The 72,089-nt window shown below is 37.4% G+C and overlaps 1 protein-coding gene across 1 annotated transcript; it reads right to left on the bottom strand.

The window, feature by feature from the left end:
- Nucleotides 1-28,915: 28,915 nt before the first annotated feature.
- Nucleotides 28,916-65,740, bottom strand: crip2 (cysteine-rich protein 2). The gene is made up of 8 exons (XM_022672915.2): nt 65,584-65,740; nt 44,738-44,832; nt 35,925-35,982; nt 34,393-34,527; nt 33,322-33,390; nt 33,138-33,232; nt 30,593-30,650; nt 28,916-30,378 (listed from the first exon to the last, which is right to left on the bottom strand). The coding sequence occupies exons 1-8, from the start codon at nt 65,624-65,626 to the stop codon at nt 30,311-30,313; spliced, it is 621 nt and encodes a 206-aa protein (XP_022528636.1). The 5' UTR covers nt 65,627-65,740; the 3' UTR covers nt 28,916-30,310.
- Between the last annotated feature and the right edge of the window lie 6,349 nt (nt 65,741-72,089).

Below are 72,089 nucleotides of genomic sequence, written 5' to 3'. Positions count from 1 at the left end.
TACTGCACTGTCTGTATGTAGCTCTTTGTGGGGGTAATGTCCCCATAAACACAGATTTTTAGACATTGTGGGGACGATCGACTGGTATCTAATGAAATAAAGAAACATTTTATTTTATTAAGCAAAAGACTAGACATATTAAAAAGGCAGAGAAGTCCTGCTACACACTCAAGTGAAGGTTCTTCACGATCATTTGACACATTTTACACATTTCTGTAACCTGGTGTGCGTTCTCCAATAACAACATAACTTTAAAGAGCCATTTAAATCATATATATATATATATATATATATATATATATATATATATATATATATATATATATATATATATATATATATATATATTTGATTAATAGCTGAAATGTGTTATTTTGAAGTATGGTAACATACAGTGGCGGACTTAGCAATTTGGGGGCTCAAGGCGAATTTAGCTTGGGGCCCATCAATAAAAAAAAAAAAGATCAATAAAATACTAAAAATATTTAAAATTAATAAAAAGTAATTAATATAAAATAAAAACTCATTTAAAACACAATCAAAAGCTATCTAATAGTGCGCAGAATAATATCAGTTTCAGTTAGTTTCAGTTTCAAATAATTGAAACAGCTCCCCAAAACCTCAACCTATCCTTTATATTTGACAATATTTGATTAACTTTACAGGTCCTCACTCATCTTAATTTATTTAACTAAACTGAGTTTTCAAATTATTTCTAGCCTCGCGCTGAATTCAGTTCCGCGCTGCGGAAGAGAGAGAGAGAGCGAGAGAGAGAGCGCTCGGGCAGCGCAGTGCGGCGCGGCGCAGTTTGCCTGATTTCTCTTGTTTAAATATCAATAAATATGTGAATTTAATATTTTTTACTACCATTATATTTTACTTCACTTGATAAGATCTTATTTACTATTTTTTTAAATGCAATGCCGCGCGCGCTTTCCTTGTGACTGACGCTAAACTGTTTGATCCAGCTGTTATATTATATTATGTTATATTAATACCATTTTAACGTTTTTCGTTTCTATGTTTTGAAATTCGTTAGATTATATTTTTGTCAACATTTTGGGTTCTTTTCGTTTGTTATTTTTCAAATAAAAATAATAGAATTTACATAATTTAAAGTAAGTCAATTACTTTTACTAGTTACATTTATAGTGAGGTAACTCGTTAGTAACTAGTAAATATAACTGATTTTTCAAAGTAAGCCCAACACTGGTTGACAATGCGCAAGTTTCCCAACGCACAACGAGCAGGCTTATTCTATTTGCCTGAATAACATGAAATGTTTAAAATTAATACAGACATGTAGAAAAAACGAAGACAAGCTGTAACCTAGATATAAATAATAATAGAATAATAATAATAGAATAATAATAAATAATAAAATAATATGCCAATTAGGCATATTTATAGCAGTAGGGTATTTAAATTTTCATCCCTGACTCTAATTAATTTAAGTTATATACCTGATTTGATATTTTTCCATACAATCCCTGCTAAAGTTTTAGGTGAAGGAGACCCAAAGAAGGTCAGTGCATGTTTCTGGAAAAACAAAAAAGTGGGCGTGGGTCATAAATGACGATATGGGTGCTGACACACTAAAAAAGCTTATCAGTTTTGGAAGAGCATCTGTTTTTAGTTTAGCCTCTTCCTTCTTTTTTCTTTTTTCGCTCACATCCCACTTGTACACTTAATTTCACCTTAATTCCGTCTTTCACAAGCAGCGCGTTCGCGGTTCACCGGCATGACCACATGGCATGGATGGAATATTCCATTTTAACGCGAAAGAGAGGGGGTGTGGACGGAATCTGTATTTCTTTGTAATTTATTGTGTTGTCTTTGTTTCCATTTTAAACATACAAGAATCACCATTTATGAACTCACTATCTGTGAATTACTGTCCAAAGGGCCCCAATTACCAGCTGTAGGCCTATGGGAATTTGCAGCTAAGTATGGGGCCCCTACAGTGGGCTGCAGTGGGAGGGGCCCAAGGCAGTTGCCTAGCAATGCCTCTATGCAAAGACCTCCTCTGGTAACATATCAATCCTGCCTTAATTTTTTCTAAACATTTCCTAACCTTTAAAAATTGCTTTTATTGTGGTAATTTCCACCTCTGCAGTGACCTCACAGGTTCTATATAGGCAATAAAGGCTATAGGCAACTATAGGCAGTTGGTACACAGACCCTCACAATATGCAGATTAGCCAATCAATTATAGGCTCCCCTGCTGGCATCTAACCATTTGGATCTCACCGCTATCAGATGCATACTGCTGCTGCGGCAGCTTAGCCAATCTTAGCCCTCCCTCTTGCCCTGCCTCTAAACCCATACATCACACAGTTCCCCATTTAAACATCCCATCACATTTTTTTTTTTTAGCATTTTTAAAATTTGAGCTGAGGGTGGAGCAAAATCAGGAGGTTTAGTGCCCCTTTAAGAATACCAGGACTGTTTCTCAAAGCTTTCTCAAACTTTTTGAAATCATGAATGAATTTTAAGTAGCTGTTTGTTGACTTTGCCTCTGCAAGTCTATGTCATGCTAAGAAAATACTATTTAATTTAACTAATTAGGTTCACGAGGGCTGTTCCACATGGCAACCCAAATCTGGTGGTGGATTCACAGGGAATTTGATGAACATGTTGAGAAACCTGAATACAATAACAAAAGCACAATATTCTCTTTCTCTCTCTCACTATTCAAATTTTGATTAATTCAAAATATATATTTTTTCTAATAAAAGCTGTAAAAGTAGACAGTACTAAAACATTCTAAATGCAGCCAAAAGTAATATAAGCACTGTATTGTCAATACCATCTTTTGTGTTAACTGATCCATTAGTTGCTCTACATGTCTCTATCTGTATCTGTAAAGTTACAAGCTCACAAATCATAAATACAGATATGTATTGCAGAATATATGAGGACTTTAATTCAGACAGAACATATCCTCTCACACTGCTCAGTCTGTTCAGTAGAGAACAGGAAAAAACACATAAAGCTGATCACACCATTAACAGCTCTTCACTTCCTGATTTGCTTTTTTTATTTCTTGTTACCATGGCACAGGAAGCAACCCCAAACAAATAATTATGGGTTGCTAAGGAAACATGCTTTTTTAAGCTGCTGTTTTCTTGTTTTATTTGTGGCGGGAATAAGTTGTATACCAGCCAGTACAGTGCACGCTGCTCACTGTCTCTAATGATGATTGTTTGCATGTGTCTGAAACAGACTGTTATGTTATGAAACTTTCAGTCTTTTATGAACTGATTTCATAAAACGGCACAAACAATTTTTCATCAAACCTCAGACATGTACGTACGCAATGTCTGACCCACAATAACCAAACATAAGCAGACAGATTGACAGATTAGACTCATTCAGAGGAAAGAATGAAAACAAACAACTTCACTGAAGTGTATTAGGGTGCACTGAGGAGTCATATGCGCTTATTCACAGATAACCAAACACACACACAACATTTGTATTCTTGCCTTTGTGGGATTGTACTGACAGTATTTTCATTGTCTTTAGTACTCCTGTACTTAGATAAGACTAATATAAAGGTGCTTTAGGTAGAAGGTAGAATAACATATTTGGGATCCAATAGGAACCATGGAAGGTTCATACCCAACATTGGTAAAACTTGTACTTAAAAAATGACAGGGTTACAGGGTTCCCTGAAACCCTTCGTAACTTATTGACTTCTTCGCAACTTAGTAGATGGGACACACCCCCATCTATGGACACACTCTCAATCTTGCTGATGCCTATAACACTATTTGTATAGTTCTACCCTTTTTTGCACTAGTAGTTCATTCACTATCTACTGTTTACATATCTTGTTGTTTTGCACTGCTACATTTAATTATTATATAACTGTGTATTTGCACTTTCTGTATGGCTGACATCATCTAGTAGAATTACTTATTAGAAGTTCTACACATGACTGTGGACCCTTAATTAATTTAACCTTAAATAATCTCCCTGTGATGAGCGTCACTCAGTAAATGTAAGTACATTTTGTACATAGTTTGATGCACCTTCATTAACCCAGAAGGAGATTCTCGGCTACTCAAACATGTTTTAAAAATAACTACATTCAGAATTTTTTCTAAAAAAAAAAAATATCTTGCTCTCTATGGATACAATATTCCAGCTCTGCTTAAAATACATAAAAAGGAGACGAAAATATTTTTACAAACTATATTTGACCAATTTTGATCAAAAGGTTTACTTACTAAAGTAAAAAAATAAACAAAACAGCATAATGTATAGCAGCTAACTGATGATACTAACTGTTTTCTGAACTAAATCAATCACTTTTTTGATAATATATAATTTATGAATTATGGTTATAGTTCACCCAAGTCTTCAGTTATTGACATTAGAAAACTGAAATGCAGCTATGGCTGCTCAATGCTAACTAACAGCTGAACTCAGCAGTTAGGATTGGAGAGTTAGCTTGGATGCTAACTGTTTTCTGAGCTGAATTAATCCTTAATTTTTGACATAAGAATGATGTTACTGTTGTGGATTAATAGAGGCATCTCTGCTGTTTGATATGATATGTGTATAATGTCTGTATGTTACTCTGGTCTTCAGTTATGGGCCAAGAGCATCAAGCAGAGTCGCTTCTTCTTCTTCATCACTTTACAGTGACTGAAACTGTAGCACTGGGTCAAAGGGCACCAAGGAAGATAACTGAATTGGAAAACTGAACAGGACTGGACCTTTAAGCTGCCCACATAATTCATGATTGCAATAAATTATAATGTAAAATCATACCCTACCCTGTGTCTGTCTTGTGTTTTTTCGCTGTTTTGGTCCCATGTGCTTATGTCCACTATTTTCCTGTCTTGTGTTCCCAGCCACATGATCTTTAAGCACATGGTCTTGTTTTGTTATTTCCCTGTCTCCGCTCTACCCCCCCCTGACTGTCTTATTTGTAACCCCGCCCCCTCGTTACTTCTCCAGGTGTCCCTTGTCTGTGCCTGTGCCCAATGAGTTCATGTGTCCACTGTCTGCTTTTTGTGTTTGATCCTCTGTCGTTATGTGAGCTCTAGCCTCTGTATTGTGACACAGTCCTAGTATTCCCAATCTTTTGTTTGATCTCCCTTTGTTTGATCCTCTGACCTGCAGTTTTGTGTTTAGTGTTGAGTCTCTGGTTTGTTTTCTTTACTTTATGTTTCTTTGTTTGCCTGTTTATTAGTCCTGTTGTTTATCCTTTGTTTAATAGTCTTGTTTCTGTAGCCTTAGTGTTTGTTTTACTGCACTAGTGTTCATTCTTTGTTTATTTTTTAAGAAATGAAAAATAAACTAGACTTGGCTCCATTTTAAATGGACATTACCTTGGTATTTTTAACATCTACTCCAATGTTGTTCCTTTATCATTTTTCTGAACATACTTCATATACCACTGGAGATAGATGAAACTTTGAGCCATTCATAATTTGTGGCCACTTTATCCCACATTTTTAGCAAGCTCTGTGATTCTCATTTTCAGTGTAGTTTCAGCTGCAACTAGGCTCATCCTCCCACTTGACAAATTCCACTTATTGAAAGAACATGTCATCTGAGTCTGAAGAGACGTCCCATAGATATGATGCAGTGATGACAGCTGCTGGATGGGTTTCAGCAGGGTACAGAGAGAATCTTCAGCAATGTTTTCATGACACCACCCATTTTCAAGACACGGTATAAAGAGCTGAAAAGCAAGCATCATTCTGTAGTGATGGGGTTGCAAAACCAAAGCATCTGAAACTGTATTGTGAGAGGTAAGTGGTGATGTGCTCTCTAGGAACAGTTACGGGTGTGGTTACCTATTGTTACAGCGTTTCATAACCACAGTGACATCATGACAGTGTGAATGTTAACAAAGATTCACTCTGTCAGTGTTGACTGCCTAAATAACAGGAATAGCTCATGCATTTGCATCTTTTATTTACTGGTAACAATGCATGCGACATTCCCTCAGTTTTAGCTGTGAATGCTGAAAATGAGACCTAAATATGTACTAATCTTTCTAACTTAAAACATGTAATATGTGCAGTACATCCATTAGTGGTTCTCAACCCCTGTCCTGCACTGTTTTAGATAAAGCCTTTAAACACCTTATTGAGAATATAAAGTGTTTGGTAATAACTGTTGCTGGTGCTGGTATAAAATTATTTGTTGAAACATGTAAGCAATATAACGTCCAAGGTGTATTTTATGTCAGTCATAGATTAGTACACCAGTACCAGGAATGGACTGGGCAGAGGGAGTACTGGGATAATTCCCGGTGAGCTGTTCTGTGTGTGGGCCGCTAAAAAAACATAAAATATTTATTGAATATTTGAAGAAATTATCTGAACTATTCTAGAATAAATCTGACCTTAGATCAAACATACTGTGCCCTACCTGAGAACCTTTCCTAATGCCTGGAGCCAAAAGGGCACCAGTCTCTCCCACCTGTAACAACAGCCTCCGGACTACGCTACCCAGAAAGCACCACACACTGATGTCACTGCACACAGAACCTCCAGGAAGTCAATCACCAGAATATTGATTACACCTGTTCACTACCATATATATATATATATACACCCTCACTCTACACACAACTACCTGAGTACTGTTGGTTTCCCACTTACAACACGTTTTTCCCATTGCCTGTTTACCTTCTCATGTTTGCTGTTGTTTTGTTTTTCCCAATCTCGATTCTGCCTACCCTCTGATATTGCCTTGGAATTGGAGAATTGAGAAATAAAATAGATTTGAAATAGAAAGAAGGTAATGCACAGATATGAGTAAAAACATTGCATTATTCCAAATCAGAAATCATTTCAGTAAATACACATTATAGTGCAATTTGTCTAGAAAAAGAAAAACAAACAAAAAACACAAAGAAAATTGAATATAACAGATCTGGGTAAAATTAAGATGGATTTCATAGTGGTTAATCAGCGTAGCTACCAACATTCTTGCGCGCTTGGCGTAGGGATAATATACACCTTACTAAATACTGGCTATTACACCATACAGCCTGTGTTTATGTCACAAAATCTTACACATTTTATATAGAAGCACCTATTTGTACTCTAAAAGAGTAATCTATATTTTTACAACTAAATTAAGAAGTGTTCCAGCCTCATCTGCTTTTTGATCATCTAGACACAATACAGATCAGCCAACTATGATCTACAACAGGTAAAAAATGGTCATGTAAACACCATTTTTAGATTTTTTGTAAATAAAAAAAAAACATTGAATTAAACTTCTTTTAATCCTGATAACTAACAAAAGCTCATTTTCTGAAGCCTTGCAATGATGCTAGATAGGAAGCCTTAGGGTGGAAATCAGTCACAAGCTCGGCAGCCATGGGAACTTAAGGGGTGGGTAAAAGATGACATCAGACTTAATGTGGTGGAAGTTTGGCGAGGGTTCTTTCCTCTTTGTTCTTCAGTGTGTGGAGGCACTGATTTCTTGCCTACTGGACATACCCAAGTTTACGATCCGATTCACTGCCAACTTTCCAGCCCTTCCTTACTAGTCTCTCTGTTTCTCTTTACTGGGATTCAGATGGGAGCTGGTTTAGTCCTACATTAAAGCTCAGGGTTGTTCTAATATATTTGGCCATAAAAGGAAATATCTTTAGCAGGGCATTAAAGTATTAAGTAAACGGTTGAGATTTTTTTCTTTCTTTCTTCAAAAGATATTTAGAAGTAATAGAAGTCATGTTAGGATTGTTTTGAATATTTTTGAACCTTTAATATGATATTAAGCAGACTTGCTCTGGTATTTTATTACGTTTCATGTTGTGTAATATTGTGCTTAAGCTACATAAGTACTGCAATCGTCCACTCGGCTCCTCTCATTTAGCCCTTCTCTTTAAAACACCATATACCAGCAGCACTGCAGATCAGTCAGAGTATTAATGTACACCACAAGATATTACACACATGCACTTAGCTCTCTTTAGCTCATTCATAACCAACACATGGTACAGATCAACACATGCAATCAGCATGACTGCAGGTTTACTGGTGTCTTATAGGGATTTAGGCTTGGGGTTTGGCTTTCGCTCGGAGCTTAAATTGAACTTCCAGCGTGGCTGAATTTGAGCGGAGAGTATTTAAGTGAATTAAAGGCTGAAATGGCTCCAGTGCTGCAGTGAAAAAGCACTGGTTCAGAGTTATGTCATAATGGAGGAACAAGATGGTCAGAAGCAGAATGGACAGGAAAAGACTGCGACAGACAGGAGCCGGTTATATTATGTTACACAGAAGTGTATTTATAACTAATATAGCAGAGGTTTTAGACTCCTGGATACATTATTAATGGGGACAGTATCAATATATTGAGCCTTTTTTGTATGTAATATATTTTTTAACATTTATTCTATTACATATTACTTTATTACATATTATTTGGAGCATTTTACACAGTTTTCTTTGATGCGTGTGTGTTAAAAATACATTTAAAAACTTTTACAAATATTTTAGGCTTTTCAGTTATTCTTTTAGCTATTTATTGTCATAGCTATTTAAACAGTGTTTAATAATTCCCAAAGTAACCTTTGAAATCAGTGACATCAAGGGACTGAGGACACTTGCTACATGTTCAGCAATTAATAATATTAAATTAACTTAACACAGCATGTCATGATGGCCAAACACAAGACAGACAAGCGCGGATACCAAACATTCAATTTATTAAATAGAGGATCAAGCTTATAAGAATAGTCAGGGACAGGCAGGGTCAATGACCAAAAGGCAGTACAAACAAACAAACAACATACCAAAGTGAGCAGGCAACAGGACATCCAAAAACAATAAATAGGGCAAGGCAAATTGGTAGTCTAATGTACAAAAAAGGTCGGCAACTAGCAAACAACTAACTATAAAGGGCAACAAAAAGGGTAGTTGGAGAAACAAAAAGGGTCGGTAACAAACAGTCAAGCAAGAAAAGAAACCCGAGGTAGAAGAGCAATAAAAATAGATTAAAAACCGGGCAACTACGGAAACACAGCAGGGGCTATTTATACTGGGAAACACAGGTGTAAGCAATCTTAGAAGCATGGTGAGCCTGAACACTGAAGCGTCACGTGATCCGGCATGTCCGGGAGATTGAGCGCAGGTGCATCCTGGGAAGTGGAGTCTTTATTGCTAGAGTGCTAGAGTGCTAGACACAGCAACTTAATACTGTCAATATGCCTTGCCTCACTGAGCTAAAGCTAATGAAAAAATGATCACGGTCATTAAAATATATTTTTTAGAAAATTAAAACATATCTTAGAAACAGAAGAAGGTTTCTATGAACAATTCAAAGTGTTTGCAAATAAGAATTGAACCCCCCAAAAGGGAGGGGAAAATGCTTGGTTCTCTGGTGGCTGCAGTAGTGAGGAATCCGTTGCTCTTATGAGTAGTTCTACAGTAAAACAAATATTCATGCAGTGAGCCGATACTTTGATATATAACCTTAAAATTAAAATTATTTTTGTAGAATATGAATAAATTTTTAGGGTAAGAAAACTGCTGACAGATTTGGACTATTTTGGACTATTTTTGGACAATTGTGGCCTAAATTGTGCATGGTAGCAACCAATAGCAGGGTGTGTGCTTTTGTGGGATTGATTAATGGTATGTGCCACATTAGCTAATGTAGTAGATTTATCATTTACACACTGCAGACATTACAGTAAGCAAGCAAAACACTGCCCAGATTGAATAGTTAGACTTTAGTTCCCTGAAGTGTGGCACCTGCACTGTACTGGTTTCCCTTTAAACCCTGAAGAAAAACCTTAAAATTATAAGATACTCTTTAAAATTATAATTGTATGATTCAATCCTTGGACACATTCCACGATGATGTAAAATATATTCAGTTTTTAGTTTGAAAATCAATAAAATGTGTCATTTAAACAGGGGTTTCTAAGCTGAGGCAGAATACCTACATACAGCCTATGTGTGGCAACTATTACTGTTGCATGTGTTCCTTCAGCAATAGTATTTAACATAGGGTTTAAAAGCTTGAATAACAATCAAGCCTTGTGTGTGAGAATGAGAGCACTTTCTGTGCTCCTCAGAGCTTAATCATAGGGCCCAACCCTTTTTCACTTTCTATTTTGACTGATTGGCGTTCTGTACAGAAAGTAAAATGAATGAAAGTGACTTTTATGTGGAAAATATTCTGTTAGAGAAATATGGCACACAGCAGGAGAAGTAGCTCCATATCAACGTTACTAAAAGAAGACTGGAGAAACAATCATCCTCCTCTCTTCACTCCCGCTGGCTCTGCTCCAGCATAGTGCAGCATCAGCTGGACCCCTCGAACACAGTTAAAAAAAACAGAATCAGAGTTTTAAAAGCTTTTTTAACAACCTACTCTTCATTAGCATCAACTAACCATATCATTCTGTTATTTAAAAACCCTGTGCAGGGTACAAAAATTTGAGACCACATTAAAATTCTTCCAGATCCACAGGTACCCACAATCCTCTGCACACATATAACAGAAAAGGAAAAATGCATTATGAATCAGGTGGGAAAAGAAGCCTACAGAGAAGGATATGTGTTAAAATGTTAGTTTTTGAAGTTGTACAAGGTAAAATCAAAAGCCCCATTGGTCTTTTCCATTTGTATGACCAATAGGCAAGTAAAAATGAGTCTTTATAGTGCAGTTCTAGTAAGAAAACCACTCTACCTTAACTGTAGCCTAAGCTTTGGAACACAGGCACTGGTTTCACAATTCTTCTTCAAGTACACAGCAGACTGGTTGTGTTTATTGGCTTAAACAGAACACCCAGTAAATAAAAGCCATTGGGCTAGAGCTTAGATCGGGCCCAAAAAGTCCCCGACCCGGCCCGAGCCCATGCACCTTCTGCCCGAGCCCGATTCGACCCACTCTATAAACTGTCATTGAGAGCCCAAGCCTGATTAAAACCTGACTTGTTTTAGAGTAGAGTGTTAAAACAGAGCTTTTTAAAAACATTTTCGGGCTTTTTGAATGAGCGAAATCTGTTCAGAATTATGTCAATTAACATTGCAACACTGAAGAAGCATAGACCTATTATTTAAGAACAATGTTTTTTTTTAAGAACAGCTACACACAGCGCTGCAAGTGGAGGAGCTCGCGGGTGCACCCCAGAACTGTGTGATTATAACATTCTAACTTGTGCAACTTTTATTTAAAAGCAGTTTGATTTGTTACTTAGCTATATTATGATCACGCCGTTGCTTCATATAAAATGAACATAGCATTAAAAAAACAGACGCCTATGTCACAGACCATTTTCTTGAGATTTTTTGTGGGAAATCTCGGCCCGACCCGGCCTAAGTTTGGGTTGGGTTCTGGCAGAGAATCTAAGCTCTACCATTGCCAATGCAACTCCCCATAAATAGAACTATGTGTTGTGGTAAAACATTCCAATCACAATCTTACTGTGATTGTTCCAGTTGTCAGGATTGTATTTCCATCTTTACCATCACTCTTGGATGAACAAGGATTATGAACAGTGCACAGAGTGATGTGAAGTAAATGGTTGCAGATGAAGTATCACATGTCCATGTGTCTCCTCCCACACCTTCTCTCTGTTTCGTTGCAGACATTTCAGTAAAAATAAAAATTTTAACTATTATTTTATTTTAGCTATTAGCTCCAACTCCACACAGATTTTAATTGTCATCGATTTTATAATGCTCCAGGGCAGTCAACACTGTAGCATAAAAAAAACAGACTAAGGCAGTGTCATTATGGTTTAGGACCACCAGTTAGAATCCAGGATTATGCTGCTTGCCATCAGCAGCCGAAGTCTGAGAGAGCACAATTGGCCTTGGTCTTCTCAGGCTGTCTGTTAGCTAATGTATCAGGGATTCTGCATCAACAGAAGAGAGGATTTTGCATGACTTTACATGTGTTGGAGAAAAATTTACTAGTCTTCAACTGCTAGTAAAGGGGCAAGTTTGTATGGGGGGGTTGTTTGATTGGGCAATTGGCTTTCCGAATTTGGGAAAAATTGAGGTAAAAAAAACATTGACAGACAGGGTTTTGTGGTGCAATTCTGAGAGACACAGACATGTCAGCATACTAATTTTCTAGGCCACTTGCATATCGTCACTGTCCAATGAAAAACACTTATCTTCAAAACAGAAACTTTACAGGAGAGAGTAAAATCTTGTAAACTTTCAATGGAAGTTAATGTAAAAATAGTTTATTTCAGGTCATTTTGAAGAGTTTCTATTGGTCTGTTCATCAAGATATTTTGGGACAGTGTAAGGTACAGTTTGTCTGTTAAAATTATGTGGTAAACTAAAAATTGACAACAATGAAGATAAGTGTTTTTCATTGGACAGCGACGATATGGTAGGCCATAAGTGATTTGGCCTTAAGTGTCTGAATACATTTGGACAATTTTTTTTACATCAATTTGCTCTGCTAGCTCAAAAGCCCATCTGCTAGCTCAAAAGCCCATATTAAGCACCAATATATCCTGAAATGTTGTTAAAGCTCAGACTGCCTTGTTTAATGCTAAGCACATAATGTGCATGTTGCTTAACGACCAATCATCAACAGCCGAGCATGAAACGCTGACTAATGCTGGCGGTTGCATTTGTGGACTGCAGTTAACGAACGCAGTCATTCTTATAAAACTGTTCATTAAACATAACATTACTGTGGATACAGCTAGTAAATCTGCACTGAGCAGCAGAACGCTGTATGGATTTTATGGTACAGTAATTACAAACACACCTCACTCACTAACTCAGCCTCTGAAATCAGAGCGGATAATCTCAGTGACATTTTTTGTCTGTCATTAAGTTTCCGTTGCATTTCTTATTAAGCTTTCAAACTGACACTCCGCAGACCACTGGGGTTCTCGTCCGGTCGTGAGGGATGTTTTCCCCCAGCGGTAGTTTTACACAAAACCTCGCTCTCCAGATTTCTGCTACTTTGGTCTTCTTTGCATAAGGAAAGCATCATTTTATGATGAGAGGCATTTTAAGTGGACGCCTTTGATGTGGCCTTGGCTGGAGATGGAGGCTGTGCAGTGCTCGTGAGTTTTCAGGCTCAGAAAAACTTGGAGACGGCCGAGCCGTGGACCTGCTAAAGCTCTGAATTAAAGCTGTGGAGGTGTTGGGTTGAATTGATGTGTGCTGCACAAAACGAAGGGAAAACTGAAAACAGATCTTTTACAATGTTTATTATAAAAGTTATTACATGCGACATTAAGTTGTGCTGCCACACGACTGTGCAGAGTCCACTGACTTTACTGCACCCACTTTAAAGACTTGTTCATTAGCAGATATAATGTAGTAGAACTAAATTGGTTTTATACAGTTCTGACCTGATTTAAAGCAAAATTACTATTTTAGGACATGTTGTAGTTTTTAACCATCAACTAAGCCAATGTTTTTGCAGTGGTTACTATGAGCAGACACTGTCTGCATTGCTGTTAGCACCACCACCATTGCCACAGCTCTACCACTGCTTTGCCAATAACACCACCATTGTGTTGTTGCTATTGCGCACCAAAAACAAGTAGTGAATACCAAATACTAAGTGGTGAGCACCAGACAATAGAGTAAGTGGCAAGCACCAGATACTATGTAGTGGGCACCAGATAATACAGTAAGTTGTGAGCAACAGATAATAGAGAGAGTGGCGAGCACCAGATACTATGTGTTGAGCACTACATATTACAGTAAGTGGAGAGCACCAGATAATAGAGGGAGTGCCAAGTACCAGATACTATGTGGTGAGCACCAAATACTAAGTGGTGAGCACCAGATAATACAGTAGGTGGTGCATTAGATAAGCAAGCACCAGATACTATGTATACATTACATAAACAAGCACCAGATACTATGTATACAGTAGATAAACAAGCACCAGATACTATGTATACATTACATAAACAAGCACCAGATACTATGTATACAGTAGATAAACAAGCACCAGATACTATGTGGTGAGCACCATATACTAAGTGGTGAGCACAAGATAATACAGTAAGTGGTGAGCATCAGATAAGGAGTGAGTGGCAAGCACCAGATACCATGTGGTGCGAACCAAATACTAAGTGGTGAGCACCCGATAATACAGTAATTGTAGAGCATTAGATAATAGAGTGAGTGGCGAGCACCAGACACTGTGGTAAGCACAAAATACTAAGTAGTTAGCACCAGATAGCACAGTAAGTAGCAAGCATCAGGTACTATGTGGTGAGCACCAAATACTAAGTAGTGAGCACCAGATAATACAGTAAGGTGAGAGTACCAGACAATGCAGTAAGCGGCAAACATCAGATACTATGTGGTGAGAACCAGATAAAACAGAAAGTGGAGAGTACCAGACAATATAGTAAGTGGCAAGCACCAGATACTATGTGGTGAGCACCAAATACTAAGTGGTGAGCACAATATAATACAGTGAGTGGTGAGAATCAGATAATAGAGTGAGTGGCAAGCACCAGATACTATGTGGTGAGAAAAAAATACTAAGTGGTGAGCACCCGATAATACAGTAATTGTAGAGCACCAGATAATAGACTGGCGAGTGGCGAGCACCAGACACTGTGGTAAAAATACTAAGTAGTTAGCACCAGATAGTACAGTAAGTAGCAAGCATCAGGCACTATGTGGTGAGCACCAAATACTAAGTGGCGAGCACCAGATAATACAGTAAGTGGAGAGCACAAGACAAATACAATATGTGGCAGGCACCAGATACTATGTGGTGAGCACCAGATGATAAGTTGTGAGCATCAGACACTATAAAAGCACCAGATACTAAGATACAATGTAGTAAGCAACAGATATAAAGAAGTGAGCAGCTGATACTAAGTGGTGAGACCTGATACTAATGGGGGAAAAAAACCCTGTTCACTGGGCCACACAGTATCTGATGCTCACCACATAGTATCAGGTGCTCACTACATAGTGTCTGATGAACACCATGCTTTTATCTTAAATAAGTTACTCCCATAAAATACACCTGAACAGGCTCTGTAGTCTTTCCATGGTCTGTTTATACATAAATCCAGCAGCAGGTTTAACAGGAGGCCACGTTTTGCAGCATATTGAGAAGACCTGAGGTCTTTCTGAGCAGGAAATTAGAAATTATTTACCCCGCCTGCACAATGATATGAAAAGATACTGAAGGTATTAAAATACTCTGGTATGCTGGACGTCTGAGAATGTCCAGGTCTCCATGGAAACCATCGCTCTCAAACACAAACAAACGTTGATTTTCTCTCCAGACAAGAAAAGGAAAGCTCGGGGAAAAGTTTTCCCAAGTGACGGAGTTGGACCGGAGGGCTCTTGTGGTGGGTTTATGTGGGAACGCTTTCAGACCACTGAAGAATGCGTCTCTGTGAAATAGTAGCAGACCTGCAGCTGTAGCACTGAGGCTGAGGATATTGTGTAAAGGCTGTTTAGTCATCAGGCCTTTTCTCTCTAATGTCTCTCTTTCACTAAAATAAAGCATCGGTTCCCACCTTCAGTGCTGGAGAGCCCCTGCCCTAAATGTTTTAGTGTTTCCTGACAAAATTAGACACATTCCATCCAATTTTGTGACCTCTGCATATGCAGACTGTGTGGACTTGCCTTGGGATATTTTTAACTGCACATTTTAGTTCAGGCCCATATATATATCAGGGAATATTTTTGCCCACAATTCTACTGCTTCCAATGATTTTAATGAAGCCAATTGGAAAACTTATTTCTCAAACTTGAAGCATCAATATGTGAGAATTGGTGCTTTTTGTTGCTGTGCTACCCCAGTGTGATGCACTATTGCTACTTAGTTATTCACTAGTGAATTTGTTGACAAGCTATGAGATTTAGATCCAGTGTCTAAAAAGAAAAAAAGCATGTGAACTGATGCAGTAGAGTAATGTTTCAGAATTTTATATATCAATATGAGAAGTAATGCTTAGATCAGGCCCAAAATGTCCAGCCCGACCCGCCACATACACTGTCATTTTGAACCCAAGCCTGATTTAAACCCGACATTTTTTAAATAAGTAGAGCGTTAAAACTTAATAAGTAGAGCTTTTTAAAAACATTTTCGGTATAAAATCAGGAAAGAATGAGAGAAATCTGTTCAGAATGATGTTAATTAACATTGCAACACTGAAGAAGACCTACTATTTAAAAGTAAATGTTTATTAAGATTAAACCATAAACAATGCGAACAATGATCCACATGCTTAAACATCGGTAAATTAGGCTACAAGAATGATGTCTGAATGACTTTCCTCTAATCTTATATAATTTAACACGGTTTAAGATTAGAAAATAATTTCTAAACAATTTTTTTTTTTAATTGAGCTCATAAACTTTGTGCAAAAATACAAAAAACAGTAATAAGGCTATACACTGCACTGCACAGCGTTGCAAGTCAAGTGCGTAATACGGAGAAGTAGAGTGTGCACTGCGCACTTGTGCAACTTTTTTTTTTTAAAAACACAGTTTGATTTGTTACTTTGCTATATTGTGATTATCACGACATAGCTTTATATAAAATAAAAAATGTCAGGCCTCGGGTCTGGTGAGGTTTGAGCAGATAATCTAAGCTCTAATGAGAAGCTCCACCAAAGTTACTGTAGCAGTAGCAGTTAGGGGTGGGTATCATCACTGATTTCCCAGTTCGATTCGATTCCGATTCACAAGGTCTCGATTCGATTTTCAAATCGATTTTCGATTCGATTCGATTCTCGATTCAACATCGATTAATTTAGGGAAATTTCAGTTACCATAAAAATTGTAGTTTGAATATGAAATGTAATTATACAAGGAACACTCAAATTTCATTATTAAAATATTAGTTTATATTATGAACACTCACTTATGAACTGTATATCCTTACATATAAATGTTACCAGAGCTTCAGATATTTTTTTAGCACGAGGAGAACTTGAAGGTAGTTTCATCGCAAATGCTTTCTCTAGTGGAGTTTGTGTGGGTTCTGCCGTTTTCTGAGTATCAGGATGGTGTCGCGTTAGATGATTTCTCAGATTTGTGGTATTTCCACAATATTTCAGCTCCTTGTTGCACAGTTTACACACAGCTTTGCTTTTATCCAGCTCTTCCCTACCGCCATAGCTTCTGAATCCAAAATGCAACCACACGTCTGCCTTCAGGTTCTTGGGCGCCTGCACTCCTGCTTCAGCCATGCTTAACTGATCACCCCAGCCAGAGCGCGCTGCTCGGAAAAAAAGGATGGTCTCGCGAGATCTACGCGAGACGTTAAAGCTACGCATACACGGGGAAAAGGGGCTAGTTATAAAGATCGATCTCGGGTTTATATAAATCGATATCGGATCATTCAAATGAGGATCGATTTAAATCGAATAATCGATTTTTTTAACACACCCCTAGTAGCAGTTTCAGTCCTGGAGTGACAGATCAACTGACAGAGGTATCATTCTCTGTATTAGTCAGTACAATTAAACTATTATTATTGAGTAATATCATTACATAATGCTGCTTTATATGAACAGTTTACATATTTTGTTCTCTCATATATATTTTGTTCTCTCAACCCCAAAGAGTTGGTACAGTAAGGAAAATGCTAATATTTTTTTCAGGGATGTCCATGCATATTTCAACAAAAATGCTGCACACATTACAGGTTAACCACAGAATCCAGCAAGATAACATCTACTGGTTACAGATTGTTACTGGATCAAGTGAATTACAGCAAATACAACATCAATCTATGCAGAACAGGAGTACTTTATGATCAGGGTTTCCATCCACTGACAGGAATAAACATATATATTTGAAAACAGCGGGTTTTATGAAAAAATAGAAAACCATGAAAGTACAAGAATAATCAGACTCTGTTTCATAGAAATGTCACCATTTTTAAACAGTCTTGATTTAGAAATAGATTAAATGTTCACCCAATGTATTTTCGTCGAATGGACTGACATGCTGACATCACTGGGTGTTGCCCCTCTGGCTCCTGTACTACTGTACGTTTAGGACTTTGGTGAACGCTGGCTGTCCATCAAAAAACAAAAGCACAACACATACAGAAGCCATAAAAACAAACAACCTGTATTTACGCTGTCACATATTGTCATCCTGTTACTCCAGATGGTGCATGGCTTGCTATGTGGTTTCCTAAACCAAAATGACTGCGGTCCCTGAGGGATGGAAGAGATGAATAGGATAGAATAGAGAGGAAAATGGGGTCTGGATTAGATTAATTGTAGGAAGGCAGCCCAGATTAAATACCACGCTGGGGAGGCTGGTAATAAACACATGCACAATGTAGGAAATTCAGCAACAAAAGTAAGGAAAAGGCACAATATAAAGCATTGGTATTTTTGAATAAATACTAAGTAGGAGTTGTTGGAATCGAATGACAGTTTATATGTGTGAACTCAATGATGATGTACATTGAGGAAAATACGCTTTTAATAGACAGTTTTCCATCTTAAAAGAATGGAGAGGTCTGTAATTTTTATCGCAGGTACATTTTACATATGTGAAACAGAATAAAAAAAATAATAATCTAGACAATCACACTGCATGATTTTTAAATAATTAATTTTAACCAACAACTTCCTTTTCACAGTAAGAGCATTGAAGATGGGTCAAAGCTGGGTCTTCCAGCATGACAATGACAATGGGGAAGTTAGCTTTCTTGTTCATTAAGTTCTGTTGTTTCTATTGTATCAAATACTTGTTTCATGCAATAAAATGCATTTTAATTATGATACAATGTGATTTTCTGGATTATTTTTTTATGATTTTGTATGATTCTGTATGATTCTTTGTAGGTGGAAAAACGTACTTTTTTTTTTTACCTTTAACTGCAAACCTAAAATAAGCAAACTTTAAACACTGGTACACTGTAATAAAACAAATCTTTAAAAAAACAGTAGAATATCTGGCATTATTAATATTCATTTGGTTTTGTAATGTGTGTTACTTATTATTTCCAGCAAAATGTAAAAAAAAAAGTAAACTAATTTAATTATAATTTTATAATGTTTCATAAATTAACATTTAAACTCCTTAAAAATAAAAAACAGGATTCTTGTCATTTAAATTTTACAGATTTCGACTGTGCATTCACAGAAGATTTATTGAAACAGAGGTTTTTACTGTGATTTTCAAGTATATATATATTTTTTATTCTTTTTACATAAAAGACAGAATTTTTTTTTCTATGGTTATTTTCTGTATTTATTTTTTACAGTGTACTATCTAAATTAATACATGTGATTAAAGAGGAAATCCTGTAGATTTGTTTGTTGGCTGAACTACAGCTGTAGTCATTAATGTGATACATTGAGCCCCAGGTTGTTACTGCTGCAGGTCTCAGATCTGTCACGTACCTCCTCTGACCAACACTCATCCTTCAAGAACCCAGATATAAAAAACAGACATGGGAGCTCTCCAAGAGGACAGTATCTAACAGGAACCAGCTGCTTCATCATCTTATCGTTTCACTCCTTCTGTGTCACTGATTGGACTGGATCAACCAGGCTAGGAAAGATACACGGCGATAATCACCCTGGGCCCTGGCCCTGAGATCTGCTTACTACATCCCAGTCACTCACATCATAGATCAGACTAGTCTGAGATGTTCCTGCAGCTCAGCTCCACTGCACACCTCTGCCAAGCCAAACAGGAGAGCTTTTTCATCTGCTGTTCTGTTCTTCCTATTATCTGTGTGCTTGAGATGGTTCTTATGTAGTCTGGGGAAATGGAACAGTTTTCCACTGTTCATGTTGGCTGGGGTGGGTGTTCCTTGTTGGGCAACTCCCTTCATCCCACCAGAAGCGAGACGAGAAAGCAAGCCATTAGAAAAAACCTTTTGCTGAGGCGTATACGTCATAGTTACTACTAGTTATAACTCGATGTAGAAAGTCTTATAGGAGTTAATAGCACAGCTGTTCTTTGTCTCAGTTTAGAGATTATCCTTCTTAAAGGTCTCATTCCATCTTTTTTTAAATTTATTAAAAAAAAAGTCTAGTTGTGGTCTCTATTATGAATGAATGCCCTGTGAGATAAAAAAAATGTAAATAAAAAGTGCCCCGGTGACTCAGTATAATGGTGCTTTAGTCTGGTGGCGGAGTTAAGGGGTAGGGAGGAGAAACATTAGGATTTCAGCTCTTGCTCATGAATATTCATACATGCAAACATGTCACCTCTGACTCGCAGCGAGACGACCAGTTAGAAACGTTTTAAAATAAAGACATTTTAACACTAATAACAGTCTTTGCAATGTCATATGTTACTTTACAACATGTGTAATGCCCTGCTAAGTGCATTTCAGCCACTGATCTAAGCTTAGAGTTTCTGTCCAGCGCAAAATCCACCGGAGATCCTATATAAACCTAAAAGTACACACAGAGGTGGGTTGTTCAAGTCCAGAAAGTAAAAATTCACTCCAGGTATTTGTTGGCTTAGCCGCAGTACAGAGGCAGTTGGAACAAAACCTGAGGTGGATTTTTTACTTTTAACTATTGTAAACAGAACTGTTCTAAAAATACACCTATCTATCTCAATTGTACTTCACTGGTAGTGAAGTTTCAAACCATTCTAACCATTTGTTCTGTAACTCTCAATTTCTGGGCAAAGCATACAACACTGATATGTTATTTGCACAGACAATGGAGGTTGAGGAAGAGTTTCATGTGCAGCATGCATATACAACTCAAAGAGACCTATTGTATTTCACAACGAACAAGAAAAGTGGATTTTAGCAGAAGGAGTACTTTAACCATATATGGAAAAGGATCATTGTCTTGCTGCATAACCCATGCATGATGTGCTTGAGCATCAGATCACAAACTGATGAGTAAAAATTCAGGATTCATGGTTGTGTCAATTTTTTGGCAAGTCGTCCAGACTCTGATCCTCACTACCACCACCATGTTTAACTGTTGGTATGAGTTCTGTTGTGATGTTGTGAAGTACATCATTTTGAATGCCATTCTGTAATTAGTCTAGTAGGTTCAGTAAAAAAAGAAGCAAACCATGTATTGGATGTCATTTAGGGTTTGGGGGAATTTTGCAAATAATTGTTTTGACTGGACCATTTTTTAAAATCTGAAAGGAAGAAGCTGGAAGAATGGTTTCAACTTCTGAAAATGGCTGTGTGCCATCTTCTCAGATCTCATAGTGAAACTCATCAATCTGAAACGCAAGTCTGCCAGCCCACCTGCAGTGTGATTTCATGGTAAAGCAACAAGCAGAGCTAGAGTAGGATAGGAGGTTCAGATGAGGATATGTTGGTCATGGATGGGGGACTTGGTGGGGGTGGTGTCTGTTGAGCTGCCTGGACCCTCAGGTTGTGTGGAACTTTAATGTCTCCTCTTTCAGGTTCTCGTCACTGGGGCATTATGGAAATGAAGCTTTTAAGTGGTACATAATGATCTTAGGTTAGAGCAAGTGGAGCTGAAAGATGGGTTCTTTTATGTTCTGTCGGACTGTTGAATTGGAGCAACATCTGGCAGTGCGTCTGAGCTTGCAGGCTGGAGATAGAAGGGTAGATGGATCGGACAAATAAATAAGAAATGCAAAGTGTTTTCAGGCTGGGGAACATCTGCAGCTGCGGATCGCCATCTGCACGTCGTTAGGAAAGAGGAAAAGGGGAGCAAGATCAAAATAGGAAAGAAGTGGAGGCCAGAGGATGGAACATTGCATTATTATCGTACTGTAGAAAAGGGAAGAGGTGATGAGGTGTCGGTGTGAAGTACAGTAATGGATGGAGACTTTGATGTAGATAATGATTTTGCTGTAGGGTGTTAGCTCATAGGCAGGGAAGAGATTATATCTGCCAGATAGTGGAAAAATCAGCCACCATATACAGTAGAAACCAGATAGCAGCAGCAGCCAGCATTCTGCCAGACTTCAGTCACAGCAGTGCTTAGTAACACCAGGTGCCCACATTAACTCTCTGCTCCAGTTTTAAAGGTTTAAAGGGTTTAATTGCCTGAGAGGAACATGAACAACTGGCAGCCTCACACCAGCGGGTGAGAATAATCTGGATTTAATCTGTTAGAGGCAGCAGATCTCAAACAGATCTCAGTGTCCTCACTTTTCTGGGTCTGGGTCTGGGTTTGGATCAGCTGCTGCCTGTTGTTGTACGGACCTCATTCCAGGATATCCAAATGGATGCGCTCTACTAAATACCAGACACTAAGTTATGCTTTGTGCATTAAAACCTATTAAACACTTGGCTCATATTTAAATTACTCACTCTCATAACTACATAACATACACATTAGTTGCATAGCAGTTACTGGATTCGGTTACTGGTTGCTAAGGTTGTATGTAAGGTCTGTGGGTGGAACCTCATTAACTAGTGGTTCCTTACAAAGTTTATCAATCTTGTTGTTCGGTATTCATCAATGCATGAACCACAGCTTACCATATATTGCAGATCATCTATTGTTCTTATGACTTTGTGCACAGATGAGCAAACAATTAGTTTAAATAGCAACAGAGCGTGTGAATATATTGTATCTACGCCGATGGGTGTGGGGGTCTCGAAATGAGGAGTTTTCAGGAAAGACAGGTGCACCACTGATGTTCATTGCTATCTTGGCAGTGAATCGTCAACACATGCACACATAGACACGCAGCACTTTCCAAAGCACGTGCCTGTTGGCAGTTATGAAAACTTTTACATAAATGTAATGAATGACTGTGAAAGAACAAGTCAGTTTACTCTGCTGTAAAGCAACGAACACGTTCAAAGAGCTGCGCCCCTGAAATAGCAATGCGCTATGAATTAGCACACGCTTTTTTGAGCGTGTCAAGTCAAGGTGCATTTTCTTCTGTTGTTGCCATAGCAAAGACACAATGATGCTCTAAATCAAGCTGTGAGGGTGTGCGGTTGACGGCTCATCTATAGATCGCTAAAATAGGAAATCTAGAGTCGTCAAAAGCAGTCACTCTGCATGGCATCACTAGTTCTCATATACAATTATTTCTGGTGTGTTCTTGTGTCTAAACACGAGTCAACGATTTGCCAAGATGAAAAAAAAGTGTTAGTCATATAGTATAAAGCCAGATAAGAGATTCGCAATTTCAACACAACCAGTTGTGTAGTGTGAAATAAGTATAATTTGTGAACCTGTCTGAGGTTGCCTTCAACCTGAACACTTTCACTCTCTATGGTTTGGAATATCATTTGCTCAAATTTCTTGTGTAGTCCACTTCAGAAGTTAATACTTGGTGGAATGACCCTGTTTTTTTTATCACAGTTTTCATGCTTCTTGGCATGTTCTTCTCCACCAGTCTTACACACTGCTTTTGGATAACTTTATGCCTTTACTCCTGGTGCCAAAATTCAAGCGGTTCAGTTTGGTTTGATGGCTTGTGATCATCCATCTTCTTCTTGATTGTATTGCAGAGGTTTTCAACTTGGTAAAATAAATAAATAAAAATCATAATTTTGAAGTGGTCTCTTATTTTATTTTTCCAGAGCTGTATATTAGCTTTATTCCCCATAGTTATTAAATAGGGAAAAAAAAGAAGAACTCAGTACTCAGCCTGGGGTTCACTGAGTTTGGCGCTGACTTTAATGAAGCATTGTGCACATGTTCTATAAAGAGAAGCGAGATTGTGTTTATCAGGGGAAAAAACAATGGAAAGCTCGAGTGAATCAAGGCCAGGATGATGTCATGGGTACTCTCTGAGGTTGACCCTGAGACTTAGTGACCCATTCAGACCCCACATAGCATGTTCACTTTATTGAAACAGCTCGCCATCTGGTAGATGAATCTATGATTTTTTGCTCTTCTGGAAGATATTTCTGTTTAGGGAATAAGACGGACGGTATGAATGTGACTGCAGGGTGTGATTGAGAGAAGCCACACTTGCTGCAGATTCAATGTTCCAGAGGAAAACGGGGAAAGAAATGGGAATAGCAATTTGTTTTATTTTTAAATTGTTTGTCAGGGATTCACTTTATGACTTTATGTCTGTAAGACTGCATGTTACTGAAAAATGTGTGTGTGTGTTCCTTCACAGTCGGGGTTACTCTGGTTTTACTGCATCGGGCCCTTCTGAACTGAACTCTGCTTTATCTGGCCAGACAGTGTTTCGTTTGGCACTTACCATCACAGGGCTACCACTGATCTGTCTCTGTTTCTGTGTGTGTGTGTGTGTGTGTGTGTGTGTGTGTGTATGTGTGGGTAGACCTTCTGCTTGTCGTCATTAGGGTGTGTGTAATACAAACAATAAGTCCTCAGTGCTGAGGCTGCTCTGATTTTAATGTGGATTGACCGGAGTTTTTGTATCCAGGCAACAGCGCTACTTCCTTGGGTGGGGTTTGATGAGAGAATGTGCAGAAAGGAAGTTCAGTGGAGCTACAGATACAGACTGCACTTTTTCCTAATCCCAGGAAACTGCTAAATATGGTATGGAAAATATCTTATGAGAGAATTGTTTCATATCCTGTAATATGATGATGTCACGTTGTTTCATCTCTCTTGTAAAGGGATTTAATATAGCCCTCCAGGGGTGATTCTAGGATTAGAGGTTTGGATCAGAGCACACCCCCTTTTTATTATAAAAATATTTTTTTATTGTATTGTAATTTTGGACTGTAAGGGTCCAAGTTAGCAATCTTTAAGTAAACCGTCAACCGTGCACTGCACAGCTTGATTTAGGGCGTGTCACTGTGTCTTTGCTATCGTAACGACTGGAAAAGTACACCTTGTGTTTTGTTAGTAGCGTGAAATAAACCAATCAGCCAATCACAGCCAGGTGCGCAGGTGCAGCTAGCTGGAAGTGTCCAATGCTTCTCAGCAGAGGAAACTGACCTGCTCCTGCTCATTCACACTGTGGATGAGCACGAGCAGGTTATTTAAATAATATAAAAAGATCTATATTTTGTTTTGATGCAGAGTAATTAATTAATTAATTTATTTTGCTTTCTGTTTACTATTGATGTAAAAGTTGGGTTGCACTGCTGTGTGTCAATGATTACCTAAAAAGTAGGTGTGTACACGCGTTGGGCACGCACCTGTGACTATTTACTGCCAAGATAGCAATGAACGTCTGACTGTTGATGTCTACAAAAATTGATCGGTCAGTGGCGCTCCTGTGTTTTCCATTGCCAAGATAGCAATATGCTAGTTAACACAACTCATTTCGAGACCACCACACCCATCACCGTAGATATCGTCACAAGCACTCATTGATGACAAAAATAAAAGATAAAAAAAAAAAAATTATAGTTGTTTAGCCACTTCTCCTTAAGAATATTTGAATGCCAGGGTCTGCACTGTGAACCTGGCACCCTCCAGCAGTGTGCTCTCTTTAAGATTAGCCTTATAACAATGTTATTAGCGGTCTTAGGGTGTGTTTACACCTGTAGATTGTTTCTCTTGTCCGAATCAGTTAATAAGTTCATTTACTTGGAGCATTTTCACTCTCGGCTTGGTCTGTTTTTTTACACAGCAGCAGCAAAAACATAGTTTGTTCATAGCTATGATAATTATTTGGGTAATTAATCAAGTAAAACTGCAACTGAACAGCTGTTAAGCTTAAATATGGGGAGTATATCTGATAGTTGGGTTGGATTGAGGCCAAATCACGTTCTCACCACAATCTAACTACTTCAGAGTCTGTTTGGAACCGGATCGAGACCACCTCTTCTCGCAGGTCATTGAGTCTGTTTAAACTGGACCAAATAGTGCTGGTGTAAAAATGTCTTAATGAAGGACGAAGACTGTTTTATCATACATGGCACGTAACTGCCTGAACTCCAGCCCACATGGCATGTCCCAAAGTAAAAAAAAAAATGTTAAGAACTTTATTCAAATAACAGCAATCCCTCACAATGTATTATTCCAATCTTTGTGTCTTAGTGTCTTGCTTATGTCTTACAGGGGTTGGACAGTGAAACTTAACACCTGTCGTTTTAGTGTGAAAGGGTTTAATGGCTAAATTGGAGCAGCCTGGTGACCTATCTTCATTAATTGCACATTATTGCACCAGTAAGAGCAGAGTGTGAAAGTTCAATTAGCAGGGTAAGAGCACAGTTTTGCTCAAAATATTGCAATGCACACAACATTATGGGTGACATACCAGAGATTCAAAAGAGGACAAACTGTTGGTGCACTTCTTGCTGGCGCATCTGTGACCAAGACAGCAAGTCTTTGTGATGTATCAAGGCCACGGTATCCAGGGTAATGTCAGCATACCACCAAGAAGGACCAACCACATCCAACAGGATTAACTGTGGACGCAAGAGGAAGCTGTCTGAAAGGGATGTTCGGGTGCTAACCTGGATTTTATCAAAAAAACATAAAACCACGGCTGCCCAAATCACGGCAGAATTCAATGTGCACCTCAACTCTCCTGTTTCCACCAGAACTGTCCGTCGGGACAATAAATTATTGTGGTCTAAAACCAGGTGTTTCAGTTTCATTGTCCAACCCCTGTAGAATAAATACAACATTTGGTGGAATATTTGCTATGTACTACTTCCTGTCTCACTTCCGACAGTGGAGTGGCATTAGACCAACAGATATAAACATGAATATACTGACGGTCAGTATAGCAGTACTGGGTAACAACACCCTTCTTCCCTGTGGAGGAACAGGGTTTGATTCGTTGGCTTTTCTGACCTATTATTTAAATATTATTAAAACTCAGATTTGAGCTTGATGGTTATGTTTCAAAGGGAACTATGTAACATGACCAGTTCTCTATGTGTGTAAATAGAAACTCAATAGCTGCTATGGCCGTGCCCACGCTGCATTATCTGAGTATGAGGTCAGGCTGAAACTCCTCTACAGCACACCTTGCATCACCTTTCAGTGGAAAGCTGCTGGGTGTGCGTGTTTTACACCTGTTTTCATGTGTAAAAATATTCACTGTTAAAATATTAGGCTCTTGCTTTAATTTCTCAAATCTCTTCCTTCTTTTCAGACTCAATTATATAACGCTGCATTGTTAAACATCGCAAACACATTAACCTTCAACAGCAAATTCATCACAGTGACAGCAGATAAAGGGATCTTTAATGCAGTTATTATCATGTGTATAATGGGCAGATCAGCTGCATTTATTGCATGTCAGTGAGGTGTGCTTTCTAGCCGTCAGTCATGGCTGAGGGCTCAGGGAAAATAAAATGTAAATGTACTGTGATCGAAAGACAAACACTCCCCATGTTCAGGGAGGGAGGGAGGGAGGGTAGTGCCCGTATGCGAGTGTGCCAAATGTGGCCTTGGTTATGTGGTAACAGCAGGGTGTGGTGGAGGAAAGGTCTAACAGTCAGCCTGCCATGATCAAGGTACTGCTGTCTATAGTACAACACTGAAGTGTGGTGTTTTTTTTATTAATAAGCATCATATTTTTCAGTATAGCATGAGTGCAGAATCAGTTAATTTAACGTTTTTATATTGCTTTTTATTGTAAAAAAAAAAAAAAAAAAAAAATGACAGTTTACAGCTCTGGAAAAACAAAACAAAACAAGAGAGCACTTAAAAATGATGAGTTTTTTATTTTATTTAACCAAATTGAAAACCTCTGGAATATAATCAAGAGGAAGATGGATGATCACAAGCCATCAAACCAAGCTGAACTGCTTGAATTTTTGCACCAGGAGTAAAGGCATAAAGTTATCCAAAAGCAGTATGTAAGACTGGTGGAGGAGACCATGCCAAGATGCATAAAACTGTGATTAAAAAACAGGGTTATTCTACCAAATATTGATTTCCAAACTCTTTAAAACTTTATCAGTATGCACTTGTGAAAGCTCTGCATCTTTTTTTGTCATTCAGTAATTTCTAATTTTCTGCAAATAAATGCTCTAAATGACAATATTTTATGTTGAATTTGGGAGAAATGTTGTCCGTAGTTTATAGAATAAAACAACAATGTTCATTGTACTCATACCTATAAATAGAAAAATCAGAGAAACTGATTTAGAAACTGAAATGCTCTCATAACTTTTCCCAGAGCTGTATATAACAAATCATAATTATTCAGGACAGTAGTTGATTACCTGTGAACTGGCTTGACGAGTTCAGTTCCCGGAGTTAAATTAACACTGAACACTGTAAATCCCAGTGTTAAGTGATTAGCTGAATGTTATTTATTTACAGTATATTTATTTTGAATATGTGTTTTACTGCATAAATAAACCTACAGTTATGTTGTAGTTCATTTATAAAAGCTCATGAACTAAATTCCTTTTGCCTTGTAAACTAAACACATCCTAAAAAGAAAATACTGTTGAATATCACTTTTTATAAAAAATCTTTTTTTTTTTTATAAAAAAAGATAAATATACACTTATATAGCACCCTCCTAGACACTGCATCATTTATACTTATCCACACACACACCAGTGAGAAGCAGCAGCCAATCACACACTGCATACTCTCAACCAGAAACGACCCTCTTTCGTTATTAAACACTAAGAAAACGTGATTTCTCCAGGTCCTGAAGCAGCAAAGCAGCCCTAGACCATCACACTACCATCACCATGTTTTACATTCAGTATGATTTTCTGAAATTATGTGTTAGCTTTACACCAGATATAACAGGACACATATCTTCTAAAAGTTACTTTTTTCACATACGGTCAGGTTGTTTGGAATTGCTTTTTACCTTTAAATGAAATAATCATTTAAAAACTGCTTTTTGCATTTACTCAGATTATATTTGTTTGGCATTAAATAATTCTGCAAGGGGCAAAGACTTTTTTTCTGGCTAGAAGATATTTATTGAAACTCCACCCAGAGAGGGACCCAAGAGGCAACCGTGCTAATCACTAAGCCTGAAATTCATTTTTCATTATAGTAGTATAGTCTTTGATACTTTGCAAATGAAAATGATATTTATAAAATTATATCTCCATTAAATTACATCTTCACCAACTAAATTGAAATGAATTTCATCTCATTTTGTGAAAAGTCAATCTAAAATAAAGAAGCAGCACAAAGCAGGGCAGTGTATAAACTTTAATACAGGATTAAAAAGACAGAAGCAGCAGGACTGAAAGTGTGGGCTACTTTTTCCTCAGGCTACAGTCAGTCCGTAGAAATACGCAGCCCTACTACAGCAAATAAACATCATGGCAATAACAGTCTGAGTACTAATGCACATTCTACAAGAACGTTTTGTCATTAAACTTCAACCTATAGGTTTCTATCAGCTACGTCATTTCTACATTTTCTACTAGATGTGTATTTTCTACACAAGGAGATATGCAGGTAGTTTTCTAATATTTCGACCACACAACATATTTAAAAAAAGTCTCTTAGACCAACCTTTGTCATTTTTTTTCTGGAACAGCTCTATAAATACTCGTCTCAGCTCCTCAATCATTAGGCACCTATCACCAAGCCCTCCATACCTCTCGACCTCCAGTGAGCTTTAACGTTAAAAAAAAGAAGAGTCTGCACTTCTGTAAAAAAAAAAAAAAAAACGAGGAGTCATCTCTTCACCTTTCTTTTCCTATATTTTAAACTAAAGGTATAAATACTTTGACGCAGGAATGCTGTTAGGCAGCCAAAGGGCAGATCTGGGTTGGTGAATATCTTGGAGATTTATGGCAAGGTGCTGCTGTGCTGCACCTGTGTGCTGAAGCCCAGAGGTGAGATTGATCTGCCTGTCAGCACACCATTAAAACAGCCCGGCTCCTCCGTATCTGAAAAATGCTCCTGCAGAGCGTTCGGCTCGGTTATATTTAGCTGATATCAGTGAACAGCCACTCTGTCCAGGAGAGTTGATTTACCAAGCTGTGTGATTAAGCTTGCTGTGGACAAAGGTCTTCTCTTCAGGCTGGGTCAGACAGACTGTTTTATGGTGGAAGAGCTGAGATCTGACATCACAACTTGAATAAACGTGACTAAAGAACCTAAAAAAAAAATACTTCAGATTTCAAACATGGAATAAGATGACTATTTAAAATGATTTAAAAACTATACCTTCAAGGTAACAATCAGATGTGATCAAACAAATGGCTTCTTGTATGCACGATCTTGACTTCTTGCATTCTAGAATTACGTATCTTGCAGGCCCCATCACACTGCACCCTGGGCTATCAGCGTGCAGGAACAAGGCTGTTTCATTTAACTTAAAACTCAAAAGGTGATCAGGCATGGTGAAGTGAAGGTAGCAGTAAAAATAAAAATTGGTTATAGTGTGTAGAATCACTTATTTTGCAGAGAAAGTTCACGTTGGCACTGTAAGTTTCAGTAAGCATGGTTGGAGATTGGGGTGTGAGGGTGTGTGTGTGTGTGTATGTGTGTGAGTGTGTGTAAGCTGACAGCAGTGGCTGTGTCTGTCTGTAGTGGAATCATGTGATTGTAGAATAGGGATATAAGGAAGACACAGGTTCATGGCTGGGTCTCTGTGTTGGGCTCCTTGTCGTAGATGTAGCTGCCGACACCCCCTGTGTTCACACCTGAAAAAATAATAAGGAAAACCTTTAATTCATATTAGGCTCATAATGAATTTATACAAACAAATAGATAACTGTAAATACATCAAAACAGTACTATATGTATATTGATTGTTTAATACAGTTAAACGTTAATAATACACTGCAGTGAAAAATGATCAATGTTACTGAATTAAAAAACAACAGCACCCTCTGGAGGTTATCACTTTCTATGTACCTTTAGGCCCAAAGAGAACAGCATAACATGGTTTATGGCAGTAAGGTTGGCCATCGTGCTGAAAAGAAAATTAAAACAAAATACAAATACCGTCAAAAAGTGCAAAAACTTTTTTTCCAACAGCTGGTAATACAAATTACATCCTTCAATAAAGAAATTAATGCTAAATATTTTATGAAATCCTCTTATTACTGCAACTGATAACTATAATGGTAATAACCTACCGTATTTTTCGGACTATAAGGCGCACTTAAAAACTTTTAATTTTCACAAAAATTGACAGTGCGTCTTATAATACGGTGCGCCTTTTGTATGGATTTTACTCGTCAGGTTGTAAGGAGCAGTAAACACACACTCCGTGCAGCGTTATAGAGAGTTTCAGTGCTATACAGAGTCCAGAGCCGTGCAGCTCCGAGGCTGAGCAGCAATAGCATTAGCTAGATGCTAACCGCTAAGCTAGCTAGCTTATTCACTGAGATCAGTATTATCTAAATTTTACTCGTCAGGTTGTAAGGAGCAGTAAACACACACTCCGTGCAGCGTTATACAGAGTTTCAGTGCTATACAGAGTCCAGAGCCGTGCAGCTCCGAGGCTGGAGCAGCAAATAGCATTAGCTAGCTTATTCACTGTTCAGAGATCAGTATTATCTAAATTTTACCCGTCAGGTGTAAGGAGCAGTAAACACACACTCCGTGCAGAGCAGCAATAGCATTAGCTAGATGCTAACCGCTTAGCTAGCTAGCTTTTTCACTGTTCAGAGATCAGTATTTTCTAAATTTAGCACTTTTAATACTGCTGGAGCAGTATTATTAGAGTTAGATGCTAATCGCTAAGCGTTCACCGTTCAGAGGTGAGTTATCGGCCTGTAAGTCTGTGCTGCTTTGCCTGGCTAGCATTAGCTAGATGCTAAGCGCTAACTCTCTCAGAGGTGAGTTTTATCAGCCTGTAATCTGCTTGTTTACAGTGTTAAAACAAGCTACGGGGGACGAATCGCTAGCTAATATCTCACTGTCTTACCAGAACACGCAGGATTACTCAGTGTAACGCTGTCGTTTAAGTTTGGGTTAACTTTACTAGTTTAGGTGACTAGCTAGCGTGCTAGCGGATAGCTATGCTAACGCTGGTGCAGCAAGCCTTAGTGGACATCTGGAAATCTAAGCTTACTGTAAATAAACTGAAGCACGTTACTCACCCAAATAAACAGTTTTCAGGAGAGGAATCTGTGTAGATTAATATCCAGCACTCGTTTGACTTTGAAAGAGCTAGAATTATATATACTGAGACGCTCCACTGGCAAGTGACCACCCCCGGTGGGGGAAGGGAAACATGGCGCCACCCCTGTTCACTTTGATATAGGCACCCTTTCTAGTGTCACTTAACGCGCCTTATAATGCGATGCGCCCTATGTATGGAAAAATAGCAGAAAATAGGTGTTCTTTGATAGTGCGTCTTATAATACGGTGCGCCTTATAGTCCGAAAAATACGGTAATTAACTTGATCTTGAATATAATTCTAGATGTAACAATTACAAATATTACTAATACAATTATAACTCCCTTGATTACATGATTACAACCCATTCATGTTTTTGTACCACTTTAAAAAAGGCTCCTTCATAAAGGGTTTATATATAGTTTATGTAGAAGTTTATAAATGTTATAAATTAGGTTGTAAATAACCATTAATAAACAGTTACAACACATATATAGAATGTTCCTTTAGGCAGCATTAACATATCTGTTAATAACATATCTGTTATTCACTTTAACGACCCAGATCAATCATTTGTCCAATAATTATGACATGGTGTATATTAACATAAAATATCATTAAATAACTATACTGACTTTCCATATTTTTATTTTATTGAATATGTGAATGCTGATTAATGTAAAAAAGTAGGAAATGTATTATGTGTTGTAACTACTTATTAATGGCTTATAAAGTATTTACAAACTAATTAGTAACCATAAATAAACTCCCTTATAGACTATTTATAAACCCTTTATAAAAGGAGCCTTATTTTAAAGTGGTACCCATGTTTTTAACAATGCACACATTATACACTGCCTGTTCAAAAATAAACTACCTGAACATACTCAATATAGACCAGGTTATTCCATCAATGGATTTTTTTCTTTCCTGATGACACGGGCAATATTCTAAGATAACAATACCAGGATTCATGGGGCTGGATTGTTCACCACAGAGTCCAGATCTTAACCTTATTGAGAATCTTTGGGATGGGCTGGAAAAAAACTTTGTGCAGTGGTCAGACTCTACCATCATCAATGCTGCTGCAAGATCTTGGTGAAAAAATGCAACACTGCATTGAAATAAATCTTGTAACATTGCAGAAGCTTATGGAAACAATGCCACGGAGAAAGCTAAAGGCGGTCCAATAAAATATTAAAGTGTGTGATCTTTTTTTTGGTGGTGTTTTTTATTACGAGTAATTAACAAGTACTTTATGAGCACTAATTGAGTTGTTTCAGGGACGATTTCAGATTCAGTATTTTCTAGCTGGATGTGAGGAAGCTCACCTCTGCATGGCTGCCAGCAGCCAGAGTCTTGCTGCACCTTTCACAGCGCAGACAGGGCCGATGCCAGTCTTTCCCAAGAGACGTGACCTTTTCCGCTGCCACAAACAAATGAAACATGGTTACAAAGCTTTCTATGATTGCCAGCTATTTTTTCTAGTGTTTCCGAATTCAATTAGGAACCTACCGAAGTAGACCTTCTTGTTACACCTGGGGCACATGTTAGCCTCTCCAGAAAAGGTGGTGACACTTCCAGCTAAGGAAAAAACAAAAAAACAGATGCACATTTGAGTCAGTGAGTGCAGACAAAAATTAAAAGGCCTATTCATACTAAGTGTGACTTTTTGAGATAAGGTCAATTGTGTTTTTTGTCTTCTGTGTTCTGTAAACAGGGCTTGAACTCCATAACACTCAAACATTTACACGTTTCTTTTTCTCTGTTCCCTGTCCGCTTTTGCTCTTTAATTTCCTCCTCCACATGAGTGTTAATATCTTTAAAGAACTACAAACTACAGTGTCCCTCACTAATAAACAAAGCTTTATTAAAGAGTCTAAATACTGTATTTTGTGCACTATAAGGTGCACCGGATTATAAAGCGCACTATCAATAATTGATAGTATTTGGCAATATTTTTATACACAAGACGCACTGGATTATAAAACGCATTTTATGAACAGGTGTCAGGAACAGGGGTATTGCCATGTTTTCCATTTAATTCAGCAGGTCTCGCCGCTGGGTGGTCCCTAAGACAAGTTAAGTAAACAAAACTGTAATTCTTAAAAACAAACATTTTACATGAGTCAGACAAGTCAAACGAATGCTGATTTCTCTTTATTTGGGTGAAGGTGAAGCGCTTCCGTTTATTTACAGTAAACTTAGATTCCCAAATTAAAACTGGAGTGTTAGCATTAGTGGCTAACTGCTAGCAGTTAATGCTTCCTGACTGAGCTACACTGAGGAAACCTGAGTGTTCCGATAAGACAGGGCTAATGGTTCAATCCACGTAGCTTGTTTTAACATGGTAAACACACAGGGTACAGGATAATATACTCACCTCTGAATAGAAAAGGATCTAGCGCTGCAGTTAGCGTTTAACACTAACACACTAACATAGAGATACAGCCAAATTAAATTCTGTTTTAACAAGTGCCTCTACCCACTAATCTGGTCAATACAATTTTTTTTGCCTTTTTGTTTTATATATCCTGCAGCCAGGCCTAATATATGGCCATGATGGAATAATCTTTAATCAACTACCTTTAGAAGGAGGTCTGCTGGACGTTGGGACCCTCTTCTCTTCTGGCTTGGGTGCAGACTCCAAAGCGGTCGGAGGTGGGTTGTTGTTAACAGGTGCTTCATACATATAAGAGCCTGCTCCTCCAATATTAACCCCTGCAGAAAAAGCAGATATTAATGTATATTAATATGATTAAATTACTACCCAAGATAATCATGCAATATGTTCCTACATCACTCATCTTTTAAGCTGTGTAGCGTGAAACACAGTGTGTTCAGACAAAAAACATTTAGCTGACCATTTTAACGGAGTGTGGTGACCTTGGACTCCAGGCTCTGCTCCAGAGAGTGCCATTCTATTGGCCAAGTTTAAGCTACATTATATTGTGATTAGCAGACTGTTACATGCATAAACTGGCATGAAATGTGGACATCAGCTAGAATTAAATTTATTTCATTTTATTTAACTGATCTTTTTTTTTTTTCGCAGAAATTTCTGAGACAAAAGCTTCTGCTACTACAGCATACTTGGCCCTTTGGTCCTCAAAAGAAAAAAAAAGCTGGCTACTGATCAAATTTAGAAGACTTCACGCTACAATAAGTCCTATTTTCCAAGCTTAATCTATTTTTATTTTCACTTTTTATTTATTGTCATGCATGCATCCATCCTGTCATGGCAAGTTTAATGAAAGGGTGGACAATAAAATGGTGGCAAAAAAAAAAAAAATGTGGTTGACCTAGAATTTGAATAGTCCCGAATATCAAAAGTTATAGTTTATTCCAAGATGACAGGAAATTATTAGATTTGTCTTATGGACAATGTGAACTGTTTTATTTAACTATTTAACTGATTAATTAGATTAATAAATTAATAATAAATTAATTAATAAACTATTTATTAGTTTCAGAAATGAAAACAAAGAAGAAAATGCATCTAAGAAAACTGTACAAAATGTTGGTACCACTTTAAAATAAGACTACCTTTATAAAGGGTTTATAAATGGTTTACAATTCGTTTATTTATGGTTAATAATTAGGTTGTAAATGTCTTAAAAATCATTAATAATCAGTTATAACACATACGTAGAAATGGGCAACAATGACCTGTTGTTTGCCAAATAGTAAACCCACAGCCATCTATATTGTTGCCCTTTCTACTTATGTGTTATAACTGATTATTAATGATTTTTAAGACATTTACAACCTAATTAGTAATCATTAATACACTAATTGTAAACCATTTATAAACCCTTTATAAAGGTAGTCTTATTTTAAAGTGGTACCAACATTTTTTACAAATACTTTAACATAAACGAAATTCCTCTACATGTGTAATAATGTGTTTATTCAGAGTACATCCTGAAAATGTACATTTGTACTGTTACACAGTGTTTATAAGAAATATAAATATAAATAGGCACGTTATATTGATACTGACCCACAGAAATCTGCTGTTCTTTGGTCAGATATATAATAATATTATACAAGTCTTCTCAAATACACTAAGTGAAGCAGCAAACTATGTAGTCTATAATTATGTAGTCTTTTCTCACCTTTTGGCCCGAAGAGGGCAGCATAGCATGGCTTGTGACAGTAGGGCTTCCCGTCGTGCTGTGAGGAAGATGGAGAAGAATGTGAGGAAGGCATGAATTAAATAACTGCCACAGAGCTTCCATGCTCACACACAGCGCTCCACCACATCCATCTGAAGACCTTAATCCACACAAGTGTGTTTGTACACACACGGCTCCGTCCACGGCGGCTTTAATTTGGCTGGATGCTCCCTTTCCATTTTAAGCTGTTGCTTGTACACAGCCTTTCCCAAACTAATCCACTTGAGTGTAAAAGCCGGAGAGCGGCTCGTTATCCCTTGGCACCGGGGTCTCTTTTCTGGATAACGCTGACAGCCGTTACCAGGACACTGTCTCTGTTGATTCATGTTGATCCAAACTGTCTGCAAGTACGCACACACCATGTCTGTCTATATCTCTGTGTGTATGTGTGTATATATACAGCTCTGGAAAAAAATAAGAGACCACTTTATTTACTGAATCAGTTTCTCTGATTTTGTTATTTATAGGTATGTGTTTGAGTAAATTGAACATTGCTGTTTTATTCTATAAACTACAGACAACATTTCTCTCATATTGCAAATATTGCTTTCAGACCTCAAATAATGCAAAAAAAAAACAAGCTCATATACAAAAATCTATATTTAGTGGAGTAACACTGGTTTTTAATTACAGTTTTCATGCATCTTGACATGTCCTCCTCCACCAGTCTTACACACTGCTTTTGGATAACTTTATGCCACTCCTGGTGCAAAAATTCAAGTTCAGTTCAGCTTGGTTTGATGGCTTGTGATCATCCATCTTCCTCTTGATTATATTCCAGAGGTTTTCAATTTGGTAAAATCAAAGAAACTCATAATTTTTAAGTGGTCTCTTATTTTTTTCCAGAGCTGTTATTAAATGTGTGTATGTATGAGTATGTAAGTGTGTATGAGTGGAATGTGAACAACGGTCACAGCGGTCCACTTCTGCATCGGGCTGTAACGAAATAGCCTGGCCTGAGGCACACTGGGCCACGGTTGTCATGAGAACAGGGGGGTTGTGGGCAAAGTCACAGGCAGGGTCAGCCGAAATGGCCCTGTGCCAGCAGGGCTATGCGAGGGGAAAAAACAGGTAATGGGTCAAAATGCCCTCAGCCCTGGCATGCCAGACACCATCACGTTATGTAGACAGGACCGGAAAAGTGCTGTTTCTTACATTATCAGGACTTCTATAAAAGGTAATGAGCAGGAGCTTATCTCGTCAGTACAGTATAATCACTGTAATGATGACATTATTATGGGGCCCTGGTTCAGGATCCACCATTATATTTAATAGATTAAAAAAGAGATGATATTAAGGTTCCATAAACTAGAATTAAGCAGTATAAATCTAAATAATAATAATAATAATAATAATAATAATAATAATAATAATAATAATATTTTTAAAGACCAGTCTAAAAATTTATTGTATTTGGCTTATGTGCCAAACCAGTCAAAGCATTTTATATAAACAATTTCCAACCCATTTTATATATTGGAACTAAACAGACTAAGCATTATGAATGAGAGGTTCACAATAACATACTGAAAGTAAAAAGAAAGCAGTATTAATCTTTAACAGAGCTTATTGTACAAATGACATGTGAAGAACTGATTATTTAAGCTATCTGAGTACTAATAGTGACCCTGGTGGAAACTCTCAGCATGCTAAATATAAGTGAGTGAGTTTTCCATTATAATTGTTATAATCTCATTATAAAGTAACTGTTTTTGACATCCTTTATGATTAAAACAACTTAAATATTGTGTTATTTCTCAAATGTTGAACAAAAGTACTTTTGCAGAATTTAATATATTGGAAAAAGTATACCCCTGGTAGAGAAAACACTGTTTCAAAGTAACTTTGTTTTGTATAGAGGATCATTCTTTTCATTCTTTTTTATGGTAAACTTTTTATTTGGGTGCTCAATTTTTTTTTTTCTTCACACAGTCATAAGACTGTGTGTTGTTCATAAGAGTTTACCAAACCTTGCCTTCATTTTTGACAATATAGCAATCATATCAGTCATCAACTTTATTTGATCAATATCTGTTATGAACATGTTCATATTATTAAATGATTCTTATCCTGTAATAACTCCTTTTTCAGACTCTTACACTACGCAGAGATTTTTTAGCACTAGTGACGGCTCCCCACATCCAAAACACCCACACCAGCTCCCATTTCATAGCAGCAGCAGCAGCACCACCACAGCCAGGCTGTTTCCTGTGCAGAAACCAGCGAGATGGATTGTTTCTCCCAGCCCACTCACTTCTCAGCAGCTACAGCTCCCACAACCTGACATCCGAGCATCCACAGTCTCCCCTTACACACCCACCCAGCCTCTACTGAGGTTCTTATAGGTCTATCAGGAGGATGGCGCCGCTCTGGTGAAGAGTTAGAGGATTTTAATACAGAGGCATATCAAATAATATCTGGAAAACCATCTGCCATCATTCATAGATGACTCCCTCTGGGAAAATTCGACAGGGAGTCATGCTGGGTTTCAGCCACTAAACAGAAAAACATTTCTGGACATAAGTGCACTGACCCTAAGATTTCAGGAAAGACGTGATGCACTGAAATGACCATTTTTGGCTAAAACTGCCACCAAACAAAATAAAAAAACATTTGATCTGATTTCTGATTATTTTGCCTTCTTTTTTTAACACCTTTGCATAAATGAAATAACCTAAATGTATGTATCTCTTGCTTTTCAAAGACAAATTGCCCTCACATTATATTAAATGTAAATAATAACAATCCATATATTACAGTGTAAATACTGGTAAAGTATACATTGTTACAGATTAATTACAGTATAACAGGTCATGTAATTACACTTGTGTATAAAGGTCAATTATACATAGCAGAATATTTAGGCCATCTTCCCATAATGAAATCTAAATTACTATTTTCAGTAATCACAATCACAGCCCAAATTACATACCACACAAAAGCTGTTGGAGAAATATAAACTACATATACATATTCCAGCACAATTCACACACAATGATCTATTAGACACAAGTCAAAATTAATGTAGACATGTTATTACATTACCTGCACAACTGTAATAAATCTGTAACTATGTATACTTCACCAGTAGTTACACTGTTATTGCATGGATTGTTAATGTGTAACTATACAGTTAATAAGGACACTTACTATAAAGTGGGACTTAAAAGGCACTTATAAAACTACTTTATTGAACAGCAAACAGACAAACCAAAACAGCACAATGCAGTGTTTCTACTTAATTTATATTTTGCAGTGTTGACCCACACAATTACACCAGCAGCCAGTCTCTGCTGGGTTAGAAAGGTTTAGCAGCCATTGCAAACAGTCAAGATAAGGTATATAATGCTGCAGGTCTCGGCTGGGCTGAAGCAGTTTAGCTGTAATGCTAACTATGTTTTTAAGCTTTCTAAGCTGGATTACTTCCTGAGTTAATGACAGACCCCTCAGACCCAGTGAGTCCATTCTCCAAACTGCCCTGTGGCTATAGGGAGTCTTCTATCCGTTTTTGCTTTAAGCTAACTAACTCAAAGACTACATTCACATTACAAGCCACATTGCTCAAATCCGATTTTCTGCTCAAATCTGATTTGGCTATCTTGACGTTTCACATTCACAAATGTAAATTACCTGTATCTGTGTGTAATGTGAATGAATCTGTCCCAGAAACGTCTTACATGCGCACGTTGATACGTGTATAAATGACGACTTCTTCACAAACAACAAAAAAAAATTGATCATATACATGCATCTAATTATCCACAAATGAAAGTAACTCAAATCTGATTCGAAAAAATCAGATCTGGGCCACATTGAGCAAAAAATCTGATTTGAGTAATGCCTTTTGTCATTTTGGCTGCATTTTGTGTTTGAATCCAGTAAAGTGCCACAGCTGTCACTGTTTACTTTAACTCAAATATAACCTAAGACAAATTAGTCATTGTTTGGTATAAATAAATTGCTTTTTTGCCACTTTTTGTTGCCAAATATTTAGTGCATTCCTACTGAAAAGTAAGATAAAGTATCTTGACAGTCCATTGACTGTTTTTAAGGTAAAAAAAAATAAACATCCTTCCTTAATGACTCTTAAAGCTGCCCTCTTGCCTTTTCATTCATGACAATGGGGTACAGCCTTAACACAGACCAGGCCCTCACCATAGCAATGACCTACATCCGGATTTGGTGGTGGTGATGTCAGTCGAGCGGACATATAAATCCCCATCTAGAGATTACAAATGCACACCAGCATCCAATCAGCAACAACAGGGGCCCTCTTTCCTGTAGTAAATGCTAAGGTCAGATGCTTCCTGCACCGACCCGGGTCCTGAGAGTATAATGAAGAAAGGACGTTTTGGAAATCACAAGACAATAATCATTATGTTGAATTATGCAGTCATTAAGCTGCAGCTGGCTGAAATGGAACTTATTCCTCCCTCAGTGCCTATGAAGCATCACATGCTCTGGTTTTCAGCTCTGATCTACACTTCCACTGAAAAAAAGAAAAACGTATTGAACACTTGTGGTGCTATTTATGACTAAGCAATACACTGGTCTTCAATTGTAGTAGTCAAAGACCTTTGTTAATCACACCAAAGACCTTGCATTACTGCAAAATCTACATTAAGCGGCAATGTATATATTAAGGTTAAAAAGCAATATCAATAATATGCTATTTACTGTTATGTCTAGAGCTTAAAAAAAATCCAAGCCCAAAAAAAAATCCAGCCCGACCCGCCCTACCACAAAAACTGTCATTATGAGCCCGAGCCCAATTTAAACCAGACATTTTTAGTAAGTAGAATGTTAAAACTGAGCTTTTACAAATATATCTGGCTGTCTGAATAAGTGAAATCTATTCAGAATGATGTTAATTCTCATTGCAACACTGAAGAAGCTTAGACCTATTATTTACGCTGCAAGTCAAGTGCATAATGCAGACAAGTGGAGGAGCTCAACGTGTGTGTGAGCCCCAGAGCTGTGTGATTAAAACATTCTAACTTAAATATATAAATAAATAAATAAATAAATAAATAGAAAGACATTTTGAATTGTAACTTTGCTATATTGAGATTATCACACCATAGGTAAGACCCAACCTCGCATAAGGAAAGTGGTGGGAAATCTCGGCCCCACCCGGGCTTGGGCAGAGAATCAAAACTCATTTATGTCTGTTATTTAACCCCACACCTATTTATTACCATAATAATCTAGGATGAGATCATGTAAAACATGTATACAACATCAATGACTAAGTAACTACACTTATACACTCTATGGACAAAAGTATTTGGACACCTGCTCATTAATTCATTTTTTTCTGAAAGTCTAATTTCTTCTTTCCTACCCAGGTATGGCTTTTTTAATAGATTTGCAAATAATGTAAGAATTCGACTTCATTCAGCAACAAAAGACTATAAGTGAGGCTATAAGTGTTAGATAATCACCACCCTACCTCATCTCCAACTCCCCAACTCATCCCATCAGAAAGTATTGGATGGAACATATCATTCCAGTATATACAGGGGAGAATTATGCCCCATTTTAGCACTTGCCTGTCATTACAGTTTCATGTTTAGCTGCCCCGGGTGTGTATGCTAGGGCTGCACAATACTAGAAAAAAATTACATTAAAAATGTCCTTTTTTCTGAAATATATATCATGATATTAAACAATGCAGGGCCCATGGCTTCACCAGATCAAGAGCTAAGTCAGTGCTGAGCACTCAAAACCTGAGGAAAACCACAGTATTTGGCCCTTTAATCAGGCATTTAAATGGCTTGTTAAAAGATAAGTAAGAGCATTTTTTTCAGCTGTAACTGGAAATAGCTGCGCAAAACTGTGCTGGACTGAAGTGCACAGCTTCCCCTTCCCCCATTTGCACATCTATGTCAGCAGTGGGTGCAATTTAAATATGACATGTATGCATTCATAAAAGCAGTGTCCACAAGCCTTTGGATAGATAGTATTAAATATGTGTTAAATCATAAACATAGCACAAAAGGTAAAGAAAATTGGTGTTTGGTGGATTATTTCTATCTTGTAACAAAGCTTCTTGGAAATACATTTTATACCTGTTCATTTCCCTAATACATGGTGCCACATTTGTAAGGAACATGCATTTGTGGGATGAGCAGTAGAGCTGAGTATGGGGGTTGCACCAATGGTAAAATTTACCATTTCTCTCTACCATTGCCAAACAGCTTATTTTGCTGTTGCTATTGAGACTTGTTTCAAGCTTCTGGTATCCCCAGGTGCAGCCAATCAGATGTCTGATTGGCACCTGATTGGCAGCACCTGTGAGCATGGGCCCTGCTACAGTGGTCAGTAGGTCATGGCAATGAAGTGGCCATGAAGTGGGCATCCCAAGAAGACAACACCCCAAGAAGATTGTCCAACACCAAAAGAGTTACACTCTAAGAAAAGTAAGTACAGATTTGCACTTAAAAGAGTACAAAGCTTGTCGCTGGGGCTGTACCTTATATTGAGGTACAAAAAAGTACCTTTCAGTGAAAGTCCTTTTTTGTACCCATGTTTTTTTTGCCAGTAAAGATTATAAAAATGATAAACATCATCATCAACTGAATATGGCTCAAAAACTTGATGATCTAAAATTGTCTGGCTTTTAAATAAAAAATGTGCAATTAAAATATATATTGTTTATTAGTACAGTGATACAGAATACTGAATATACCTTTTGGCTGCTGGTTAAATGGTACAAATTTGTACTTATTGCTGTTAGAAATTACTTTGTACTTCAGAGGGAACAAATCTGACCCTGTAAAGACCAATATTGTACCTTTGAGGGTACAGTTATGAAGAGTGTACCTTTGAGTACAAAAAAGTACTCATATCGTACCTCTGTATTTTAGAGTGTAATGACTTGTCCCACAAACGCATGTTCCCTACAAATGTGGCACCAAGTAAAAGAGAAATTAATAGGCTTTCCAACGATATAAGATTCATGACAACAATGCAACTAATGCAATTAATATTTTATGAATCTGTACAGTAAAAATTATTATCATTGACAATACATTTCCACAGGAACTGTGGACACTGTAGGCAGTGAAGTCACAGGATGCTGGATTACGAGGAGTAAGAGGAATTTCATTAGTGCAGAGACAGGAAAACAGGAAGGCCCGACTGCAGAGCCAATCACAGCAGACTATTCTCTGGGGATCGTTCAAATGCTTAATTAAAGTGCAGCAGTCTCTCAGCTAACTGCAGAAGGAAGGGAAGAAAAGGCTCTGCATGAGGCAGTGCAATTAAAGAGCGTGACTAAGCCGATGAACAAGTGTCACTGTCAAGGTGGTTTGACTGCAGCCTTTTGACTGCAGCCTTTATTCCTTTAAATAGTGTGTATATAGTGCAGCTTCACTGTGCTTGTTTGACTGTGTTTGGGTGTGCTAAGTGAGTCCAACCTCACACCCCTCACACACACACATACACAATGTTACACATCATTAGCCTGGGGTGCTGAAGCTCAGTGTGGGCTTCTGAACATCTGATCTAAACACAAAATGTCAGAAAGTCGATATATAACTCTTGCTGCCAGCTTGTAAAAAAAAAGTGTGTGTGTGTGTGTTTTTAGAGGTTACGGGTGCAGATCTGTGCTAACACAAGCTTATGGTTAGGTAATAAACTCGTTTAGTTGTTCACATGACATTTCTTTTATCCCATTTTCTTCCAATTTACACGGCCAATAACCCAACCCACTCATTAGGACCCCTATCACTAGTGATGCCTCAACACACCAGGAGGGTGAAGACTAACACATGCCTCCTCCGATACATGTGAAGTCAGCCACCAACTATTTTCTAACTGCTGCTGATGCAGCATTTCCGAGTAGCATCACAGCGCACTCAGAGGAAAGTGCAGCGACTCGGTTCCGATACATGCTGGTACTCGCCTTGTGCTAATCGACATCTACCTTTAGAGTAATGTGGGGAGAGAGAGCGTAATCTACTCACCCAGAGAGAGCAAAGCCAATTGTGCCCTCTCAGGACTCCGGTAGCTGATGGCAAACTACATAAACAGGATTCGAACTGGCGATCTCCTGATCACAGTGACAACGTGATCACACCACTCGGAGCCCCCATATTCATATTTTTTGATATATTGTATGATTTTCTTTGCAAAACATTACTGTTATGTGGCATAAAATATCTATACATATATTGAAACATACAATAATAATCAAATGAATAAGGTAATCCCTGCTGTGAAAAATACTGGTTGTCAATATCTGTGAAACTGATACCAATAAATACATAATTCCATGTATTTGCCTTTTTTTTTGGCATTTTATCCTCTTTATTTACAGTTACTTTGAATTGTGATGGACAACTGTCTTGCGATACATCAAGTATTGCAGAATCACAGTATCATGATATCATGGTTATCATGGGCAACATGCTCCTAATATATACACTACAACATTTATTGGGATAAAGTGGCTTCTGTTGGTTTGCTGAAATTTTTTATAAAACTCTGATGCTGACTGAGGCAAAGGAAACTGCAGAAAGCACACTGGTTCATTTAGTTAACCTAGTGAAGCCTGCTTATTTTTAAAGTAACTAATCCTAATCCCAACAGAAAATATGCTGTATTATTCAATAACCCTCAGGTTTTGCATCTTTTGGGGAGACATCCTGCATTCTACCTCAGGGCCTATAAAACTGACGTTAATTATAACACCTATGGAAATAATGGCTTGCTGCAGTCCAACCCAGGGCTATCTAATTCACACTTACCTCAGCATGGCCGCCTGATGTCAAGGTCTTGTTGCAGCGCTCACACTTGAGGCAGAACTTGTGCCAGTCCTTCCCCAAAGAGGTCACCTTCTCAGCTAGATGAACAAAGAACAAAACAGAGGGAAAGGAATTTTGTTAGACAGTCAACAAGCAAATTTTTACTTTTAAATCGATGATATAGAACATTTAATGGATTTAAAGGCTTTAAACACATATTTAAAGTATTTAAAGTCCCCCTAATAATGTAAAGGTTGTAAATATTGATTAAAAGGTTCTTAATTGAGCTGTATATTCATGCCAAGGACCATTCATCCCAGTTATTTTAGGATCACCTTCAGCTACATAATCACAACTTTAACATATTACAAATAATCAGGGATTAACAGTATATATACACACTTGTCAAGAAACATTATAATACTAGTGTTGCTGAACATACTGTTAAATCCAATTTCACAAGTTTAAGTTCAACAGAGATACCTTAAATTTAAGCTGTTAGGTACATGTTTGAGTAAATTGAACTTTGTTGTTTTATTCTATAAACTACAGACAACATTTCTCCCAAATTCAAAATAAAAATATTGTCATTTCGAGCATTTATTTGCAGAAAATGAGAAATGGCTGAAATAACAAAAAAGATGCAGAACTGTCAGACCTCAAATAATGCAGTTTAGAAATCAATGTTTGGTGGAATAACCCTGGGTTTTAAAACACAGTTTTCATGCATCTTGGCATGTTCTCCTCCACCTGCCTTACACACTGCTTTTGGATAACTTTATGCCACTCCTGGTGCAAAAATTCAAACAGTTCAAGCTTGGTTTGATGGTTTGTGATTATCCATCTTCCTTTTGATTATATTCCAGAGGTTTTCACTTGGGTAAAATCAACTCTTCATTTTAAAAAAGCTGTATGTTGGTGTAATGTAGACCAGTGATCTAGGTTATATGTTTTGTTTTGAGCGCCACTGTAAAATACTTTTATTAGAAAGAAATACATCTTTAAAGATGTAACTGATCATTTGTATCTGTAGCCAAAAGCAACACAGAACAAAGAACAAAGCATGCTATAAATTCTCAGACAGAGCTTAAAAACAGATCTCTTAGTTTCGACGCCAACAATGTAAAACTATCGTAACTGGCTAACTTAGCTGTTTCGTATGGAATTGCTTGGGGCTTTGAACTCTTTGCTCATCTGGCTGGCTATTATAGAGTAATAAGGCGAGTTTAAACGGTTCATTACAATTCTAATAGACCACATTAACTGTAAACAATGGGGAACCCCCCTATTTTAGACATTCTTCCTTTGCTAAAAGGATGTTTGATGCAAATGAACAGGAAAGGCAGTGGCTACAGTCCAGCTGCAGCTGGAGAGACGGGTGTCGACAGTTCACACAGATTTCTTTGTATGACCCCTCTCCCCTGTCCTCTGCCCTGTTTCCGTCTCTTCTCGAGCGTCCTGAGCAGCTTCCCCAGACGGAATTGCTGGTCCTAAGAATATTCCTTCCATTTATAAACTTCTCCATTTGCAGAGCGGAGCCAGGCAGAGGCCACCAGAGGAAACACCTCGTCTTATCAGGCCTGGGCACAATCAGTTAGAAAGAGTGGTCAGTTTCCTCTTAACTCCCCCTCTCCCCTCCTCCATGGCCTTCCCGGCTGGAGAGGGAGTATTGTTTTCAGTCTGTCAGTACAACTGCCCCCTCACTTTCTCTCTCTTTCTCTCTATCTCTCTTTCTTTCTCTCTTGTCTCCAGGGATCCAGCTCAGGGTGCAGTGATCAGGTTCACCTCTAGCAAAGAGGTTTTTGTATCATCAACAGCCCTGTGAAACAGAATGTACCCTATTATCTGTTAAACATACATCAATATGGTTTGAAATTACCTGCCATTAATAAAATAGTTCCTCTTTCGTTGCATAAAAATGTTCCCATCAAAAAAGGAAATTTGACAATACACAATTGATAAGTATGACAAGCCATCAAACCAAGCTGAACTGCTTGAATATTTGCACCAGGAGTGGCATAAAAGTTATCCAAAAGCAGTGTGTAAGACTGGTGGAGGAGAACATGCCAAGATGCATAAAAACCAGGGTAATTAATTATATCACTATATACACACTATATATACACTACTGCAACAAAATTAATTAATTAATAAAATAATTTTTATTATTGCATACATGATATGACACACCCCTAACTGAGATATTAAAAAAATACAAGAATTTTATCAGATTTGTAACAGAAGTCAATGATCCAGAATGTCATGATACTAACAATGTACTCCAACTATCTCCATATATCCAGGATTAAAGTAAAATTAATGATACTGGATAGATATAAAAATCTGTCTCTAGCAGATATATAATGAGACATGAGAACAGTGTGAATTTTTCTTTTGCCAAAAACAGCAAAAAAGTTGTACCCTGATGTGATAATTACAGGTGGGTGATATGGCACAATATTTAAGGGGATATAATATTCACAATATTGGAAAGTACTAGCAATATTTTTGTGTATGATCAGATAAGGCATACCCCTGATTCCCAAGCCATTCCCTAAAGGGGAACACTTTATGAGCAATTGACAAACTGCTTTCTCATGATATTTCACATGACATTTAAAAAAAAAAAACATTTCAGACCATTTTGTAGCCCTGTTTTGGTCATCTTGGATTTTTCTAGAATTTCATTATTATCAGGGATCTAATTGCTGTTTGCCATCTCCAGCTCTGTTCATAAATCTAGAGACATCTTAAATTGTATTAATGTGTCTCAGCTCCCTACAGATTACCTGGATCATAAATTGATTTGTACATCACTAGCACCATATAATATCTCTAGACATGTACTGTATCTGCTACTTAATTAGTTCAACATCACTGAAAGCTGACAGCTGCATCTGCTGAATGTAAGGTAGAGTGAGGCATCAGATAATAACACCATTATATTAAATTATATTGAGGCACCTTAATAAGTTCAAAAGCATCACCTGCTCTGCACTTCCAGACAGCATAAATCACTGCTAATAAAGCAGGAGGCTAATCCGTGCCTGGAGACATTAAGAGCTAGTACTCTGCCAGCGCAGAGGCTGAGTGCCCGTGTTCCTGTGGGGCAGCAGCCAGTGCCAGTCTCGCCAGTCGCAGAGTGACAAAGCGCAGATGTGCAGACTTACGGTTAAAATGGGATTCTGTTATTGTAGGAGGCGAGAAGTTGTTAGAAGGTCGTCTGGGTGTCTGCAGAATGCACGATCATTACTGTCTCATGAGTCTGGTTAGTACCTGGACCCTCTCCAGTGGCTAAAAACTACACTCCAATAAGGTCTGCAGCCAAATATTCCAGACTATGTTAGTGTTTAGCTGTGCGGTTCTTTTTCTTTTTATCATTTAAGTTAAGCAGAATACGCATGAATGTCAATGTAACTCAGAGCCAAGCACTATGGCCCTTTTTCCTTAAACATTTAAGAACCTAAAATGCTAATTATTCTATTTCTGAATACAAAAGGACTACAAAATGTGTGAATGTACCTTATATAGCCAAACTAGCATAAATTTCAGTTTAAATTTGAAAATCGGTTTAAAATTGGGTTAAAAAGTTAATAAAATCACCCAAAGAATGAAATGAATGTTATTTAAATCAGATAAAAATCCAACTTTAGGATGTTAAAAACAAACAAAAAAATTGTATGTAAAGAAAATCAGAATCAGTTCTTGCAGTTAAGTACTATAAATGTATTATATCAGCTTTTTAAGCTAATATTTTGTATTAGGAAGGAATTCTAAATTACTTAATTAAACTACGCATAATATACAGCTCTGGTAAAAATTAAAAAGAGACCACTTCAGTTTCTGAATCAGTTTTTCAGATTTTGCTATTTATAAGGTTTATGTTTGAGTGAAATCAACATTGTTGTTTTATTCTATAAACTACAGACAACATTTCCCAAATTCCAAATAAAAATGTTGTAATTTCAAGCATTTATTTGCAGAAAATGAGAAATGGCTGAAATAATAAAAAAGCAGAGCTTTCAGACCTCAAATAATGCAAAGAAAACAAATTAATATTCATAAAGTTTTAAGAGTTTAAAAATCTATATTTGGTGGAATAACCCTGGTTTTTAATCACAGTTTTCCATGTTCTCCTCCACCAGTCCTACACACTGTTTTTGGATAACTTTATGCCACTCCTGGTGCAAAAATGCAAGCAGTTTAGTTTGGTTTGATGGCTTGTGGATCATCCATCTTCCTCTTCATTATATTCCAGAGATTTTCAATTTGGTAAAATCAAAGAAACTCATAACTTTTAAGTGGTCCCTTATTTTTTCCAGAATTGTACATGTAACAGTAATATGCCATGTGATATTAATACTATTAATTGTTTTTAACCCCAAATGAGCAGCATAACTCCAATGTGGGGATATTATACTTTCCTATTTGTATGAGTTACTGCATTGTGGCAATTACATTTTTTTTCAAATTTTTGTAAAACTTGTTATATCTTATCCAGGATATAAGACACTGCTTTACCAAAATAAAACATGGAATACTATAGATATGTGGTGTATAGACACCCATCAAGTACCAGTAGTCAAGTCAGATATTAGTAATTTTATCAGCAGATACTTCAAAATCTGGCATCAGTATCGTATCAGTACCACAATGGAAAAAGTGGTACATGGTGCATCTGTAATTGAAACACAATGGTGACTCTCTAACGGAGAAGATGGCCTTAATTGCTTTAGTATGATTGAAATATATAGGTTCAGATAAATATAGAGCTTCCTGTCGTACAGCAAAAGCAATAAAACAGGCTGATCATGTCAGAGAGAAAGAGATTCAGATAATGATGTCCCCATCAGACTGGGAACAGAGGACACTGCAGCAGTTCATTACGGAGTCATGTTTCCCAGGACGGAGGACAGAAAGCACAGAGCACCATAATGGAAGGCTATGTAAGATTATCCACTGAGAGGGATGCATTACCTCACACTATCAAGCTTTATCTAGCATACGTAGAGCCTAGAGCGCAATATGCCTCTATATACACACCTGATTCAGCTATAAGCTTCTTAATGTCTTGTTATGAGCTACAGAGGTAAGCTCTTCAGGCCTGTGCTCCTTGCTGTTGTTGGTAAATACCAGCTACAGAGAGAGATGGGCTGAGTTAGAGGCGTACAAATCCTTCCAGCATGGAGCTATGGAACAGTGGAACTGTGGAACTGTGTTTTCTGGAATGATGGTGCTCCATTCAATATGGGTGTGACAATATTCAGTTCTGGAACAAATTAAGAGACCATTTCAGTTTCTGAATCAGTTTCTCTGATTTATCTATTTATAGGTATATGTTTAAGTAAAATTGACATTTTTGTTTTTTTCTATACAATACAAAAAAAACATGTCTCCCAAATTCCAAATAAAAATATTGCAATTCTGCATTTATTTGCAGAAAATGAGAAATGGCTAAAATAACAAAAAAGTTGCAGAGCTTTCAGACCTTAAATAATGCAAAGAAAACAAGTTCGTTTTCATTTTCATTTCATTTTAAGAGTTAAAAAATCAATATTGGGTGGAATAACCCTAGTTTTTTATCACAGTTTTCATGCATTTTGGCATGTTCTCTTCCACCAGTCTTACACACTGCTTTTAGATAAATTTATGCCACTTCTGTTGCAAAAATTCAAGGATGGCTGCGATCATACATTTTCCTCTTGATTATATTCCAGAGGTTTTCAATTTGGTGAAATCAAGGAAAAACATTATTAAGTGGTCTCTTATTTTTTTCCAGAGCTGTATGCAATTTATCCTAAAGTTTTAATCGTATCGACATTTACATTTACACTGGGCCTAAGGACTCTATGCTGGGCTACACTTATAAGTCACCCAGACAGGGAATTGAACCCCAGTCTCCCACATGATGTGGTAGCTCACAAGCACACAGTGGTGTTATCCACTGCGCCACACCAACCACGTTGTAGAGAGAGTAACTCAAACAAAAGCAGCAACTGTTTTTTTTATACCCCTGATTTCAGAATAAAAAATGAAATATTGTATTAATACTTATCCATATATTATAATAGTCTGATCTGTGATTTTTTTTTTTTGGTTTATAATTTTATTTCATGTGTATCATTTATGTTAGAAGCTCACAAAACACGGCCAAAAGATTGGGGCCAGTTGATGATCCAATGTCTCTTTTAATATCAGGAATATTAAGAACCACTTTGTCTTCCCCTTTCAAAGCAGAGGGAACTGCCTGTACATTATGGTACATTCTGTAAACATTATCACTAGGTTTTGGAACATTTCTGCAAGGATTTGATTGCACTCAACCATTGCAGCATTAGTGAGATCAGGTACTGATGTTGGATGATTAGTTCTAGGTCACATACGCTACTAAAGCTCTCCCAAAGGTACTGGATAGCGCTCAATCTTAAATTTTAAGCTGCTACATAAAACTGCAAGTGTAACAGATACAAATCCAATCACTCAGGGATTGGATTAACCACTTCAGGGGCTGACCCTTAAGTGACCATATGTAAACAGAGTCAGAGCCTATATGGCAGAAAAAAAGTAAAAAAAAAACAGCATCATGTCTATTGAAGTGTAGATACTGATAATGTTGTGTAGATCAGTGGTTACCCAACTCTGGTTTGGCACGACCCCTTGCCAGGTACACTTTAATGATTACCTGCTCTATTTCACTACCTTGACATCAGAATGAGATTAAACGAGTGTCAATTAGCTGATTAGATGGATCAAGTGTGATGGCAGCAGGATAAACACTAAAACGATCCTCTAGGGTTGTGATACAATGATCTGAGGATGTTGAATTACAAAAAAAACCTTATCACTGTAAGACACACAAAAAAAGTTTTGTACCTTTTTACATAATTGAAATTGCATGGAATTTCATTATATAATTTAAGTTTTATGATGACTGGGCCAGTACAGAATGTATTTTCCATCCCTGTAAATCTAACAAAAAAAAGGTCATGATTAATCATGATTAATGCCCCCTAATAATTCTTCCTTTATGATTTCTCACTTCTTTGGATTTGTCCTTGGTTCACACCATGAGGAGGCTCCTCTAGAACACCTCACATCCAGCACACCCCATAAATACATCACCCAGAGAGGAGTTTAATGGCTGTATAGTGGAGAAAGGTCAGCCAGTGTAACAGCAGCTCGAGGTACAGCAAGTCCCACTGCCTCAGCAGAATATATGCAGGCTTGGATGCACTGAACTGAACTGTCTGCTCTCCTCATGCTCAGTCGTCACTCACTGCAAAACCATCCTCCTACTCAGAAACAATGAGAATCATATGAGAGCTAATACAATCAGCTATAAACCTCCATCTGTTGCATATCAAATGAATACGTCTCTCTGTAAACATGTCCAGTCTGATAAGGGATTATGCTTGCGATGTTCCAGATGGGAGGAGCCTCTCTGGATCTTTTAGAGCCTTGATGCTGCAAGGAAAGGAAGGAAAAAGAGAAGGAGTGCAAATGCACTCAATACATGTCAACCTAAATTATTATGCTCCCCAAAAAGAGGACTTTTGACATTTGGATTTAAGTAAAAATATTTTAAACGAAGCAATGACTAATTTATTGTAATTTAAATAAGTCATAATGCAGTGTTATGATATTTTTCAGCAGCACTTGCAGGCCCACATTGTGCCCGAGGCATATATAACTTAATTTTGTTCACTGTGTTTGCATAAATTAAATGAATACTTACTAAACTGTCAGTTTTCAGCTGAAATATACAAGCTATACGGGGCTGTTTGGTATATTAATGTTAGCTAAGCTAACAGCCTTAGCATCTGTTTGTTCCCCAAAAGACTGTCTCCCTTACCAGTGTTAATTTCACTCTAAATTGATATGAGTAGCAGTGCTGGGGTAAATTTGTCTAAAAGAACACTTCTGAGGTACATCTATGACTAAAACTGGGATAAATGCATGAGTAGAGTAGCACTGCTGAGGTCAATGTATTGCACTTTGTTGGGTTGTCTCCTGAGAATATTATTATTTTTTTGTAATTGTGTTTCGTTGAAAACTGTTTAATTTATTCAGTAGTGGAAAAAAAAAACTAAATTAATGAAAATGTGTTAAAAACGTGTTTGGTTTTGTTTCATTTTGTTTGTTTTTTTAACAAACAAACACTCTCATTTGGGTTCATCCCTACTGCGCTGATTAATAAGTTAATGCAGGTGCACGAGCAAAATAATTTAATTCTCGGTTTTACCAAACGTGTAGTAAGGGCAAGAGAAGGCGAGGTCGGGAAACAAGCAGGCAGGTACAAAACAGGCCACTCTTTTACTCAGGTAAAAGGTGTTGCAAACTAGCAAAAGGTCAAAACTAGTGCTGGGCGATTGTGGCCTAAAAAATCTTTAACTTTTTTGACAAAAAAATCAGATTTTCGATTATGATAGATCCCCAGCCCCTACTAAAAATCAAACTACAGATGACAAAGAAATGGTTTAAAAGTGGGTTTACCTGTAAAAAAATAAAATTAATAAATAATAAATAATAGCGTGGAGAAACTCACATACTGATGGACACTGGAATTATACTTCATAACGTGGGTTTGTGACTGAAAAGTGAGAAATAAATGTACTAAACGAGTCACAGAAGAAATTTTGAAGGAGAGATTATTATTGTTTTCTACAATTAAACACAGATCCTCACTGGAGAGCGATGACACTGCAGTTTTTAGAAACAGTAGGATTTATTTCTAGCTAAATATATTCTTTATCCCACCGGGTGTTTGTGTCGAAAGTGCTGGAACAATGCTGGAACTTTTTTTGGTAGGAGCTCAGTCCTCGTACTGAGCAGCATATATATAAAATATGTGCATGTTGGTCTGTAGGAGGCGCTGGCAAGACGGATAAACACTTCAGAAATGAGTAGCGCTTCCTACATTTTAGATTAAAAACATAAAATGTGTAAAAATCGCTTTAAAACAGAGAGAGAGAGAGAGACAGAGACATAGCAATAGTGCTCAGAAGTCAGTTTAACACTTCACCAGCTAGCAATAAGTTCTCTGAAGGAGCTGCAGCTGTCTCATTGATGTGCTGCAGGTGAGAAGCACAGTCTAGCCACATGTGTACCCTGTGCGTGTGCAGGCTTGACTGACTGAGACCAGCAGAGGAAGATCATTACAAGTACAAACAATAACCTCGGTTTAATTGTAGCCATTATATCGACTCCTATCATTTGACACTGTGCAATATTTTCATTGCGTTGGTAATTACTTTGTCTCTGACTGTCTAAGGCCGGAGAGAACTCACTCTGCACAAACAGGACTAATTGGTTAAACGGAGTAGCTGCAATTAGGTGGGTGGCGGGGAAGGGGGAAAAGATAACAGGGTGCTGGTAATTTAGAGGGTCTTTAGTGGGCCTGTTGAATGGGGGATATGTTTGGTTTTTTTTGTGCTGGGCTAATTGCTGTTCCATGATTATCAAGCGTAATAGGTCAGCACCACAACAAAGCTACACCAGACACAGACTGTGGAAAAATACAAAGGGGAAGGGAGAAGGGAGGCGATTTCTTGCTTGCTGACCATGCCTTCAACAATCTGTGTAATCACAGATAAATAAACAACACCATGCCCTCCACAACATTCACACAGCTGAAATCCCAACGTGCATTACTAACCTCTGTCCCCAGTGCAGAGATTAATAAATGTACAGAATATGTAGGTGTTAAAATGTTCATGCAGCTACTTTAGTGAAGGATTTCATATATAGTTGGACTTTCTTCCACATCAGAGAGTATAAGATAAACCCATCTGCTCTGACTGTATACTGTAAGCCCCCTTCCCCACCCCCTCCACAACCACAACTCCCAATTCTATCTTCCCGCTACTGTTCTGCATGCATGCCAGCTGCGTCCACAGCGGCATTTCAGTTATAGGCCACTGATTATTACATGATCTGTTTGCCTTGTACTTGAGAGCCTGGGGCCAAAGGACGAGGACACTCAGGACACACAAACAGATAAAGATTCTCTGAGAAAGACCAATAGCAGCACTGTTAGAGGGTGACTTAGGCCTTTGTCTCTTATAATTTTCTTTTTTAACCAAATGTAATTGATCAACCAACAGGAGGAAAGAATAACCAGACTAAATGTGTTTATTGAAGAGAGACAGAGGCTCCAATTGAACTGTGTTGGTTATGTTCTTTTGAGTTGGTTTAGGTGTCGGTAGGAGGGAACGCTCTAACAAATACAAGTACATTTTACTATTTTTTTTTTCATTTTACTTTACTTAAGCCCCGTGGTTGTGTCTCTCTTGATTGGTATCTCATTTTTCACATTGGCTTCTACCTTTTCACAAAGAGTAGTGAGACACCAGCCATAAATCATAAATAAAATGTGGGCATTTTCCCCACATGGATTTGGTGACATGGGAAATGCTAAAAATTAAACAAGAGGAAGGAAAAGTGACTGAAACCAATCAAAAGCTCAAGAACCACAACAAAGCAAACAAAGCTGGTAACTGGATGCCAGATGTCACACTGCCAGAATGGTAAAAATGGCAGATCACTAAAATGTGTCTGGGTTGACTTTTTCCATTTTAAAACACGTCACAAAATGCAACCTCAAAAAGGGTTTTGACATTGTAGACCATACAGTTGATGATTCATGGTTAGCCACTAAAGCCTAATAGGCTTTTATCCATTCTTTTAATCAAGTTAAAAGCTTAAACTTACATTTTCCTGTTGATTATTTTACAGCAAAATGTTTCAAGCCTCTATCAAGTCCTTTTATCTTAGAGGAAGTGCACTGCAGCTCCTCTAAACACATCCCAAACTCAGCAGCTCAGTGCAAGATTTGTTTTTCCAATTTACACTGGCTTCTGAACTTCAGCACAGCAGTGCGGTAGCACTGGGTGTGGCAGGAGGCCTCTGGTGTGCAGATGTGCCTTCCTGGCTCAGCTGCTTCAGGCTGATGAAACCGTGCTGCAAAAGTGGTTCCAGAGGGCCACTGTCGCCTCAGTCAGGGTGAGGTTTCCTCCAGGTCTAAATCTAGAAACACTGAACTTGAAATTCTCTGGCGTACAGGATTTAGGTATGTGGGTGTTCCGTCACAGTCTTTTGGGTTTGAGGTTCCATTAAAAGCAATTTTTACTATTTTATAGTTTGCAGTGAATGCAAATGTCCTGCAACCATCTTCTTTATATCCCACCAAAATATATTTTTGGCGGGTTCAATTCAGATTCAGAATCTTCCAGGACGTCTTCTAAAGTTAAACTCTGATAAATTTTGAGGTATGCCTGGGATCATTGCCCTGTTGGACAATCTAATGACACCCAAGCACCAGGTTCTGCACACAAGGCATTATGTTATCATCTAGGATTCTGATGCTTGTTTTGGTCTTCCCTTTTTTCCACATTCTGGAGGTTTTCAGTGTGAGACAAAACAGTCCCTGAGGATCAAAGAGTCACCAAAATGCTTCACTGTAGGCTGGGTGGCTTTTTGAGTGTATGCTTCTTTCTTCCTCCGGACACCCGTAAACGTACAGTTTTGTTTCATTTACTATACAAAAAAAGAATTGGGTGGTTTGGTGGTTTTGGGAATTTTGGATTCAATCTTTCTTGTGTCAGTAAAGGTGTACAGAAAAAAAAAAGAGTTTAGTGTGCTCCATACAGTGCAAACTGAAACCTCAGTACCTGCTGCCACTAATTTTTGCTGCAGGTCTATTACAGTCACTCAAAAGGGTTTTAACCACCTGTCTCCTCAGGAATTTGGTAATAGCTTCCTTTTTCTGCCTCCTTCAGGTAGAATTGCAAGTATTCTTTTCACATTGAACTTGTGGACTAAGCTCCAACTACAGCTCTGGAAGAAAATAAGAGACCATTTCAGTTCTGAATCAGTTTCTCAAATTTTGCTATTTATAGGTATATGTTTGAGTAAAAGGAACAATGGAGTTTTATTCTTTAAACTACAGACAACATTCCTCCCAAATTCCAAATAAAAATATTGTCATTTAGAGCATTTATTTGCAGAAAATGAGAAATGGATGAAATAACAAAAAATGCAGATATTTCAGACCTCAAATTATGCAAAGAAAGAGTTTAGAAATCAATATTTAGTGGAATATCCCTGTTTTTTAATCACAGTTTTCAAGCATGTTGGCATGTTCTCCTCCACCAGTCTTACACACTGCTTTTGGATAACTTTATGTCACCCCTGGTGCAAAATTTAAGCCGTTCAGCTTGGTTTGATGGCTTGTGATAATCCATCTTTCTCTGGATTATATTCCAGAGGTTTTCAATTTGGGAAAATCAAGGAAAAACATCTTTAAGTGGTTTGTTATTTTTTTACAGAGTTGTATTTTTCTAGGGAAATTGTGTCTTTGCCAGAATCTTTTGTATCATTTGTATTCCAAAGCAAAGATCTCTTTCTTGAACTTTTTAGAGCATCCTTTTTGATATGACATCTGATTTGGGCAACTGGGTTTAACCCACGCGCCTTTTTTAACCTTTTTAATCTTTACATCAGATCAAGCCAAGTTAACTGTGTCGTAACATGCTTCATACAGAGTGCAGTATAAACATGTGATGCCAGACTAGCATGGCTTCCCACCAGAAGAGCTTCTGAGGCTCTGAGCCCAAAACAGCACAAAATCCTCTCAGTCTCTGCAAAAATTAAAACGTCAAAAATGCCAAGATCCTTTTTTTTGCAGCACATTGACAAAAAGGCTATACAGAGAAGCACATAGCAGTAAGGATGAATTATGCATTTTTGATGCCCCAAGGGCAGCTTAATTTAGTGTAGCATCACACACACACATCATCTATTACATAACGGCACAGGCCTTCACCCTTACTCTGAGGGTGGAGAAGAAGACTATATAATGCTGTGGTGCGGGTCCATGCCTGCCAGGAGAAGCTTCCAGAGCAGATAGAGCGGCCCACAGAGTGACGAGCGGGCGACCAGGTTACGCAATGCCACTGAGCAAGAAGCGCAAACTCAAGAAATGAGCTTATATAACAGGGACAGCACATTCACACAGCTTGTGGGGCAGCCAGGCAGAAAAAAACAGGGTACTCTACCATGTGTGAAGGGAAAATGTGTGTATGGGTGTGAAAGAATAAAAGAAAAAGCGAGAAAGCGGATAAACGGATGAATGAAAGTCTAAGGTAGCACATTATGGACATGTATCAGCCACAGGTATCTGTAATTAATTTAATTTGATTTAAAGCAGCAGTCCTTAATATTTATTTTTGCTTGCAAAGCCAAATGTATTCATCCTTGTGCTAATACGAGAGCTATTGCAAGCATGACATTGTTAACCTAAAAAGAAACATTTCTCCCAAATTCCAAATAAACATATTGTCATTTAGAGAATTTAATTGCAGAAAATGAGAAATTACTGAAATAACAAAAAAGATGCAGAGCTTTCAGACTCTCAAATAACGCAAAGAAAACAAGTTCATATTCAAAAAGTTTTAAGAGTTCAGAAATCAATATTTGGTGGAATATCCCTGTTTTTTTTAAATGACAGTTTTCATGCATGTTCTCCTCCACCAGTCTTACACACTGCTTTTGGATAACTTGACACCACTCCTGGTGCAAAAATCCTTGCAAAGCCAAATATATATTCATCCTGGCGCTGATACGAGAGCTATTGCAAACATGACATTGCTAAACCAAAGAAATACAGAAGAATCTGGCAAGCTACAGTAGAGTGTGACAGAATCCTGGTAAAAATGACCAGATTCATCTACTCTAAAAAGGACCCCACACCACAATGCACGTAATAAAAAGTACTTTACTGCATGCTCAGTTAGTTACAAACTGTCACTTTGAAGAGACAGAACTATAAATAAAGTGAGCGAAACTAAAAACACATCTAAGAGGGAACCAAATGCTCGTCGTTCGATTTGCTAAACTAGTTTCAGGTGTGGACAGGAAGAAAAACGAGCAAGGTGAATATGGAGGTCCTTCTGATTTCCATGCATGAACTGATCTGACAGCCTGGCTCCTGTTTTGGTTACAGTCAGTGAGGAATGCAGACCCTGAGGGCATGAGGAAAGGAACAGATGCACAAGGAGAAAGACAGCAAGTGAAAGCAGCCTCATTCTTGTGTCACTAAAGTCTTACGTCAGCTATTTGGTTGGTTCATTGTCATGCAAGGCGAAGCTGGATGCTGTTAGTGGGGGAAAAAAAGAAAACAAGATGGAGCACTTTGCTGTTTTTCTTTCCTGCCCCCCACATCACTTTTAGTTTTTCTTCCTTTTCACCCACTAATCCATCTGTCCTTTCTTTCACAGGAACCAAAACATTCCCACACTTTGGTGCAAATTCCCGGCACTGAATATTAGGGCTGCACGATATTGTAAAATATTTACATTGGAAATGTTTTTTTGTTTTTTTTTTGCGTCGCAATATTAAACAATCCTGGGCCCATGACGTCACCAGCCCCACCCCCACCCATTTAAATGGCTTTATAAAAGGTAAATAAGAGCGTTTTTCTAGGTTTAAAAGTATGAATTCAGCTGTAACTGGAAATGTCTGCGCACAACTGTGCTGGACTGAGGTGCACAGCTTTCGAACAGTGCGTTTACAACATGCTTGTGCCCAACCATGTGGATGGAGGCCATGCGGTTACCTCGTGTTTACTTCTGCTCCGTTCCCCCTCCCCCTTGCACTTCTCAGGCAGCAGCAGCCTGTCACTCACACAGACACAGAGACAACGCTGTGTATCTACTTTACTTTTTGTGTCAAGAATCAAAACATTTCAACAAAACATGTTTGACTTAATTGCCTTAGGTGACATTTAATGTCCTGCGATGTGACTATTGCTCATGCGCACATCGCGATGATTATGCTTAATCGATATATTGTGCAGCCCTATTGGATATAATATCTGTCAGCTTCTTAAGTCAAAATTCAAGATTGAACAAAAAAAAATTAACATTTTGTTCAAACAGCTTACTTATTTGTTAATATACATCTATTTCTGTGTTTTAGGCCTGCAAAGCACTCTAAAAATCAAAAAGGTGGGACAGTGAAGCATTTACCTTTTGTAATGTTGCCACTGATTATCAAGCATTTCAGGCTGTATTTTGACCTGTTCTTGTTCTTTGTCATATGAAATGCAACTGTACAGACTTCTTGTTGCTGCATCTTGTGGCTCTAAAGTCTCCAAACATTAGCTATCTTTTGGGACAAGTCAGGACTGCATGTGGTTTTGCAGTGTCTTGTTGAAAAATGCATGTTGTCTTAAAGACATGACATAAGACGTTTCTATAAGATCTCCATGTACATGGCAGCAGAATGTACTGCATAAACATTTTGCTGCCATGACAGAAGCGAACCGACACAACCTCCTAGCTTCAATGACCCTGTTTTTTTGGATTTGTTGCTGAGAACAGTCTGGATGGTCCATTTCATGTTTGGTCTGGAGCACATAGTGTCTAATTCTAGAAAGCTCCGAAGGACTCATTCTCTGTGGGACTGCATGGTGTGATGGTTCAGATGCCTTAACATGAAGCTTCTGGACTGCACAGTAAAATAAAAAAATAAAAAGTTTTTTTTTTTAACTCAACAGAAATGGATGTATATGTGGATTAAATATGAAATATCTTGAAAAAAAACTTGTCTGAACTTTCTCTGATTTTTAGTTATAGTTTTATTACAACTAATGCTTGTGATTCCAGCAAGTCTCTACTACTACTACTGATAAATCAATAATATTAATAATTTCCTGTTTTAGGTCAAAGGTACATTTGATATTTAAAGTTTTTCAAGACCATATTTAGTTTTTATTTTGATCATAGGCAATAAAAAGTCTAACCCCCCATCATCAAGATCAATGCAGCTAATACCAGGAAGTGCCCACATTGTCCCATGATTTATGAGTGAGTACGAGCTATTGATTTTTGGACCCTATATACACTTTTATAGCCACCATTTAAGCTACTCGAGACCATGTGAATGGGCCGCATGAGATTTGGCTAAAAGTATCCCATCTCAAGCATTTGGTTCAGTCATAACTTCTTCCTGTTATAAGCTAAAATATGCTCTGAAGATGGAAAATTAGGATGGAATGTGATTTTGATCACCATCCGTTTGAAAAGTACAGATTTTTTTTTCCGCCAACGTTTACAACAGCTGTCCAGCTGCAAGAATGGTTGCTGCATCTCCTACCAATTAAAAGGTATAAACAAGTAATAAAACATTCACTTTAAGCCTTAAAATGCTTCACTCTAGGCAGTGGCTAACCACGTAGGTTTGAAAGCGGATACACTCAGCCAGAGAGAAAAAAAAAAGTGAATGAAAAAAAGAAAAACAAATGTTATAACCTCATGTGGAAATAGCATTTGGGCCAAACGGTTGAACAGAGAGATGATGTATGGTAAAAGCTGAAAGCATTTAGCTTCAATACAGTTCATTGAAATTCCTAATATGCTAAATATTAGTAAGTTCGTAGTCTAAGCATCAAATAAATCGGAAGTATTTTGACGGTGCTTCAAAACACCATAAAAAAATCCCAAATAAAACCGTCTACAATCCAAAGTGTGTTTGCATTACACTCCTCGCAATAAAAGAGCATGAAATGGCATCCAATGTGAACAATTCTCTCTTATTAGAGTCAAGTGTGTATGTGAAAAAATGAGGCTGGGTGTGAAATGTGCAAATGATTCACGTCTGGATGTACTGGAGCTGAAACATCCAAGTGGAGCGTCATCGGAGGGAGATACTGGACAGGGAGGAGTAGAACACTCCCATGACTGACCACATCTGCCTGACGATAATATTAGCACACTCCACCTCTCTCACTCCGCCCAGCTGCCCCATGACGTACACACAGCCACTGGGTTCATAGCCAAGCCCTGGAGAATCTACTGTCACCACTTGAACCTTACAGAGACAGCACTGACACACATCTAGGGATGGGATGGTACGAAAAAAGGGTCTGCCATGATGTCAGTGACCAGAACGGTCATGGTTTCCAGTATTATAATAATGGTATTGTTCACAGTGAAGGTAACTTCATTGTGTAGGTTTTATTAGACGTTTAGAGGCCCCTCAGGCTCCTTACGAGTGTCTCTTTTGGAAACCACTGTCACTGTTGAATAAAGGCATTTGGATACAGCCTATAAGAGTGAAGTGGACAGACAGAGGGCGGGGCTTATAAATGCACATATAATTAAGGGACCAAGAACTGTAAGTGTAGGATTACTTTGCTTATTTTATAACAGCAACAACCTTAAAATCAGTCTCACTTAAAAATTTCACCATATTATTAAAGTTATTTGAATTTAAAATGAGCAACAAAAAAAATCAGAGTAAGTACAAAAATGTGAGTACAAATTTAAGGTATAAAATCTTTTTTTTTTTTTCTTTTTTTTTTAACTTAAAGACTTTACGGATTTTTTTACCATACTGGTGTTTTTTTGCATAATAAAAGCATGTATGTCTCCATTTGTATTATTTTTTATATATTTATAATTTGATTTTTGCAGTGTCTATCTGTGGGAGATAACACAAATCAAATTGGCGCGTCCCTAAATCCTACACAATGATTATTTTTATTAATCTGAGCAAAAATAATCCATGTAATGAGCTGTGTATATAATATGTACCCCACGTGTACTTCAGCATAAAAACAAAATAATATTCAAGCACTAGCAATTTGATCCCTGTTAAAATGTGTTGAGAAAATGCAGTGTACTGTGGCCCACTGTATGGTATCAAAATCAATCAGTGTGAATGTAATGCTTTGTTCCAATCATAAATGAAAGAAACAAAGAAGCTTTTTTACCTTACAATAACAGCTTTAAAGTCATGTGATGCTCTACTGGCATGTTATAGGGAGAATAGCACCTCAATCATTGCCACTTTGGGGGCATTACTTTGGGGGAGCATGCAAAAGACTAATTACTGAACTAAGAACTTAGCAAAGCTACAATCGACAACGTTCTTTCACTTCCAAGGTGTCAACAAATGCACGTGTACAGCAGTCCATGATGGTTAGCTTTAAGCACATTTGTTCAGTAACTCTCCACAACTGTAGGGGGATCCATAGAGATCCATTTGACACTTTTATCTATATTACCCATTACATACTCAAACACTACTTACTATTACTGTTTACTATTACTGTCAGCACCCTCAGTGACCCCTCATTAGCTTCCACTAGATTCTCAAGTGTGCCATATCATATCGTACATGATAATATCGCCAAAAATTTAAAATATCGTGAACGATATTATACCCTGAAATATCGTGCCACATCACCCACCTCTAATTATCACATCAGAATACTACTTTTTTGCCATTTTAGCAAAAGAAAAATTCTCACTGTTCTCATTTTCTATTATATATCTACTAGAGACAGATTGTATCTGTGCAGATTTATTTTATTTTCCTTTAATTCTAGATTTATGGAGATATTTGGAGCGTATTACTAGTATCATGACATTCTGGATCATTGACTTGTTACAAAGCCATATCATATTATCTCAGCCATATCATATTGGATGCACTAATAAAATTCTAAATAATTTTTCTAATTCAGTGTTTTGTCACATCGCCAAAAGTATCGTTATCGTGAAAATACCATGAAATATCGTGATATTATTTTAGAGCCATATAGCCCACCCCTATTCAGCATCCTCTGTAAAGTGCAATCTGGCAGTTCCTGACTAGGCTGAAACTATTCTCCTCTTTTTTCATCTGTTAAGTGTTTTGAGTGACACACTCAGTGCTGGACCACAGGATGAACTGCTGCAAGAGCTGCACTGCCTGTTATATAACCCTGCTCCCATTCACCCCATTGATTTTAACCTCCTGTCAGCTTTGAGGACGCTATGAATTACTGTTCCGTGGCTTAGCTCTACACTGTGTGAAGATGAAGAAGAATAGGATAATTGCTCTAGTCTCTGTTCACCACACAGACACTCTACCACAGTCTCAGCTTATAAATAAAAGAGAAGAGATAATAAGGTCAAATAGCAGGGGGATAATACATGGTGGTGCTCTTCCTGACCCAGCACTGCCAGAAACTGAGACATATCAAATAATAGCCTGTACAATATAGAGCAGAATGTCAATTGTATATTTAGCTCCTGACACAAAATAGCTATGCTACTGTTTTCATTACAGTAGCAAATCTCTGGAGCCTGACCAAAGCAGCGACCCACTGACTACTGAAAATATGTATGTGGACTGCAAGTATGAAATGAGATGAAAAGAGAAACAGTGAAATGTGAAAGTTCTCACATAAACAGTCATATTAAACAGTTCCTCATCTGGCAGGGAGCATGTTTACAAGCAGTCAATTAGAACAGGACAAATGACCACAAAGAGGATCAGAGCACAGCTGCAGTCTGTGTCAGCACCGGGCAGAAACAGTTTCACACTCATAACTGACGGTCCCTGCAGACAGCTGTGTGAACACTGCCCTCGTGTACAATCAGAGTGAGGATTCCCATTCATAAAGGAGTTCTAAAAACTACAATTTTTTTTTTTATATTAATTAATATGAACTTTTTTTCTTATTGCATTGGACAAGGTATAGTGAGGATCTTTTATACTATAAATAAGAGTTTTTAAATCCATCTGAATAAAATACACCTTTTTATCACAATCATAATTGATGTATTAACAACAGTCTGATTTGGTAAAGATGATAATGGTCAATATGTAATCACAGTTAGAGAAAGAAATTGCCCAAAAAAAAAAAAAAAAAAAATCAGAGAAAGACTTTTTTGTTCTTTACTTTTAACCCTGTGTACTGTGCTGCCCTCAAGCAACAAGCCAAACTTTTGCGTATTACACTGTATCATCTTGTACCTTATTTATTTATGTAACATTACAAGACATATCTACATCAAATAAAATGACACATACAAGTGTCAAATACGTAAAGAAATATATTTGGCAGTATATATATATATATGTTTTTTATTCATTGCTATTGGGCAACATTATGCAAGTAGAACACTCCTGCATGTTTTGAGTGCTTCCTTGCTCTAAAATATCTAATTCAAATGTCTATTTATTATGAAAAAAGTCAAAATATATTTGATATTTGATATATCCACAGGGACTCCTAAGCTATGAAAAATGATATGTCCTCTAGCAAAATATCATTCAAGGCACTGAATATTTGATGACTTGTCTACTAATCATGAAATTGGGACACTACACAAAGAACAGGTGCCAAATTCTAATTTATGAATATCAGGAACTGCAAAAAGTGGCATTTTATAACAATAACATAAGAATAGTACAGTAGCATAACACTCTAAAAAAATACTTAAAAAAAATAAAACTAATTAAATAAAATAATTGTTTACAAAGTCAACATGCCAGCTCATTTAAATTAATAGGCTTTTCCCACTAAGTAAAACAATTATGTGGTCAGCAAAAAAAAAAACTAAACAAACTAAAGTTATGTTCGTATATGTGGATAACAATTAATGTAACAGCTCTGTATTTTTGTGTCTATATTAAAACAAGGAATATCGCCAAATATCGAATTATTGACTTCATTAAAATCGTAGCGTTAAAGCTATCCACATATTAGCTAACTAACGATTTGAAACTGACTCAAGAGCTGTGTAGTGCTTTTATTTTGGAAGTGAGAATCCGGCAGACTATCGTCATACAGTTTTCGCTATTTTTAAGAGTTTTGGAGGCTAGTGAAGACTTTTATTAGAACTGAAAGAGGTGAATTATAATAAACTATTTCCTCTAAAGACCCGAGCTAGAATTTATAAATTACACTACAGTCCAGCACACAGACAAGTCAGTTAAAGCAGATTATGCACTGATAGGTTGGTTATTGGGCTATTTAACTAATTTAGAGAAGAAATGTGAATAAAAGAACTTACCAAAATACACGGTCTTCTCGCATTTGGGACACTTGGACGCCATTCTTGGGTTTAATGTTTTATAATTAATAAAATTAAGCAGGAATAAAGGCGCTTGGCTCCGGCTTTCAGGATCTCTCACTCCCGCGCTTGCATTTCACTGAGCCCGGGAGCATCCCACTCTCAATACGGCGCTATATTTGCATAGCCACGCCCCCGCCCAGCTTATGCGCTGATTTTATTGGTCTGTGTGTGGGTCGCTCGCCTGCGTGTGGGCGGGGCTACATGGGTCATCCATTTCATGCCACAGAGGTCTCTCTTTCTCTCTCTGTACCCCCCTCTCTCTCACTCTCTCTCTCTCTCACACACACACACACACTTTCCCCGCTCCCTCTCTCTCGCCATACACACACACACACACACACACACACACTTACACTCTCAGTCTCTCTCACCCAGCTCCTGTTTTTTTTTTGTGCTTTTTTTTTTTGCTTTTTTTCCATCCTTAGGAGCATCCAACAAAAGCACCATTCACAGCTCATGAATAGGGATTCTTCAGGCCAGGCCAGACCGTTACTATTTTGTCTGTGAATGATATTGGCAGGTTCCAGTCAGGATTAGCACACTTCCTTTCTTGTCTTTTCTTACGTCACACTGCAAATTTGACGTTTTAATGACCAATTTAGCCACTTACAGAATTTTTCCAAGGGCAAAAATGACCATCCATATAATGTAGCCTATTTGCTCCTGCTTTTTTAAGCCCCAGCCAGCCTGCTCCCACACCCACTTCTCAGGACTCCACACCAAACTGCTCCTCCTCCTCCTCCTCACAGCCTTTATCATTCACCACAGGAAATTATGTGCTTGTTTCCAGAGTGTGAGAGTGTGTTAGCTCACACTCTCACAGTCATAAACAAACACTTACACACACGTTTTTGACGCTGAGCAGGACTCAGCATTAAGAACAGCAACAATCTGCAGATTACTGTACGTAACTAATTCCCACAGCACACGGTTCCCACCCAACAGCAACCGCAGAGCATGAGACCAGTTAGTTAATCTTATCTGTGAAGTGTTAAGTCATTTAGTGTTTTCCAAAGCTCCCCTGAAACCTGTATCTGAACATTCGCTTCTGTTGACTGTCTAACAGCTCTGTGTGATGTTTGCAGCTAGCTGGACTAGTCGTTTCCAAGTCAATACGTTTGTTTTAATTGCTAATTTGTGTGGCAGTGCAGTTCAGAGGCTATCTGCATTCACACTGCAGGGTATAATAGTGTCCCACTCTGACCATAAATGTAAATGTAGGGTGTTAAAATCCTCATATCATGTTTTTATTTAACCTATTTTTTGTGTCCAAAATAGATGAGATACAATATACTATTTTCTAACATCTCTTTTTCGCTAAAATTAAACTGGCTGCAAATTAACAGGTTGATAATGTGAAAAGTTTGGACAAATCCCTTGTCATTTAATGTTTCTTTCTTCATTTGTAGATTAATATTGAACACATCAAAACGATGAAGGAATGCATATGCAATTATAAAGTAAATGTAAAGTGTTAAACAAACCAAAGTATGTTTTATACTTTAGATTCGTCAAAGTAGCCACATTTTGCTTTAATACTAACTTTGCCCACTCATAAAATTGATTTTTTTTACATAGACATCCTTCGAAAAGTTAAAAAAGTTATTTCCTTCTACTGTAACATTGGCATTTTTGAGATACAGTAGTATGAAAAAGTTTGTGCATAATTGATCATTTTCAAGATTTTCCTTTGTAAAACAATGGTTGTTTGGATCAGCAATTTCAGGTTAATATATCATAAAGCAGACGAACACAGTGATATTTCACAGTTCAGTTCCCATTGTGGTTTCGACCTCACTATAAGTACCATACATAGGAGTAAAAGTCTCACCCAGGTAGAACAGTCTGTTCTATCAAGTGCCTGAGGTAGGAAATACAGTGTGTTGTGCGTTAATTGTGCAGTTAAGTGTGAACATAAGCATGTACAATGTGTTTCCATACATACCTAATTTTTACCTCAGTGAAATATTTGTTTATATTCAGGCCAAACCAATGAAAGATAAAGAATAAAGAAAGATAAAAACTAATGTATGTGTGTGGGAGTGTAGTCTCTCTCTACATGTGAGAGGGAAATAAGTTTTTAGAGTCTAGGGTGCAGCCAATGTAGGGCAGGTCCTCAGTAGGACAGTTCCATGAAGACTCCTTCTTAGTCACATAGATTGAACAGATGCTGTCTTTTTCCTTTCTTGTTGTACATGTGCAGATAACTGTGGGTAACTAAGGACCTGGATGGATACATCAGTGGCATACTACATTTCTTGGCTGCATACAAAGGGTCCTTCAGGACAGCCTGACAGCCTTCTGTGATGGAACAGTGTGACCCTGTACATGATGGTTTAGTGCAAATACACAAACCTTTACATCTCTATTAAGAACAGGCTATATTTGTGAATTATTCTAAATTTGTGGACTGAGGAGTAAAGATTTGATATATTTTTTTAACTTGAAGATGACACATGGTCATTGTCCACTTTTTTGCATAGTTTGCCATGGCATGGTTGATGTTTGTGCGAGAGGAACATTTTAACTGATTAAGCTGGGGAAATACGTAAGGGACACCAGATTATAAGGCACACTGTTTATAAAAGTCTAATTTCTGATCTATTTTCATACATAGTGCGCACCAGATTATAAGGCACATTAATCAACGCTAGTAAGCATGATTACATTGAAGGTAAGTAAATAAACAAAACTGTAATTCTTAAAAAACAAACATTTTCTTTCATAGTCAAACAAGCACTGGATGTTAATCTACACAGATTTCTCTCCTGAAAACTGTTTGTTTGAAAGTAAAGCGCTTTCGTTTATTCACAGTAAGCTTTGAATATTTGTATAAATGTGAGTTTTCAGAGAAGTTTAGCAGTAGCACTAGAATTAGCTGCTAATCCCAGCCCTACTAGAGCAGATATAGCACCCGATAGTGCTAGACTGAGGTACCCTGAGTGTTCCAGTAACCCAGGGCGCTATCAGCTAGCGGTTAGTCCCACGTAGTTTGTGTTAACACGGAAAACAGGCAGATTACAGTCCAATATACTCACCACTGAATGGCTAAAGAGCCTTAGTGTTGGACAAACTTCACTGAAAACTCAATCTTATAATGCTGTACTTCAGCAGAGTGGCTTTACTGCTCCTTAATACCTGACTGGTAGAATTCATACAGGCACACTGGATTATAAGGCGAACTGTTGATTTTTGGAAAAATTAAATTGCGCCTTATAGGCCCAAAAATACGGTCTGCAGTTTTATAAGTATGAGAAATTGTAAGAACAAATTTTAAGCAATGGTTTTAGTTTTGAGGGCCAAAAGGCACAGTATTCTGATAATGACCCTTTTGTGTCTAATTTTTTTGTGCCATGTTCATTACATGCTCCCCTGACGCCTATCACCTACTGCGTTTTCATCCTCAGGGTTAAACAAACAGGTGGCAAAACCAGTCTGTCCTAATAGACTGCACTCTCCCTTAATTTACTCTCAGTATCTCAGTATCCTCCGGGGCTTAAGGCACTGAGGAAATGAACACTTATGCCAGTAACTTTTATGTATAAATAAATATATATATATATATATTTATATATATAAATAACAACATCCTCCATGCAGGCCCCACCAAAACCCACACTGTCCCACTCAGCAGCAGCAGCAGGGCAACATTATGTCTCATGTGGCATTTGGAACATCTGCATCCTTAATGTACATGTGCTGGTTTTCAAATGGATACCACAAATAGCAGCTATATTCCACGGGGTGTGGCGGATTGCATGTGTTCGCTTGGTTAAATGAGAGAGCAAGACAGAAAGCTCTGCTGCTTTAGAGCTATAAAAAATTCTGAATGCTTCCCATCCCAAACAAAGTCCTCAGCAGAGTTCCAACTGCCTACTGTGGTGGTTAGTGAATAAGACGAGGAGTGGAGGGTCTTATCAGGTCTTTAAGAGAACGTAACAGACGCGCAGTCTCAGAGCAGCAGGTGTCTGTGAGGACTGATAAAACTGACATACAGCAGAATCACTCTGTCTTATTTTAGTTCCTAACTGAACTCAACTTAACAGAACTGGAGCTGAATCAAAATGACTCTTAGAGGCGAGTCCGTGGAAAGTCCCATGTAAATCAGCTAACAGAGAATGTTATAAGAACATTTAGCAACGTTTTAAAAAGGAAATAATGTCTCAGAGACGTTCTGAAATCATGTGACATAATAATGGATAACATCACAACTTTACAAAACTTATTTTATCATGTTTACCATATTTTTATCATATTTTACCATGTTTACCATATTTTTATCATATTTTATCATGTTTACCATATTTTTTACCTTGTGTACCATATTTTACCATGTTTACCAAGTTTTACCATATTTTACCATGTTTACCATGTTTTTACCTTGTGTACCATATTTTACCATGTTTACCATATTTTTACCTTGTTTACCATGTTTACCATATTTTTACCTTGTGTACCATATTTTACCATATTTACCATGTTTTACCATATTTTACCATGTTTACCATGTTTTACCATATTTTACCATGTTTACCATATTTTTTACCTTGTTTACCATGTATTACCATATTTTACCATGTTTACCATATTTTACCATGTTTACCATATTTTTTACCTTGTTTACCATGTTTTACCATATTTACCATGTTTACCATATGTTTACCTTGTTTACCATATTTTACCATGCTTTACCATGTTTACCATGTTTTTACCTTGTTTACCGTGCTTTACCATGTTTTACCATATTTTACCATGTTTACCATGTTTTACCATATTTTACCATGTTTACCATGTTTTACCATATTTTACCATGTTTACCATATTTTTTACCTTGTTTACCATGTATTACCATATTTTACCATGTTTACCATATTTTACCATGTTTACCATATTTTTTACCTTGTTTACCATGTTTTACCATATGTTACCATGTTTACCATATTTTTACCTTGTTTGCCATATTTTACCATGCTTTACCATGTTTACCATGTTTTTACCTTGTTTACCGTGCTTTACCATGTTTTACCATATTTTACCATGTTTACCATGTTTTACCATATTTTACCATGTTTACCAGGTTTTACCATGTTTAACATATTGTCACCATGTTTTACCATGTTTTTTATAGTTTTACCACGTTTTTGTAATTTTACTATGATTAATTTTACTACCATATTTTATCATGATTAACATGTTTACCATGTTTTTATAGTTTTACCATGTTTTTTTATTTTACCATTTTTACCATATTTTTTTCTTTGTTTTTATAGTTTTACCATGTTTACCATATTTTACCACGTTTTTTTATTTACCATGTTTACCATATTTTTCTTTGTTTGAATAGTTTTACCATGTTTACCATATTTTTACCATATTATACCATGTTTTTATAATTGTATCATGTTTCTATGCACAGCCCTGTCTGAAGAGGTTTTTTTCTTACCTCCGTGCTCACTGAGGTTCTGTGTTACATGTTTAGTGTTTTGTCTGATTCTTTCTTCTGTAAAGTTGCTTTGTGACATCAGTTGTAAAAAGCACTATATAAACACATTTGATTTATAATTTTACCATGTTTTCCATATCTTTACCATGTGACCATACTTTACCATGTTTTACCATGTTTACCATATTTTACCATGTTTTACCCTATTTTTACCATGTTTTACAATATTTTACCATGTTTTACCATGTTTACCATGTTTTTACCTTGTTTATCATGTTTACCATATTTTTACCTTGTGTACCATATTTTACCACGTTTACCATGTTTTACCATATTTTACCACGTTTACCATGTTTTACCATATTTTACCACGTTTACCATGTTTTACCATATTTTACCATGTTTACCATATTTTTACCTTGTTTACCATGTTTACCATATTTTTACCTTGTGTACCATATTTTACCATGTTTACCATATTTTTTACCTTGTTTACCATGTTTACCATATTTTTACCTTGTTTACCATATTTTACCATGCTTTACCATGTTTTTACCCTGTTTACCATGCTTTACCATGTTTTACCATATTTACCATGTTTTACCATATTTTACCATGTTTTACCATGTTTACCATGTTTTACCATATTTTACCATGTTTACCATATTTTTTACCTTGTTTACCATGTTTTACCATAGTTTACCATGTTTACCATATTTTTCCATGCTTTACCATGTTTACCATATTTTTACCCTGTTTACCGTGTTTTACCATGTTTTACCATATTTTACCATATTTACCATGTTTTACCATATTTTATCATGTTTACCATATTTTTTACCTTGTTTACCATGTTTTACCATATTTTACCATGTTTACCATATTTTTTACCTTGTTTAACATATTTTACCATGCTTTACCATGTTTACCATATTTTTACCCTGTTTACCGTGCTTTACCATGTTTTACCATATTTTACCATGTTTTACCATATTTTTAC

This window comes from Astyanax mexicanus, chromosome 14 (genome assembly GCF_023375975.1).
Source record: "Astyanax mexicanus isolate ESR-SI-001 chromosome 14, AstMex3_surface, whole genome shotgun sequence".
NCBI classification, from domain to species: Eukaryota; Metazoa; Chordata; class Actinopteri; order Characiformes; family Acestrorhamphidae; genus Astyanax; species Astyanax mexicanus.
Note: the sequence above shows the minus strand (reverse complement) of the source record. Positions and strands in the feature narration are given on the sequence as shown.

What these genes read in the sequence shown, in the direction of transcription:
- crip2 (XM_022672915.2), bottom strand. Translation starts at nt 65,626, where the DNA reads ATGGCGTCCAAGTGTCCCAAATGCGAGAAGACCGTGTATTTTG. An exon ending in CGAGAAGACCGTGTATTTTG is followed by an intron (nt 44,833 to 65,583) that starts GTAAGTTCTTTT and finishes TTGTTCATCTAG; the next exon opens with CTGAGAAGGTGACCTCTTTG. An exon ending in TGCCCTCTTCGGGCCAAAAG is followed by an intron (nt 34,528 to 35,924) that starts GTGAGAAAAGAC and finishes CTTTTTCTGCAG; the next exon opens with GGGTTAATATTGGAGGAGCA.